The sequence below is a fragment of the Mobula birostris genome, chromosome 13 (genome assembly GCF_030028105.1).
Source record: "Mobula birostris isolate sMobBir1 chromosome 13, sMobBir1.hap1, whole genome shotgun sequence".
NCBI lineage: Eukaryota > Metazoa > Chordata > Chondrichthyes > Myliobatiformes > Myliobatidae > Mobula > Mobula birostris.
Window position 1 is genome coordinate 18,660,377 of NC_092382.1, and position 68,614 is coordinate 18,728,990.

Sequence of the window (68,614 nt, forward strand, 5' to 3'; positions counted from 1 at the left end):
CCGGTTTGGACTGTTCGCTAGTCCGAGTGTCTTCTTATAGTGACGTGAATCCTTCCTGGACACAACTGAGAAATTATGCCATACCGAAACCTTTTACCCTGGGGAGGTGCCAAAGAATATTGTGGAAGTTTCATTTACCCGTGCCAATAGCATGACACGTGTCGATCTTTCCCTTCCAATCGGTTCCTCGCTGTTCCCCTTGCAGTTCTTTTTGTTAATCTGGTGAGCGGCTGTATAGAATACTCCAAATAGGGAGATCGCGCCCTTCATGTTTCTGTGTTCATCTCACAGTCTATTAACAAACGAACGCTGCACTTTGTCCTCCCTTTCTGCATCTGCCTTACTATCCCTGATCTGCCATCGCGCCCCCTTTGCACTCTGTTACCCGACCCTGCCCATTTTTCAACATCTAAAACACGGAAAGTCCTGCAGCCATCCCTGCCCTTGTGACAGTCGAGTGTCTGTGATAGTTTGCAACATACTCCAACTATTGTAACAAACACGGCAGCAGCATTGAACGTTTCTGTTGCTCCCTACCTGAACTGCATGAAGTCAGCAATCTTCCGTGAATTCTACAATTTCCGGATGAGCAGGTATATGATTAATTGAGTTTAGGACATATTTGCCAACCCTGTTCATTGGAAAACGGCTTTATTTGAAAACTCCGCTGAATTGCCATTGGAGGCGGGCGTTATCTACACAGACGGCCATTTAATGTAAACACATACACCATTCCATTCCTCAGCTCTTCTCTGAATTTCCTCTGTGTCAGTGTATAGATACAAGTATTAGTGCACACGCTGAGAATTAGCAACATTAACCCAAATTGCTGTAGGATGTATACCGGGGAACTCAAATATCTGTCCTCGTAAAAATAGTTTTGCAGTTGCCATTTCAGGGAATGGGCTACATAGGGCATCCAAAATAATATGAAATTAGCTGATATGGAAAACAGCAAAATAATTGACTTTCTGCGTTTTCCCACCTCGGCATCTTTCTGATTGTCGCTGCTGTGTCGAAGCCTTCTGCGGACTCTAATTGCAGCAACGATATGTCTTACGGTTAACCCGTTGAACACCAGGATTAAGCCGATTGGTAGCAATGGTTTTAAAATACTGTCTAGTAGTTCGTATGCTCTCCACACGGGTGAAGTAGCGTATTCATATGAGCCGGTGCACCGCCACGGCGTGTTGTCAATGATGACGTAAGGTTCAATGCCAAAGTAAATCGGGACACATCTCCCGCAGCTCACTATAACCACGGTCACGATAACCACCGTTGCTGTTCTCTCGGTGCAGTATCGTTCCCGCAGCTTTCGGCAACATATTGCGATGAAGCGATCGAAGGTAAAACTGACCGTAAACCAAACAGAACAGTCCGTTGTTACAGACCGAAATGTAATTGTCAGAGCGCATACAGGAGTAAAGAGCAGGGATCTGGAATAAATGTAGATATTGTTGGTCTGTTCCACTAAAGCAACAACGATAACCACCATCAGATCCGCTGTGGCCATTCCAACCAGGTAACGGGTGATGCATTTGGAGAGACCGCATTTTCCCCGAGAAAGGATCACAATCGCCGTTAAGTTAACTGCAAGAAATTTGGAAACAAAATAGAAATATGGTCAGTTCCCTGAATGCCCCCATTCTACCGATGCGACGCAGGGTATGGTCTGTTTGGAAGTAGAAAGCGGGAATCCAGTGTGTACGGGCTCGGTCGCTACACGCCGGCTGGAGGACAATGACGGATGTGAGTGTCGGTGGATTGGCGACCTTCCCACAGTTTAGAGCGAGGCATCCGAGTTCCACGACTCAGGTAAGGGTGAGCAGTCGATCGCTCCTGTAAACAACACCACTTCCATTATTAGAGCTGAAATAGCTGAAAGGATTGTTTGCAGCGGTGTCAAAGTGGAGTCAAGGAGATATGAAGCACGACTTCTCATTTACTGAAAATTACAGTAAAATTTACAGAAGAACAGACCTACGTGTCGAACATAGATTGGACCGTCATTTAAAAAAGCTGCCATTTGTTATAAGGAGGAAGTGTCTGCACTGATAGAGACTCGGACCTAGAAAACCGGAGACCAGCATCACTTCAGAAAGCCTAGCGAGGTGAGATTGTGAAACAGTGACAATATCGGCACGAATTTAATTGACAAAAGAGGAAAACACTGCGATCAAAATACGAAAAATGCAAATAAAACAATCAAATGCCTGAACCCTCCATTCCGGAAACACGTTTCAGCCGACGGTCGCATCTGTGCTCAGTAACAGTGCGGATACCACAGCAGAGTAACAGCAAGACGACGGCACCGTACATAAAGTAACCAGCTCCGGCATCTTACCGGGGACACCAACCGCGACAAGTGTGGGATAGTAAATGGCTGCGATGTAGTAAATCGCCGGATATCCCATATTCCGTCAGAAGCAGCGTTCAGTTGTACGGAACGTTTCAGCTGCTCAGATGGACTGGGCATCGGTTTAGCAGACTTTTATTGAGATGAGAGCAATTCCACTGAGTCAATTAGCGTCAGGGACACTAGTGACAACCAACTGCACAAACACTTACGTTAAACTATTTTTACTCACTGTCCCCCTGTCATGAATTTGATTCTTTAAGGGATATTGCAAACTCTTTACTTCAAAACAAAATATAATGCGAGTTTACAAAGTTATTTTCCATGAGACCTGACTTCAGCTATTTACATAGGGTATTTTTACATCTGTGTTCCTTTTAAGGTAGGCATTTATCTTGAAGTCATTTATTTTGTAATATTTGACAAAGCACATTCGCTTCTGAAATTGAGGGAAGGTGTTTATTCTGGCAGGTGAAATGGAGAAAGCACCTTTATTACAGGGAAACATTCCCTCATTCTTTTCTTTCGGTCGTTCCAGTCATTTCTGCGGTTTGAATGATGGAAATCACAGTGACAGCTGATATGTGTTACAATAAAATACACTGCACTTATACTCCTCGAAACAATTTAAAAGATCCGCAGCGATATTCCAGAGACCTGCGATCAAAAAGGGAGCGTGTCTTCGGGAAGTTAGCGAGGGCTGTGGACAGTTTGAAGAGCAATGTTTTCCAGCGCACACATGGGCCGTTCGGCAGGAACCTGATCTCTGCCAGTCAATGACTTGACCCTGCCACACCCGTGACGTGCGATGCAGTCTATTTAACTTTAAAGATATTCTCAAACCTGCCACAATTCTACCACTGTTTCTCTATCCATTCTCTGTTTGAACAAATATAGCAAGTACAATCTCTGAACAATCCGCAGGTTCCCAGGCTGTTCTACTATTTACCATTAAGTTTTCTTTTTTTTTTCTCCTGATTTACTGTCAGGTATATTACCTTTCGAGCGTCACTATAAGAAAGTGCAGAACAGCGGATGTGGTCAAGCTCACTTGTCAATCACCCTTCCTTCTGCTCTTGCAGTGCACCGCTCCGTGCCTATTGTACCGAATGCGTACCGATGAGCGGCCCTCCCCTTATTGGAGAGAGTCTCATCACTCTGTTTCCATTGTGGAACTCGTACTATTGTGTGGCCCTCGGCGTCTCGAGAAAGTATCACCTCTGCCTTCAAATTCATCCTTCCAAAGTGAATCACTTCAAACGTTCCGGGTTGAACTCCATCTGTAACTTCTCAGCGCTGCCCTGCGTCCTGTCACTGTCCTGTTGTAATCTGTGACAAACTCTATACTCTTCATAATTCCACCAACCTCCCTCCACATCATTGCAAATAAAATAAGCCACCCGCCCACCTCCTCATCCAAATCATTCATAGATACACAGAAAGCCGGGGGTCTCAGAACAGATCCCTGCAGGACTCCACTGGTCACCGACATCCAGAGAGAAAACGCTCCATCCACAACTATCCTCTGCCTTCTGTGAGCGTCAGTTCTGAATCAACCAGCCAGCTTTCCCTGGATACCAAACCTTCTGACGTTATGAATGGTCCTAATAAGGCCCAAATAAGGCCTTATTAAAATCCATTTATAACAGACCAATTATCCCCCAGTTTATTTGCAGAAGACCACATAATAAACACGTTCTCCCATCTGTTTCTCTCTTTCATTGTCTCCGCCTTGTCTTGGGCGAGTGCAAAGATGTGAACTATCATTATCCTCCGGGTACAAACTGGAAGTGGTTGTGCAACTCACTGAGGGGACAACTGCCCCTTCATCCCCATCACCGTCGATTGCCTGAAACATAAATCTAAGAGGATCATCTCATCTCGGTCCACAACATCCCATTGACAACATGTTTTCTGGAACTCAGCTACGAGAGGATATTGACTATCTCCAAGGGGTTTGATTTGGTTAATATGATATCAACCCAAATTATACGGAGAAGTCTGGATTGGATATACTGATGGACCGGCTCTGTCCGGACAAATCGCGAAGGTGTGAAGGGGCTCGGCTGATGTAGTGATATCATAACCTTCTGTCCTATTTCCAAAGCCCGCGGTTTTGTTCGCACGTCGAAACAAGCTTCGCTCTGCCGTTTCTTCCGTCACGTATTATGGGCGGCATCATAATGGGCCTCCTTAATAGAGTCAATTAATTGCTGCTTGAATTTGTCCTTTCCAACGCTATCGTACTCGGTCTGTGATAAATCTAGCCAAGCAGGAAAACTAACCCTTTTACTTATTCTCCTGATCGTCAACTTAAAACGTGTAAATGCAGGAGAGGATGCTTCTGTGCTGAGGACTATCATAAGAACAGAGGGTAAGACAGTGACCCATGAGCCGTTTAGTCATTTTGGACAACATTGTCTTTAAAGTCCAGTTCATCCGTTCAACAATCGCAGTGTTGTGGTCGATTGGGGAAAAAGAGCCTCTGTTTTACCCAAACAGTTTCATTAGATTTTGTGTCACCTGTGCGGTGTAGCGGGGACTATGATCTGATTCTAGAGTCCTTGGCAATCCCCATGGGGTAACGACTCTCTCGGACAAAATCCTGGCTGTAACGCCAGCGGTTTTCATTGTCTAGTTGAGAAAGCATCGATCCACTTGGTGAACGCATCCACTACCTCGAGGATATATTTCAGTCCTCCAGGGGATGGCGGTGAAGATCCAACAAAATAAACCTGCAAATTAACACATGGTCCTTCTACTCGGCGGGCCTTAAAACTGCTTCTCCAGCCGATTTACCTGGGTTATTACTGGGCACGAATCAAACAATCTTTACGATAATGTTGTACATCTCCTCGCAACTTCGGCCACCAACACAGATTCTTCAGCTGTTCCATAGTTCTATCTGATCCTGGATGCCCACCAATGTGATGGTGCCAATATATCACCTGGTTTCTTTCCCATTCTGGCACCACAAATTTACCATTATTAATTACAATCCAATTCCGTGCCTGTATCCCTCGATATTTCCCAATCTCCTCAGATTGCTCTCCTCTTTGTACCTTTGCCAACTCCTGATCCTGTTGCTCTGTCATGACTGAGTCTGTACGCACACAGTTTGCTGGTTTCTCTGTTCCCTACCTCTACATCTGGATTCCTGGATTGCCTTTCACCACCCAGCCTGATTCTAGTTTGGCTCACTCACGAGCCTTCCTGCTCCCTTCCGGGAGAATCTGTAACTGAGCCTTCACCTTTTTGTTTAATCCATAAGTGTTTCCACTTCCCTCCTCAAATATTTACTTCAACATTGGAGCTGATGTTACTGGTTTGCCGTCTTTTGAGATATAACCTCTACCTTCCCATAACGGTTAATATTGAATCAAAGCACATAAGTATACAATGAATGAAAGGGGATGGGTCATGCACAGTCATCAGAGTCAACATGGCCTTGCAGCTGTTTAAATGTCGCTTCTGTTTCATCAATCCGTTCATCGATATGCTGACTCCACCGTGAAACACCGTGTTCAACGCGTTCTGACTGGGAAGAGAAAGGCATGAACTGGGAGATCGACAAAGAATTTATAAATGTACTGACGTTCATTTGCCTGCGCGCGTGTGTGTGTGTGCGTGTGTGTGTGTGTGTGTGTGTGTGTGTGTGTGTGTGTGCGTGTGTGTGTGTGTGTGTGTGTGTGTGTGTGTGTGTGTGTGTGTGAGTGTGTGTATGTCTGTGTGTATGTGTTTGTGTGTGTGTCTGCTAATAATGGTTTTTAATATGGATGTATAACCATGTAACCATACATATAACCATATAAGCATTACAGCACGGAAACAGGCCATCTCGGCCCTTCTAGTCCATGCCGAACTCTTACTCTCACCTGGTCCCACCTACCTGCACTCAGCCCATAACCCTCCAATCCTTTCCTGTCGATATATCTATTCAATTTAACTTTGAACGACAACGTCGAACCTGCCTCAACCACTTCCGCTGGAAGCTCGTTCCACACAGCTACCACTCTCTGAGTAAAGAAGTTCCCCCTCGTGTTACCCCGAAACTTTTGCCCTTTAACTCTCAACTCATGTCCTCTTGTTTGAATCTCCCCCATTCTCAATGGAAAAAGCCTATCCACGTCAATTCTATCTATCCCCCTCATAATTTTAAATACCTCTATCAAGTCCGCCCTCAACCTTCTACGTCCCAAAGAATAAAGACCCAACTTGTTCAACCTTTCTCTGTAACCTTGATGATGAAAACCTTTACATTCTGTAACATTAGGTAACATTCTAGGAAACCTTCTCTATACTCTCTCTATTTTGTTGACATCTTGCCTATGATTCGGTGACCAAAACCGTACACAATACTACAAATTTGGCCTCAACAACGCCCTGTACAATTTCATCATTACATCCCAACTCCTGTACTCAATGTTCTGATTAATAAAGGCCAGCATACCAAAAGCTTTCGTCACCACCCTATCCACATGAGATTCCAACTTCAGGGAACGATGCACCATTATTCCTAGATCTCTCTGTTCTACTGCATTCTTCAATACCCTACCATTTACCATGTATCTCCTTTTTCTCCCTCTGTCCCTCCGACTATACCTCTTGCACATCCTCTGGGTTTTTCCCACCCTCCCCCTTTTCTTCTCCCTGGGTCTCCTGTCCCATGATCCTCTCATATCCCTTTTGCCAATCACCTGTCCAGCTCTTGGCTCCATCCCTCCCCCTCCTGTCTTCTCCTATCATTTTGGATCTCCCCTCCCCCTCCCACTTTCAAATCTCTTACTAGCTCTTCCTTCAGTTAGTCCTGACGAAGAGTCTCGGCCCGAAACGTCGACTGTACCTCTTCCTAGAGATGCTCCGTGGCCTGCTGCTTCACCAGCAACTTTGACGTGTGTTGCTTGAATTTCCAGCATCTGCAGAATTCTTCGTATTTACCATGTATTTCCTATTTTGATTAGTCCTACCAAAGTGTAGCACCTCACATCTATCAGCATTAAACTCCGTCTGCCATTTTCAGCCCACTCTTCTAACTGACCTACATCTCCCTGCAAGCGTTGAAAACCTATTTCAATATCCGCAACTCCACCTATCTTAGTGTCATCAGTATACTTGCTCATCCAATTTACCACCCCATCATCCAGATCATTAATATATATGACAAATAACATTGGACCCAGAACAGATCCCTGAGGCACACCACTAGTCACCGGCCTACAATCTGACAAACAGTTATCCACCACCACTCTCTGGCGTCTCCCATCCAGCCACACGAAATCCATTTCACTACTTCAATATGAATACCTAACGATTGAACCTTTCTAACCAACATTCCGTGTGGGAACTTGTCAAAGGCCTTTCTGAAGTCCATTTAGACAACATCCACCACTTTACCCTCGTCAACATTCCCAGTAACCTCTTCAAAAAATTCTGTAAGGTTTGTCAAACATGACCTTCCACGCACAAATCCGTGTTGACTGTTCCTAATCAGACCCTCTCTATCCAGATAATTGTATATACCATCTCTAAGAATACTTTCCATCAATTTACCCACCACTGACGTCAAACTCACAGGCCGATAATCGCTACGTTTACTCTTAGAACCCTTTTTAAACAATGGAACAACATGAGCAATACGCCAATCCTCCGGCACCATCCCCGTTTCCAATGACATTTGAAATATTTTTGTCAGAGCCCCTGCTATTTCCACACTAACTTCCCTAAAGTTCCTAGGGAATATCATATCTTCTTTTAGCTTTTCTAATTTATTTCTTAAGTTTATTTTTAAATTGTTTATATTCCTCGAGCACCTAATTTACTCCATGTTGCCTATATATATTGTAGATGTCTCTCTTTTTGCGAACCCGGTTTCAATATCCCTTGAAAACCATGGCCCTTTCAAACTTTTAACCTTTCCTTTCAACTTAACAGGAGCATAAAGATTCTGCACTCTCAAAATTGCATCTTTAAATGACCTCCATTTCCATATTACATTCTTCCCATAAAACAAATTATCCCTATACACTCCCTCTAAATCTTTTCGTATCTCCTCAAAGTTAGCTTTTCTCCAATCAAAAATCCCAACCCTGGGTCCAGACCTATCCTCCTCCATAATTATATTGAAACAAATAGCATTGTGATTACTGGACCCGAAGTGCTCCCCAACGCAAACATCCGTCACCTGACCTATCTCATTCCCTAACAGGAGATCCAAAATTGCCCCTTCTCTCGTTGGTACCTCTATGTATCGCTGCAAAAAACTATCTTGCACACATTTTACAAACTCCAAACCATCCAGCCCTTTTACGGTATGGGCTTCCCAGTCTATATGTGGAATGTTAAAATCTCCCACAATCACAACCTTGTGCTTACTATAAATATCTGCTATCTCCATACAAACTTACTCCTCCAATTCTCGCTCCCCATTTGGTGGTCCCATAAGTGGTCCCATACACCCCATAAGTGTTACACCACCTTTCCCATTCCTCAATTCCACCCAAATAGCCTCCCTAGGCGAGCCCTCTAATCTATCCTGCCAGAGCTCCGCTGTAGTATTTTCTCTGACAAGCAATGCAACACCTCCCCATCTTGTCCCTCGGATTCTATCACACCTGAAGCAATTAAATCCAGGAATATTTAGTTGCCAATCACACCCCTCCTGTAACCATGTTTCACTAATAGCTATCACATGATACTTCCAGGTATCAATCCACGCTTTAAGCTCGGTCACCTTTCTTATAATGTTCCTAGCATTAAAATAAATGCATTTAAGAAATTTTCCACGTCATACTCTCTGTTTATCACTAACTGTGCAAACAACTTTACTATTTACTTTTTCTTCCTTCTCCCCTACATCTGTTCGTACACTCTGGTTCCCCTGCCCACTCGTATCTAACTTAAATCCACCGGAGCCACTCTAGCAAACCTACCTGCAAGAATATTTGTCCCCCTCCAGTTCAGATGTAGACCGTCCCGCCAGAACAGGTCCCACCTTCCCTGGAAAACTGCCCAATTATCTGTAAATCTGAAGCCCTCCGTCCTGCACCATGTCTTCAGCCACGTGTTGATCTGTGCTATCTTACCATTTATAAACCCGCCTGCACGTGGCACTGGTGGCAATCCTGAGATTGCTATCCTGGACGTCCTGTTCTTTAACTTGTCACCTAACTCCCTAAATTAACCTTTCAGGACCTCCTCACTCTTTCTACCCACGTCGTTGGTCCCTACATGGACCACGACATCCGGCTGCTCACCCTCCCACTTGAGAATACCGAGAACTCGATCGGAGATATCACGGACCTTGGCACCAGGGAGGCGACAGACCATCCGGGATTCTCGATCTCTTCCACAGAACCTCTTATCTGTCCCGCTAACTATCGAATCCCCTATCACTACTTGCTCTCCTCTTTTTCCTCCTTCCCTTCTGAGTTGAGGGTCCCATCTCGGTGCCAGAGACGCGACCACTGCAACTTGTCCCTGGTAGGTCGTCCCCGTCAACAGTCTCCAAAATGATATACTTATTATTGGTGGGAACGGTCACAGGGGTGCTGTACTCATTCTGTCTAATCCCCTTCCCTCTCCTGACAGTCACCCAGCTACCTGTCTCCTGACTCTTAGGGGTAACTATCTCCCTGTAGCTCCTCTCTATTTCTGCCTCTGCCTCCGGAATAATCCGAAGTTCATCCAGCTCCAGCTCCAGTTCCCTAACTCGGTTTGTGAGGAGCTGCAGCTGGATGCGCCTTTCGTAGGTGCAGCAATCAGGGACGATTGTGCTCGCCCTGACTTCCCACATCCTGTAAACGGAGCACTCAACTGCCCTAACTGCTGCCTGCATTACCCACTCCTAAGGTAATTACATTTATTAAAGGAACTTACCCGGTCTTACCTCACTTGGAGTGAAGCTCTTCGTCAGTCTCTGTTCGCTGAAGCCTCAGGAACCAAAGCCTACCTACTCTGTCTTTATGGGATGGTGTGGCCCTATTTGTCGGCCCTGCATTTATTTCTGCAGGGCACTGCGAAGGGAATGCCCAGGATACGGGCATTTTTAGGTTCAACCATGAGAAGAATCGGAATGGAATCTATAGATGGCAGAAAGTATTTTGTTAAATTATGCCGGTGTCACACCAGGGAGAAACGTGTTGATGGTTGTGCTCTTGACCCACAGGACAGTGAATGGTAGCCTTAGCAGCCTATTGTATTCCTACAGCTAATTGAACAAAACAGTGTTTCAGTATCTAAATGTCCCTCAGGTGGATTCAACATCGGCTTTGTCCGTCACTTTACCGTTTCAAACTCCACAGCACGAGTAGGAAATGTTATACGTATTCGTTATAAGATATTTTCAGAAGGCCTTTGACAAGGTGCCACACATGAGGCTACTTAACAAGATAAGAGCCCATGGAATTACGGGAAAGTTACATACGTGGATAGAGCGTTGGCAGATTGGCAGGAAACAGAGAGTGGGAATAAAGGGATCCTATTCTGGTTGGCCGATGGTTACCAGTGGTGTTCCACAGGGGTCCGTGTTGGGGCCGCTTCTTTTTACGTTGTACATCAACGATTTGGATTATGGAATAAATGGCTTTGTGGCTAAGTTTGCTGACGATACGAAAATAGGTGGAGGGGCCGATAGTGCTGAGGAAACGGAGAGTCTGTAGAGAGACTTGGATAGATTGGAAGAATGGACAAAGAAGTGGCAAATGAAGTACAATGTTGGAAAGTGTATGGTTATGCACTTTGACAGAAGGAATAAACCGGCAGACTATTATTTAAATGGAGAAAGAATTCAAAGTTCTGAGATGCAATGGGACTTGGGAGTCCTCGTACAGGATACCCTTAAGGTTAACCTCCAGGTTGAGTCAGTAGTGAAGAAGTCGAATGCAATGTTGGCATTCATTTCTAGAAGAATAGAGTACAGGAGCAGGGATGAGATGTTGAGGCTCTATAAGGTGCTGGTGAGACCTCACTTGGAGTACTGTGGGCAGTTTTGGTCTCCTTATTTAAGAATGCATGTGCTGACGTCGGAGAGGGTACAGAGAAGATTCACTAGAATGATTCCGGGAATGAGAGGGTTAACATATGAGGAACGTTTGTCCGCTCTTGGACTGTATTCCTTGGAGTTTAGAAGAATGAGGGGAGACCTCATAGAAACATTTGGAATATTGAAAGGCATGGACAGAGTGGATGTGGCAAAGTTGTTTCCTATGATGGGGGAGTCTAGTACGAAAGGGCATGACTTAAGGATTGAAGGGCACCCATTCAGAACAGAAATGCGAAGATTTTTCTTTTTAGCCAGAGGGTGGTGAATCTATGGAATTTATTGCCACGGGCAGCAGTGGAGGCCAAGTCATTGGGTGTATTTAAGGCAGAGATTGATAGGTAACTGAGTAGCCAGGGCATCAAAGGTTATGGTGAGAAGGCAGGGGAGTGGGACTACATGGGAGAATGGATCAGCTCATGATAAAATAGCGGAGCAGACTCGATGGGCCGAATAGCCGACTTCTGCTCCTTTGTCTTATGGTCTTATGGTCTTATGGATATATAAGAGGTACACACTGACATACGTAACTTTAACAGCTGAATACGCAATTTTCCCCTGAATCAATTTCTTTCTGAATTCCAACTTCGAAAATCCTCTGGTGACTGTAATGTCGTTACTGTTACTTATTTGCATTTAAACTGGTGTTGATACAATGCTTTCTATTTTTCTCTGTCTTTGATACAGCAGCCGATAACGTCTGTAATGCTGGGGTCATTGGTTTGGATTTCACTCTGCATACTTCCCAACATCTGTGTTTGCTACTGACTCGGTAACCGTGCAAACACTGAGGGTTTGCGCCAGAAAAAAAAATAATGTTAATGTATAATCTCCAGAAATAAATCACCGGAGCAGAGTAAGTGAATGATATTAAAGGTGCGCCATCACAGAGAAATAACAAGACAGAGACTCCACTCGCAATGTTCGAGTGGAATCAGCGCTGATGAGGTGGATTCAACAACAGGATTACAGACTACTGTCGCCACCAGCGATGCTCAGATAATGTCCTGTCATTGCCGGACTAGTTTGACAACATCGTACTTGGTGTTGCAATCCCAGCATCGACCGTCTCTTGAGGCTTTAAGACTGGTGTTGCGTCCAGTTCAATGAAATAAGGCGTGTTATTTCCCCATTGGCAGTAGAGAAATAATTGCTAATTAGCAGTAATTAGCACCAGTCCATGTACGAGTTGTTTTCATCATTTTGTAACCGATTATTTTATAAAAGAATGTCATTCTGTGCTTCAGCTACATTTAGGACGGAAACATTCAGACGCGGTGGACTCTCAGCAACGTGTGATCGGTGAAGAGTTTTACCCAGTAGGCGCAAAAGAAATCTGCTATTTGGGCTTTGATATAACTGTTTGAGTTTGTTTACTGGCTATTTACAACTTTTATAACATTTAGAAATCGGGAACATTCCGAACAGAACTGTAAATACTAACAGGCTGGATTAACAATGCTTGATGAGAGGACTATTTGTTACACAGTGATTAAAATTGTCGGTATCCCGGGTAAGTACCTTCCGGTTACTTATGCAGAAGCAGAGACCTCACGCTGCTCTCAGCTACTGCTGATGTGATTTTAATCGGTGTTTACAGGGTCATTAATAATATTTAAAATACTCCTGGACAGTCTGACAAATGTGAAAGCCTTAGAGAGAGGTGATCCAAAAGCGAACAAACGGGACCGGCTCAGATGGCCATGTCGGTCGGCATGGAGATATTGGGCCGAAGGGCGCGTTTCTGTGCTCTATCATTCCTGGACTCTACTCATCGCTGCTGCATCTGTGATCGTGAGGAGATAATGCAGCATGTGCTACTTACTGTAAAGCGCTTTATGCTGCGGTCAGGTTTTCAAACAAACCGCATAAACACAGGTGTTCTTTACTTCCGCTGATAATGTCCAGCAAGGATAAACGATGGATGTTATTTCAAGTGAACAAATCATGGCTGTATTTCTATGCAAAATGCGCTTGATTTTCTTTATTCTTATTTCTGTTTTTTTTTTGTTTCACTGTAGTTAACCTTGTTGCAATCATCATTCTCCGCCGAGGAAAATGCGGTCTCTCCAAATGTGTTAGGCGCTAGCTGGTGGCGATGGCTGCGGCGGATCTAATGGTGGTGATGATCGAAGTCCTGTTCTACCGGATGGGTGAAGCGTACAGACTTTACCGAGTCCTGGACAACGCTCCGTTCTGCCTTGTCCACTACGTCATGTGTCACGTGGCCGTTGATTGCTCCGTCTGGTTCACTGTCGCCTTCACTTTCGATCGCTTTGTGGCCATTTGTTCTGCTAAACTTAAAACAAAATACTGCACCCCCAAAATTGCGGATTTGGTGATTGGCGCAGTATTTATTGGTTTCTGTTTTTAAAAAAATCCCATTTTACTTCCTATATATGGAAACAACAGGTTTTTTGAACGGTAACTGGGTCTGTTTCGGTAGACCCGCACTTCCTCTCACCGAAGGGTTTGAGGGGTTTTATTGGGTGGACCGTCTGTTGAATCCGCTACTTCCTTTCTTCCTCATTTTGACCCTCAATGCTCTGACCGTCAGACAGATACTGGCGGTGAGCAGAGTCCGGCGGCGGCTCAAGGGACGGGGAAATTTCGGGAAACAGCGAGATCCGGAGATGGAGAGTCGGAGACAATCCATCATTCTGCTCTTCAGCCTGTCGGCGAGTTTCCTTCTCTGCTGGGCGACAACCACTCTGGTCTTCATTCTCATGCGATGCCTCTACACGGACCTGGAAATGTCTATTCGGCTTTTTCAGGCACAGTTTTGGGGTTCTGTGATTCAGAATTTCAGCAGCTGCACGAATACATTTATTTACGGAGTGACCCAGACAAAATTCAGAAAGCAGTTGAAAATTGTTCTACTCTACCCTGCTATTTTAGTTTGGAAACACTTTAGAAGTCTGTACCGCTCAGTTGAAAGGGTGAAATAATTTTCCCATTTCAACAAATATAAGTTGAACTTCCGGAAAACATTGCTGTTCCCAGCAGTTCCGCCTTTCCGTCATTTCAGAAAAAAAAATACTTTTTAATATAGATTAGATTGCTTGGATATTTCCTTTCTGAAAAATGTGTTTTACCTTGCGCATTATATCGCTGTAATATCCGGTATTGAAAAAAAAAGAGATCTAGTCTGGAAATGTGCATTATCCAAACCTTTGGAGTGACCCAGTCGCGTTTGCCATCTCGACATCCGTTCTCTTTCCATCTTGTTCAGAGTTTTCCCTTTATTTAATGTTCCAGTTTGCCTACTATACCAGCATGTAACCGGGAGATTTATTGCTCTTTTCTCTGTCTAGCTGAACCTTTCCAGTTTCAGCAAACGTCGAAGCGCACAATATAATTGAATCGATTCACTGAACGGCTAATTCTGCTGCTGTAGTTTCATGATCTACTGGAACTTGTTTTGATTCCACGTCACATCCCGTCAGTTTCTCAAGTATTCAAAACCTGTTCTTTGATTTTAAACTGTAAATCTCGGATCAAAAACGTCATTCCCCAATCTTTTTTTCTGAACTGTATTTTCCTTGACAAGTTATTCAAATATTTCTGTATGCTCGTGTGCGACGCGAAGTTCACATTGTACAGTATTTCCAAAAGCTCGATGCCTCTCTCTCACTCGATCACAATCACTCTGGTCACTCTCTGTCACGCTGCATGTGTTATCAGGCTATCGTGAAAAGAGCGTGACGCGTCTGGAAATCCGGACGTCTGTCCTTGTTCTCGTAAAACATTGACTGCCGTTATATTAAAATAAGCAAGAGCAGTACAGATTGTCTAATAAGTAGTACTACACACGAATTATTATAAATTACCATAATTACACATTGCACATTTAGACGGAAAAATAAAACCGTGAAGAATTTTGCTCCTCTTTATAAGAAGGATGTCAGAAATATAGCCAATTCAATTCAGTTATTTTTCCTTAAGTCTATCTATGCAATATTAACTCAAAACAAATGTGACGTGCTGACAGTGAACTATGCCCACTTAAACGGACAATTCAATTCCATTCCAAATCACTTCACACAAACGTCCCAATCACTAGAGCAACATATTATGATCGAGTCCCAACGTTTAAATTGCCCGTTCATCTAATTCGGAATTTCTGGAAACATACTGTGCAATCCAGAATTGCCATCTCTCTTTAAAAACATTGAATTAGTAACCAGTCGTTCCCAATTACTTGAATACCAAAATTCTCTCGAATTTCCTCAATATGTTCTGCCACTTTGCTTCACGTTGCTCTCTCCAACAACAAGGTTGCAGAAAGATTAGGTTAGCAGTCATTTCCGTTTAGTTATCGCTACGAGAATATTTATAACTTGACGTGTAGCAAAATCCGGAATTCACTTCTAATTTCAGGTGCAATCAGTGCTTGATTATTGCTTTAAAATTCAGACAGATTAATTTGCTTTCAGACAGATCTACCTTACGGAAGCCCAGCGACATCTCTCAGACACTGTCTCTTACTTACTCCTCCAACGGGACCCCAACACGGAGCACCAGGCCATTGTCTCCATACCATTACTGACCTTATTAGCTCTGGGGATCAACTTCCACTGTAACACCCTCACAGTTCCTGCCCCCGGCGTCTCCCGCTTCTACCTCGTACCCAATAGCCTCAAACATGCCTGTTACAGCTTGTTCCGCCCCTCTGAATTCATATCTGTATAACTTGGCTCAGTTTCATCCCCCATGGTTCATTCCCTTCCTATACGCATCCATGACAGCTCACAAGCTTTGGATCTGTTCAATGTTTTCAGGTGCCCTGGCCCAGATCCAGTCCCTATACACATTATCCCTCACCAGGATGCTCCCAAAGCTCCCCCATTTCTATCTGGACACCAAACCCAACGACTTCCATTCCACCATCACTTTCCTCCGTCTGGCGGAGCGTGTCCTCACTCTCAATAATTTCTCCTTTAATCCTCCCACTTCCTGCAAACAAAAGGTGTGGCCATGAGCACTCGCATGGGTCCGAGCTATGCCGGCCTTTTCGTCCGCTCCGTGGAGGCGCTGGTCAATAAATTCAAACGGATATACCAAACACCAGAGAGTCTGCAGATGCTGGACATCCAAAGCAACGCACACAAAATGCTGGAGAAGCTAAGCAGGCCAGGCAGCATCTATGGAAAAGAGTAAACAGTCATTTATTTCGGGCTGAGACCCTTCATCGGTACAGGAAAGGGAGGGGAGAAGTCAGATTAAAAAGCTGTGGGAGGGGAGGAAATAGTTAAGATGGCAGCTGATAGATGTAACCGGGAGAGAGGGAGGGGTGAAATAAAGAGCTGGGAAGTTGATTGGTGAAAGAAATAAATGTCTGGAGAAGGAACAATCTGAATCGAGCAGAGAGAAGTCCATGGAAAAAAGGGACGTGGGGTGGGTAGGGGAGAGCACCAGAGGGTGGGGATGATCAGGTAAGAAGAGAAGTTGTGAAACGGAGACATGAATGCGGAATTCAGAGTTTGTCGGGGTGGGGGTGGGCAATGACCAGATGTTAGAGAAATCGATGTTCATGCCATAATATTGGAGGCTACCCTGACGGAATACAAGGTGTCAGTGCTCGAACCTGTGTGTCGCCGCCTTGGCAGTAGAGGAGGCCACGGACTTGCGTGTCAGAATGGGAATGGGAAGTGGAATTGAAATGGGAGCCCACCGCTTTTCGTGGCAGGTGTTCGACGAGGGGGAGAGGCCTTCCGATCCACGCTGGGTATCACTGATATGTAGGAGCTCTCAACGGCCGGATACAGTAGATGACCCCAACAAACTCGCAGGTGAAGTGTCACCACACCTAGAAGGACTGTTTGGGGCCCTGAGGGAGGAGGTGTAAGGGCAGATGCTGCGCTTGTTCCAGGTGCAATGATAAGCGCCAGGAGAAAGATCAGTGGGGAGGGTCAAGGGAGTCACATAGGGAGTCATCCCTGTAGAAAGCAGAAACGGTCGGGGTCTATATGAGAATGGGTAGATGTTCTTGATAGTGGGATCACATCGGCAGTGGTAGAAGTTACGTGCAATTAAGTGCTGAATGCGGCTTGTGGTGTGGTAAGTGAGGACAAGAGGAACTCTATCCGTGATGGGGCGGTGGGAGAGTGGTGTAAGGGCAGATGTGCGTGAAATGGGAGAGATGTGGGTGAGGCAGCGTTAATGTTGGAGGAGAGGAAGCCCCCTTCTTTGAAGAAGGAGGACACCTCAGTTGCTCTGGAATGAAAAGCCTCAACCTGAGAGCAGATACAGCGGGGACGGAGGAGCTGAAAGAAGGGGTGGTATTCTGTACAAATGACAGGGTGGAAAGAGGTACCGTCCGGACTGCTGTGAGTCTGTAGGTTTGTTAAATACACCAGTGGATAGACTGTCTCCGGAGATGGAGTCAGAGATGAAGAAAGAGAAGAGGTGTGTCGAAAGTGAATTTGAGGGCAGGGTGGAAGTTGGAGCCAAAGTTGAATAAATCGACGAGGTCAGCAGGAGTGCGGGAAGCAGCAACAATGCAATCGTCGATGTAGCGTTGGGTGATTTGGGGAACATTGCTGCTGTAGGCTTTCTACAAGAACTGGTGACTTATCCAAATTGATGCTTTCCAAAAGCTCCAGCACATCCCCTTCCTTAATACCTACTGCTCAGTCTATTCAGTCCACTGTAAGTTATCACTATAATCGCCAAGATCATTTTTCTGCAGTGTATACTGAAGCAAAATATCCATTAAGTGCCTCTGCTATTTCCTCCGGTTCCATGCACTCTTTTCCACTGTCACACTTGATTGGTCCTATTCTCTCACTCCTTAACCTCTTGCTCTTAACTTATTTCTAGAATGTCTTGGGGTTTTCCTTAATCCTGTCCCCCTGGGCCTTCTCACGGTCCCTTCTGGCTCTCCTAATTTCTTTCTTGAGCTCCTTCCTGCTAGCCTTATAATCTTCTAGCTCTCTGTCATTACCCAAGTTTTTTGAAACTTTTGTAAGTTCTTTTCTTCTTGACGAGATTTAAAACAACCTTTGTACACTTCTTCGGCTTCTCTGCTGCAGGACGAGTCATAACAGTTTTTCCAGTCAAACCTGGGTCTGAGGTTTCTTACCGGTGGAAATATTCCCAGGAATATTCTCGGCTACATGACGGAGACGTCCACGTCCATCCTAACTTGATAAGAAAAGAATTGGGAGCCACAGTCCAGCTGTGCCTGGCTCTGCTCCAATATCTTCCTGCTTCGACATCTGGGCTTTGAGTGTCCGATGTCCCTCACTCCTCACTCGCAGGAGGAGTTAACGGAGGAGTTAAGCTGTCCAATGCAAAAACTACAGTATGTACAGAAATAAATTAAGTTTATAGTGCAGGATGAAAGAGAAAAATACAGAGGAAGATTTTAACAACTGATCGATCTCCATTCAAAAATCTGATTGCGATGGGAAGAAGCTGCTCCTGAAACGCTGAGAATGTGCCGTCGGGCCCCTGTACCCGCTAGGCGAGGGAGGGGGTGATGTGCCGTCGGGCCCCTGTACCCGCTAGGCGAGGGAGGGGGTGATGTGCCGCCGGGCCCCTGTACCCTCTAGGCGAGGGAGGGTGCGAGGATGTCGTCGCGCCCCTGTGCTCTCCTGGCAAGGGAGGGGATGGGGTTGTCATCGGGCCCCTGTACCAGCTAGGTTAGGGAGGGGATGGTGTGTCGTCGGGACCCTGTGCACTCCAGGCGAGGGAGAGGGGTGGGGGGAGTGGGGTGAGCTCTTTACTGACGGATACGGCTTTTTGAGGCATCGCCTTTTGAAGGTGTCTTGCGGGTTCGGGAGTCTGGTGCCTATGATGCAGCCTTCCGAGTCCACGTCTTTCCGCAGACTATTCTCATCCTGTGTAGTGGCCCCTCCATAGCGGAAGGTGATGTTTTCAGTTAGAATGCTCTCCACGGATCGAAATGTGCGAAAGTTTGTCATGGTCCGGATCGGGGTTCCTTTTAATTTAACTTGTTTATGTTATGATCCGGACGGTTAATTCCCTGTTTTCCCGTGTCCCTCGACTTTGGTGATTAGAGACAATTAACGCTCAGCTGAACCGGTAGTTAATAGCCTCCAGGTTTCAGCCGTTCGGTGCGGGAGCGCCTGTAAAGTTACGGTGTGCCAATGTTATCTGGCTGGAGCAAGGCTTGTCTCGGCCCAAAGCGAGTGTCAGTAATTCGCCTTTCCTCACAGGAGCAATCCTGTCCAGTTACCTCGCCGAAGCGAGCCTGCAAAGTTTCCTCATCAAGGTGGGTCCGTCAGTTATCCCGCCGGGGAGAATCACGAGCCGCTGTCTACTGTTCCCGGGCCGAGTCGAGAGCTCGGCACTACCCGGAGGTTCCAAGCACCAGGACCTGGCCCCGGCGGCGAGCCAGCACCACGTCCACGTCCTGGCCCCGGCGGCGTCCCAGCACCACGTCCACGTCCTGGCCCCGGCGGCGTCCCAGCACCACGTCCACGTCCTGGCCCCGGCGGCGTCCCAGCACCACGTCCACGTCCTGGCCCCGGCGGCGTCCCAGCACCACGTCCACGTCCTGGCCCCAGCGGCGTCCCAGCACCACGTCCACGTCCTGGCCCCGGCGGCGTCCCAGCACCACGTCCACGTCCTGGCCCCGGCGGTCTGCGATTCTTGTCCTACCCCTCTGTCTGAATCCCTTCTTTGCCCCTCTCGCCTCTAGCTCTGGTCTGCAGCCCCTGCCTGCACTTCGATCTAGTTCCATCACTGGAGATAGATAGGTACTGTCTCTTGTTCATTCGTGTTGGTCTTGTCTTGTCGTCCTCGCCTCCTTGGGGTAAGTCAAGCCGTCGTGCCATTGTCCCGCGGAGGGTCATGAGTCCCGGCTCTATGTCCTGTACCCAAGGAGAGGTCCCGACTCTGTATTCTGTGTATGTGTCCATGGTTCTATGTACCTGATCTCCCGAGACCGAGGCTCTGTGTTCCTATGTTCCTCCTCTCCCTAGCCCATGTCATGTCCATGCCTGGTTCTGGGGTCCGAGCCCGAGGCAAGACCCAGGTACTGGGTCCTTGACCACTCTCGGGATCGGAGTCCATACCCTAGCCTCTTTATGTCTCATCTAGTTCTGGGAGCCGATTCCGAGTCCTAGCCCAGACCCTTGGTCCCGGCCTAGTCATTGCCCTCAGTCCTTGTCCAGTTCGCTACTCCTACTCCTGCCTAGCTGTCCTGATATCGAACAATAAACTAAATCTAAGTAACCTCACAAGATGTGTCTTGCATTTGGGTCCACCCTTGCTCCCAATGGCCGCCCATTGTGATAGAGCCTTCGGTGACATATCAGTTCCCCTCAAACTCTGAATGAACTATGGCCGCAGTCGTGCTCTCTTTGAGATTGCATCAATATATTTGGGCCCGGGATAGATCTTGAAAGAGGTTAACACCAATGAAATTGAAACTGCTCACTCTTTCCACTTCTGGTCCGTCAACGAGGGGACTGTTGGATGGTCCCTCGACCTCCCGTTCCTGAGCACAGAGGCTGAGGGGAGATCTGGCAGAAGGTGATAGAGTTATCAGAGGCCTATAAGGTGAATTGTTGTGGCCAAGATAGAAATATCAAGTGCGTGATGGTCGGTATATAACGTGAAAGGAGAGTAGCTTAGAGAAGATGCACGGGACAAGTTTTTTTTTTCACAGATGATGGAGGGTGCCTGGAAAATCTGTCAAGTGTGGCAGTCGATAATACATTGCTGTTTATAAAGTTGTTGGCTTAGCACATGAGCATGCAGTGAATGGATGGAGATGGATCATGTACAGTCAACAGAGTTTAGTCTCATTCGGTATCTTGTTGAGCGCAGAAGTAATGAGTCAAAGGGCTTGTTCCTGTACTCCACTATCTCCACGATCCCAACATGTCCAGGTATTGTATTCACATTGTAATATGAATCCATTCATGATCTTCCGTCCATTCACCTCCATTGATCTCGTTCTTCTGCACTGATGGGTGTAATATAGGACCCTGCATCCTGTAGCACAGGAGCAACACTTCCGCACACCCTGTCCCTGACGAGGGGAACACTCCCAGCTGTGCAGTGACGTAATCAGTGACGTCACATTCTCAGGATTCTTCGATCAAGCGCGTGCTGCGGTGTGTAGCTCTGGATGATCCCAAATGTGAAACTTGAACGTCCCTCGCATTCCCACTCACAAACTCTTTTATTTTCCTTATTTTAATTCAACATCACAGATTGTTTTGCCAAAGCATAGAAATTTACGGATCAGGTGTTGTTCGATTGGCTGTATTTGGTTCAGCAACGAATGGCATGCAGAATGATGACGGGCCGAATGGTCTGTTTGGCATATGACTCTATTACACAGGATGTACTGCTCCGTACAACCGTCATCATTCATCGGTGCACTGTCTCCCTCACAATTTTAACATAAACCAACTGCAGGGGACTCTTGTTCTAAAAATAGCTCAGGGAATACAGAATCTGTATTTTTTCATAAACCAACTGCAGGAGATTCTTTTTCTAAAAATAGCTCAGCGAATGCAGAATCTATTTTACGAGCATTTATCTACTTTAAGAGTATTGAAGAATTTATTTTAATCTATTTTAAGATCATTTTAGGAGCATTAATCTATTTTAAGAATATTTACTGAATTTGAGGAACAGCGGGAAGGAACGAGGAAAATACACCCGCTCACATTGAATCAGAGGCTCACAGATACAGGACTGAGACCACACGCGTAATGCTCGAGCATAGACTGACAAATAAAGAATAATCCTCAAAATCTCACGCTGCAGCAGAGACTGGCATATAGAGAATGAAATACATGCTCTCACACTGAACCAGAGAGTGACACACACTCTCAATCTGAACCTGGAACTGATGTCTACAAAATGAACCCCGCACTCTCACATTGAACCAGAGACAGGTGGGTACAAAATGAACGACCCTTCAAAAGTATACCGGCGACAATCAAGTAGAAATTTAAACCAACACTCTCATATTATCCGACTGAATGTCTCCCCTTGGTTGATTGTCTCTACACTGCTGTCGTTCTCTCTCTCAAATTCATTTCATGTGAAATGCATATAAACTCTTTCTTCATTTTCAGCTTGAAGCCTGCTGCATAATAACTACTTTGCTCTCCGGCAGACTGAGCAATTACGCTATATTCTCCCAACTCACGATTCATTTTCTTCCTCTAGTTTCTGCAACTGCGGCTGTTTAAATATCTCTTCTGTTCCTTCTGTCCCTTTATCAATGATACGATTGGTCGTAAAGTACCCTGTTTTACGGGTTCAGTGAGGGAAGAGAAAGGAACGGACGGAGAAATAGGCAAATAATTTAATACTTGCACTGGCATTTATTTGTCTGAGCGCGTGTGTGTGTGTGTGAAAGAGAGAGACTGTGTGTGTGTGCGTGTGCGCTCCATTTGTGGCGCCGTACCTCATTTACACTTGGGGCAACCGTGAACACGAATTGTCAATGAGAAAGAACCCAGCTGACTATGCCAATAACAGTTAAATACCAATTTCAGGAGAACTTCTATTTTGCCCAAAGTATTTCCAATCAGCACGTTCACCTGCTTTCTTGTGAAGAAAACTGTCCTCTCTATTGAAAATAGTATTTATTACGTACAGCCTGCTGTGAACTCACTGCTAAACATTATGTAATTAATAAGTTGTGAATTGAATTGTTTAATCAAGAAATTGACAAGAATATTAACGGAATACTCAGTCTACTTGTATTCAGGCCGCAAAGTGCATTTTTATTGACAAGTACTTTATCGGGAGAAGGCTGGAGAATGAGGCTGAGAAGGAAATGGATCTGCCATAATGAAATGCGCAATGGGCTGAAAGGCCTAATTCTCCTATGTCTTTAAGGTAGAAATATTCAAAAGTTAATGCATCATGTTTGATCTTTAAAGCATCATTTGTCTAGCAGAATACTATTTTAACAGTGGAGTTAATGTGATCTCAGACTCGTCTGGGAGGTTAGTTAGGAAAATTCATTCGCTAGGTATACATGGAGAGGTGGTAAATTGGATTAGACATTAACTCAATGGAAGAAGCCAAAGAGTGGTGGTAGAGAATTGCTTCTCTGAGTGGAGGCCTGTGACTAGTGGTGTGCCACAGGGATCTGTGCTGGGTCCATTGTTATTTGTCATCTATATCAATGATCTGGATGATAATGTGGTAAATTGGATCAGCAAAGTTGCTGATGATACAAACATTGGAGGTGTAGTAGATAGTGAGGAAGTTTTTCAGAGCCTGCAGAGGGACTTGGACGAGCTGGAAAAATGGGCTGAAAAATGGCAGATGGAGTTTAATACAGACAAGTTCCCTAAAAGTGGGGTCACAGGTAGATAGGGTCGTAAAGAGAGCTTTTGGTACATTGACCTTTATTAATCAAAGTATTGAGTATAAGAGTTGGAATGTTATGATGAGGTCGTATAAGGCATTGGTGAGGCCGAATCTGGAGTATTCTGTTCAGTTTTGGTCACCAAATTACAGGAAGGATATAAATAAGGTTGAAAGAGTGCAGAGAAGGTTTACAAGGATGTTGCCGGGACTTGAGAAACTCAGTTGCAGAGAAAGGTTGAATAGGTTAGGACTTTATTCCCTGGAGCGTAGAAGAATGAGGGGAGATTTGATAGAGGTATATAAAATTATGATGGGTATAGATAGAATGAATGCAAGCAGACTTTTTACACTGAGGCAAGGGGAGAAAAAAAAACAGGAGATGGGTTAAGAGTGAGGGGGGAAGAGTTTAAAGGGAATATTAGTGGGGGGGGGCTTCACACAGAGTGGTGGGAGTATGGAATCAGCTGCCAGACGAGGTGGTAAGTGCGGGTTCTTTTTTTTAACATTTAAGAATAAATTGGACAGATACATGGATGGGAGGTGTATGGGGGGATATAGTCCATATGCAGGTCAGTGGGACTAGGCAGAAAATGGATCGGCACAGCCAAGAAGGGCCAAAAGGCCTGTTTCTGTGCTGTAGTTTTTTCTATGGTTTCTATGGTTTGTGACTACTAGGTGAATGCGCCACTTATTGAAGCTAAATTCCACAGTTTGGCAATCTGTCTGATATGTTTGGGAATGGCCTTTTGTTCTCATTTAGAGGCGTGTTGTCCATTATTGGCGACCATTTGATGCAAGGCTGTTTCGTCTAAGAATAAGTCAGAGCAAGTTAGGTTTTAATTCTTTGGAGTGTAAAAGGTTGAGGGGGGGGGACTTGATAGAGGTGCTTAAAAATTATGAGGAGGATGGATAGAGTTGACGTGGATAGGCGTTTTCCATTGAGAGTGGGGGAGATTCAAACAAGAGGACATGAGTTGAGAGTTAAAGGGCAAGAGTTTAGGGGTAACACGAGGGGGAACTTCTTTACTCACAGTGGTAGCGTGTGGAACGAGCTTCCAGCAGAAGTGGTTGAGGCAGGTTCGATATTGTCATTTAAAGTTAAATTGGATAAATATATGGACAGGAAAGGAATGGAGGGTTATTGGCTGAGTGCACGTCGCTGGCACTGGGTGAGAGTAAGAGTTCAGCACGGACTAGAAGGGCCGAGGTGTGTGTGTGTGTGTGTGTGTACACACCTCGGCCCTTCTAGTCCGTGTGTGTGTGTGTGTGTGTATGTATGTATGAGTGTGTGTATATATGTATATATATAATATATGTATCTTTCAGAACAGGAGCCTTCGTCTCTCCACAAATGTCGCTGTATACCAAGCGGTCTGTGTCACCACCCTCCTTTATAGCCGTGAAGCTTGGGTAATCTACAGCCGTCACATCAAGTCCTTGGAGCGCTTCCACATAAGCTGCCTCCAGCGCATCCTGGGGATTACCTGGCGTGAGCGGGTGCCTCACACTGAAATACTTGTAAAGACCAACTGCAGGAGTATAGAGGCCCTGATCACCCAGCGTCAGCTGCAGTGGCTGGGGTACGTGATAAGGATGCCCCCATGTCGGCCACCCCGCAGAGTGTTATACGGCCAGCGACATCATGTCGACGCTCAGCTGGAGGGCCGAAGAAACGCTATAAGGATCAGATGAAGAATTCTTTAAGGAAGTGCAAGATCAGACCCGAGGACCTGGAGGATGTTGCTGCTGACCGTAACACGTGGCGACAGCTGTTATGGGACGGGGTTGGTATTCTGGAGATGGAATGAACAACCAGAAGACAGCCGAAGTGAGCCAGGAGAAATGCAGCCATGATTGGCACAACTACCACATATACACGTCCCACCTGCAATAGAGCTTGTGGGTCCAGGATAGGACTGTATAGTCATCAAAGATCTCACCGTTAATGGAGTGAACGTCGTCATCGGATTTCGATGGACAACCGAAGAAGAAGTGTATGTGTCTGAGTATGTCTAGGTGAATATAATGGTTTGTAATATGACCTTATTTGATGATGTGACCTTACCTGGCGGTCCTGCATTTATATCTACGAGGGTACCTCGTAGGGAATGACACGGAGTCGGGTATTTTTTTTATGATAAAGCAGCAGATGAAGACCTCTGTGTACCGAGTGGAATCTATACTTGGCAGAAAATATTCTGTTAAATCATGCCGGTATTTACACCAGAGACAAACGTGTTGCTAGTTGCTCTCGTAACCCATAGGTCTTATATTCCTACGGCTAATTGAACGCCGAAGTATTTCAGCATCCAACTGTTCCGCTGGTAGATTCAACAGAGAAAACAGTTTAAGAGATGGGGGTGGGGGGTGGAGCGGAACATGGACAGCTCTGGACTTCAAAGTATAGGAAATAAACAGAATCATGGAAAAGCTGATCAAAATGTCGTGAACATCGTTGTCCTCCAGGTCTGATAATGTCTGTGTCTGTGTACACAGCGGGTATGCTTCATATCTGAGAGCACATAGTGGGACAGGATGGGATGGGTTAGCTGTTGAGTAAAAATAAAATGAAAGTCTGCAGGAGGAGACTGGGAGGGGTTTTCATGTGTCCCGGGATCCAGAGCACACTGAAGGGAAAGCGGATCTATTTGTAGATGAAACAACAGGCATGACAGTGAGAAGTCCAGAAAATGCTGGAAACATCGATTCCGGAATGCTTGTGGAAAGAGAACCACAGTGAAAGTTTCAGGTGGGAAGATGGAAACAGTCGTGACCGCTGCCAATACAACTGTGGGATGTTGTAAACAGAGATCCTCATTGCTCACTTATTGGTCTCATTACACATTCTGGTCGAATTACACAGAGGGATCTGAATGCGGTAATGTCAATGATATTGACGTGATCGTGTTACACGTCCGCAACATTTACACCTGAGACACTGCCGGTGATGTAAAGAGGTGGGACCTGGTCACTGGAGATTGATCCCCGGTATAAATCAGAGCCTGTTGCAGTACGTCAGCCCAGAGTGTCTTGCCGAGCTGTGGAATTCAGAGTAATAGCGTTCACTGCCTCACTCAAATGGGATATCCAGTAATCTTACGGATTGAAGACATTTACTACCCCGTTATTTCAGCCGTTGGAATTCCCGGTAAGCCGCTGTCACGCCTACAAACGGCAGGAACTGAGAGTTAATTCGGATGTTCTGAAGTGTTTCTCTCGCTATTTGTTTCCACAGACACCTGCCCAGATCCCGCATTTCAGTCATGGGCGGAAGGCGATGACAGTATTAATCCCATTGCTTTCGTAGCTGGCAGCCCTCCATATTGGAGCCGAGATGCTTCCTGTGACTGAAATCCTCTCCGCTGTCTCGATGTCATGGAATAATTGTAAATTGTACAGGAGGACACCGGGCTACACTGCATTCGTGGGAGCCGGCCGACCTTCTGTTCTGTCCGTCAGTGAATTGCGTGACTGGGTGATGCAAGAACCTGAATGGCTTATTTATTTTAGAAATGTGATCAGAGGGAACTGCCGGTATGGATTTCATTTCATTCCTGTGCTGCTCAGAGCCAGTGATGCTGGTATTTAATGCCCATCCCTTACTGCGGCCGAGGGTGCATTTAGACAGCTGTCATCTCGGCGGTGTGGGACTTCACCCAGATATAACCCATTTACAAAACTCGCAACAAGTTCTCTGTCACCCCGATATTGCACATGTCAGTGGCTTCATATGTTCTTGGTCCGGTTTCCACCATTTGTAGCAGAAAAAAAAACACAATATCAAGTCTAATACTGTTATAATTTTGCTCTATTGCCATGACAGGTCAGTAATTTCTCTGCTTCTTTCCCTCTCTTGCAGTTAACCTGGTGGCGATTGTTATCCTGTCCCGAGGAAAGTGCGATCTCTCCAAATGTATCACTCGCTACCTTCTGGGAATGGCAACGGCCGATCTCCTGGTCGTTATCTCTGACCCTCTGCTGAAGTGGACTGTTTACATATACTTTTGGTCTTCCTTCCTCTATTGGACTCCCGTTTGTAGGGTTGTTCGTTGTCTGCTTTTAGCAAGCACCGGGGTCTCTGTCTGGCTGACAGTCGCGTTCACCTTTGACAGATTTGTGGCCATTTGTTGTGAAAAGCTGAAAACGAAATATTGTACTGAACGAACGGCGGCTGTGGTTATCGGGACAGTGAGTGTTCTGGGCTGTTCAGAAAGTATCCCTTTCTACTTTACATTAGATCCGTTGATGACAATTGATGGAGTTTTCTATGGGTGTGTGACCAAAGAGAGCTTCTATATGTCCCCCTCGTGGTCCGCACTTCAGATTATTCATCGCATTTTAATACCTTGTCTGCCGTTTATTCTGATTTTATTGTTCAATGCTCTGACAGTTAGACGGATTGTTTCCGCCAGTAAAGTCCGGATGGGGCTCCGGGGCCGCAGCAACGGAAAGAAAGACAAGGACCCGGAGATGGAGAACCGCAGGAAATCGGTCGTTTTACTATTCAGTATAACCGGTAGTTTTATATTCCTATGGTTAACGCGGCTGGTATTTGATATCTACGTAGAGATTGCAAACATCTCTCGTTACACGGACACGGATCCGATTTATATCGCAGACTCCACGGCGACGATGCTGCAGATCCTCAGCTCCTGCAGCAACACTTGTATTTACGCCGTGACTCAGAGCAAGTTCAGACAGCAGCTGAAGAACGCGGTGATATACCCATTGAAACTGTTACCCAAATGCATTAAATCATAGAGCGACTTGTTGGTTTCTGCAGGAGATTTAAGTCAAACACCATGTTTCCACCATAAGCTGTCCACTTGCCGATATGAAGGACCACGGGTAACAACTGAGCGCTCTGAAATACGCCTGCATTTTGTGGTGATATATGTCACTGGCTGTTTACCCCGTACACGTGAAATGTGTCCTTCATCAGATATGAAATAAGTAAGGATCGCCTCAGCTGTAATTCACCCCGATGGAAGGTCTATCGTCAGGTCCCGCCAGTTTTATTTTAATCATCTCCATTACATCTGACAGCGTTTATTTAGGAAGAATCCGCTCCCTTTTGTCCATTCTCTCCGTTGTTTCTGATTTATCCTGTTTAGTAATGTTGGCGGTGTTTTACTCACAATATCTCTCACGTTGTCATCGCTTACTCCTTCTCCTACACCGGTGAGGGGAACGTTGAAACGTTATCAGACTGCAACATAGCGGAGGGTGGGGGGGTGGGGGGGTGGTGTGTCTCTCTCTCTCTCTCTCTCTCTGTGTCTCTGTCTCGACCTGCTCCCATGTTGTCCCTGCATATCTCCGGCTTCATCTCTGTTCACATCCCAAGGCCTCGTCACAGTCTGCTTCTTTCCTTCCCCGGCCGTTCATTGTTTCTCTCTGACTACACCTTCTGTCTGGTACTGAACAAAATAAATCTCATTGCAGGAACATATATTTATATTGATAATAAGCGTACACTGAAATTTAATGAACTTCCAGAGCAAGAAGAAGAAGTTATTTGTGCTTTTTTTTCTCTCTCTCGAACGAACTGGAAGGTTTATCGATGTCTGAAAAATAAAAGAGTGACACTGGAAATCCGAATTAAAATTGCTTTAAAAGATGTTGTACCGCTTTCTGACGGAACGTTACTCACTCTGTTGCATTTCCAGTTCCGTGATGCTGATGACTTCCCTGCCACCGATCAGCGTTATACAACACCGGTGATCCTCCTCGCCCGGGGCTGACGGAAGTAAGAGATGTCACGGCCAATATCTTTTCGAGCGCACGATAGATCAATGCACTTCGCGTCAGTTATTACCAACTCAAAGCTTATCATAAATAATATTTCCAATGATACGTAAGGATTATGTCCCATTTCCGGCTTCATTCTAGTCTTGGCCAATTTAACTCCCAATCAGATTGAGTGGCTTAAAGACTACAACATAATTGCCTGGCCAGATTAAATGATAAAACCAGAGCATTCCGGAGCTGGTAATGAACTGGGGTCAGTTTTGTCTCTTGTCTGCAGCGCAGGTTCTTATGTTGTTGACTGTTGTCCGAGTCTAATCGCAAATATGAGAACATGTGCAGAAGCTGGAAAGCAAAATAATACCCACACAATCCTAAGGAGCTCAGCAAGCCAAGTAGAATTTATACGAAAGAGTAAACAGTCAATGTTTCGGGCCTGCACACTTCAGCAGGGAGATCCAATTTAATAGGATTGGACGTTTCTACCATGATTATATGTATAAGATGATGAGGGGAGTTGATCGTGTGGATAACCAGAGGCTTCTTTCCCGGGGATGAAATAGTTAACACGTGAGGTGTACTTTTAATGTGCTTGGAAATAGGTACCGACGGAATGTCAGAGTTAAGTTTTCACACGGAGAGTGTTGGGTGCGTGGAATGCACTGCCGGCGGCGGTGATGGAAGCGAATACAATAGCCTCTCAGATAGGCACATGGAACTCGGAAAACTAAAGGTCTATGCGCCAGGGAAATACAAGGCAGTTTCTGGAGTAGGTCATATGGTGAACACAACATTGTGGGCCGAAGGGCCTGTAATGTCCTGTAGTTTTCTATGTTGTATGTTATCTAATTGTCGTGTCGGTGACCGCTGTTAGACAGCCAATCATGTCTCTTACAGCTGCTGGTAATTGTGCAGAACACCATGCAGTGGGTTGTCTGCGGCCCCGAGTCGTTCTGTTAAATTGCCATTAGTAAACCCTTGACGTGCTATCTTGATAATCGCCCTTAAGTATTGCAAAAAACAGTCATTCATTATCATGACCTGGTGATATAAGAGAATTACAGGGACTACAGGTTGGTAGTAACACTTCCTGATCGAAAAGTGCTTTTATGACAGGTTTCATACTTTCCATTGCCTCCAGTCAAAAATCATACTGAAGTATAGAGGGTAGAATAGCATAAATCTTTGAGTGGTGGGGCGGAATGTACAAGTTCCTCGTGATTTTTGGGAATCGCCCACAAGGAGGGAGGTACCTGCGAAAGCAACACGTGTACGACATATTCAGGCAAAGCAGGGGGAACAAACGGGTCAAACTTTGTTTTAACGATGAAGAGGGAAATATTATACATCCAACCTGAGCGGAATGAAGTTGTAGAGAAGCATTAGTACTGAACAGATTTATGCGCTGTGTTCAGTTTAACTCCTGAAAAGTCTGCAGCACGGGTTCCAGCGGTTCAGAAGTTGCAGGGGTTTTGATGGCTCTAGTGACATGAGGAATTGAGTTCGGCAATTTAAATCGCTCATTCTGTTCTGCATTCAAAAACACTTCTGCCACTACGCCCTCTGGGTCATTATAGATGCGTCCGGTTAAGGAAAGAGTTTCTGCTCTGTTACACACGGAAAGGGGCTTTTGGTGATTTCTCGGCTGAGATGTTTCAGTGTATCGGGCGGTGCAGTGTAAATGTATCAGGGGTTGGCATGTCAGGATAAGCTGCCGTTGATAATAAGTATCGTTAGGCAGTTTAAGAGTGTGCGTACCATCTGTATGTTTGCGCAGAGTTGTCCTGTAAGACTATTCCAGCAGAAGATTCCCAACTGTCAAGGAAACGGGAAATACATAGACACATCGAAAACCTACAGCACGATACAGGCCCTTCGGCCCATAATTCTGTGCCGAACATCTCCTTACTTTAGAAATTACCTAGCGTTACCCTTAGCCCTCTATTTGTGTGAGCTCGTGTACCTTTCCAGGAGTCTCTTAAGATACCCTATTGTATCTGCCTCCACCACCATCGCCGGCGGCCCATTCCACGCACTTACCACTCTCTGCATAAAAAATAACTTACCCCTGACAACTCCTCTGTACCTACTTCCAAGCACCTTAAAACTCTGCCCTTTCGTGCTAGCAATGTTAGCCCTGGGAAAAAGCCTCTGACTATCCACACGAACAAGGCCTCTTATCATCTTATATACCTCTGTCTGGTCATCTCTCATCCTCCGTCGCTTCAAGGAGAAAAGGCCGGGTTCACTCAACCTATTCTCATAAGGCATGCTCCCTGATCCAGGCAATCCTAGCAAACTCCTCTGCATCCTTTCTATGGTTTCCACATCCTTCCTGTAGTGAGGCAACCAGAACTGAGCACAGTGCTCTAAGTGGGGTCAGACCAGGGTTCTCTCTAGCTGCAACATTACCACCCGGCTTTTAAACTCAGTCCCACGATTGATGAAGGCCAATGCACTGTATGCTTTCTTAACCACAGAGTCATCCTACACAGCAGCTTTGAGTGTCCCATGGACTCGGACCCCAGGATCCCTCTGAACCTCCACACTGCCAAGAGTCTTATCATTAATACAGTCAGAAACGGGAAATACAGTCAGTTATGTTTCCTCTTAGTTTTTGCCTGCACCTGGTAACCTCGCGGAAATAACTATGCTGCCGTGATGCCGCACAATTGCAGCCTTACAGGGTCCCCTTTCACCCCGATCCATTGATAACGTTATCTCCGTCGTTATCGTTTTTCCCTTTAAATATCGCTAAGAAGGTTTGGAGTGAGGGAGATCGTGGATGCGGGTTGGAAGGAGTGGGCTCAGTGGGAGGAGTCACCAAGACGGAAAGGTTTGGGTGATTTGGGAACACATTACAATGGAGGATCTGCAATCTGCGTGTTTGAAAGCCTCTAGCCCCTCACGGTACATTTTTTTTCCTGGATTTTGACTCTACTTCCCCACACACAATCATCACAGAATTTTTCCCGCGCTCACAGTTTCTCTCTTCCGTCTCTCTGCCAAACCCCGGTCTCTTTCTCATCGCAGTCTCTCTTTACACCCCCATCTCGCTCTCCCCAGACTCGTTCTCCCCCTTCCCGCCGTACACAGTGCCCTGTCTCTCCTCACTCTGTCTCTTTCCAGTCTCGCTCTCTCCCTGTCTCTACTCCGTTCCAGTCTGTCTTCCCCACCCACCCGTCTCTCCCCAGCACTCTCTTAGCCCTCCCCCAACTCCGGCCTCTCTACACATCCGAAATCTCTCATCATCCCGTCCTCTCTCTCTCCACCCAAGATCCTTCTATCCCGATCACACTGTCCCCGTTGCTCTCTCCTACCTCACTGGCCTCTCTCCCGTCTCGCTTCTCCACTCTCCCCTCTAGTCTCTATCTCTGAGATTCTTCCTCTACCCATTCTTTCTATCCCCAAATCTGCCTCTTGCTTTTACCCAGTCTCTCTCTTCCTCCCCCAGCCTCCCTTCCCGACCACTCTCTCACCTGTCTCTCGCTCTCTCCCTGGTTTCTTTCTCCCCCAGTACGGCTCCATGGCATGCCTTTCCTCCTATCTTTCTCTCCCCTCCGTCTCTCTCTCTGTCTTCTCTCGCCCTCTCCCTTTCCCGTCATCTTCTCGCCTGTCTCGCTCCCTTCCCATCTCCTTTCCTGTCTCTTTCGTCCCTTGTCATTATCCCTAGCCCAGTCTCTCTTAACACTGTCACGTACCCCGTGACGGGGATAAAGAACCAGCAGAGATGGAAAACACTTTGGAGTCTCGTATTGCTATAAACTACTAATATTTATTAGTAACTACGCAATACAGTAATATAAATGTAGATAAATCAAACAGGTTTGCAATGATTATATATAAAAGTAAGTGTGGAATATTTGTGTATGAAAACCAAGCTTCTTTAAGTCTAGGGGTAAAAAGATACAGTCTTACGACGTTCGGTAAAGTTCAGTACAGTTCGTGGTATTTAGTTGAGTAGTGATGGAGAGAGAGACAGAGAGAGAGAGCGAGAGAGAGAGAAAGAGAGAGAGAGACAGAGAGAGAAAGAGAGAGACAGAGAGAGAGAGAGACACAGAGAGAGAGAGACAGGGAGAGAGAGAGTGAGTTGAGTCTTCAGGTGAGCTGATGCCGTCGATCTTCTCGTCGTCCTCCGAAATCCTTCACAATTCACCGACTGTGACTTTAACAGGGGCACTGGTTTTCTGTGGTGGGGCTATCACCCAGGCGAGGGTGGCCACATAGACAACTCCCCACCAGTCAACCCCTTCTTCACCGATGGAATAGCAATTTGGATCGATCCGCTTGATCGATCCTCCAAAACCCACTTTCTCTGCGGCCAACAATACTCATTCAGTGTCCAGATCATGTGTCCTGAGGTCTGTATTATCTGACCTCTCATTTATTTCACCAGGCTGAGCATCACCTGTCATTCAAAGAGTCCCTCCCGCCTTTGTAAAGGAGTGCAAGCAGGCAGCATGTCCTTGAAAGTAACATCAACAACCAGCCTTCGGTCACCATAGCAACCTTCGAGCTGCTCGGTGCTGTCTCCAACTCCAAACTCAGTAAAAATCCAAAGTTACTTCCAATGCCTTAAAGTGACAGTCCAACCGTTAATCTTCGTCTCTCTCTCTCTTTTCAAAAGCAACATATTGGTGGTGAATAACTCTGTCTCTCGCTCCTTTCCAAACAAACCATCAATGATAAATGTCTCTCTGCAAACAGTTAATAGGGCAGTCCTGGATCCCCTCCCGCTCCCCTTCCTCAAGGGAAAAAAATGTCGAAGACGATTTTTTTGTTTAAATGTCCATCACAGGGTTTTAAACAATACAGGGAAAAAAAAACAGCAGATGACAAAGCAAAAATGTGTACAGTTTTCAACTTAACATCGGGATAAGCAATCAGCTATGATGTTATCAGTACCTTTTACATGTTTTATTACCAAATCAAATTCCTGCAATACTAGATTCCAATTTAACAACCTCCTATTTTATCTTTCATTTTATTTAAAAATATCAGCGGATTGTGATCTGTGTAAATCAAAAGAGGTCTTTTGGCAGGGCAAGTATAAACTTCAAAATGTTGTAAGGCCAGAATAAGTGCCAATAACTCCTTTTCAACAGTTGAATAATTTTTCTGGTGTACATTAAATTTCTTTGAGAAATAAGCTATTGGGTGTTCAATATGATCCACACCCTTCTGTAACAGTACTGCCCCAGCAGCTTCATCACTAACATCTGTGGCGATTGAGAATGGCTTCGAGAAATCCGGCGCTTTGAGCACAGGTTGATAACACAGGATGGTTTGCAAATGTTCAAACGCCTCCTGGCAAAGATCACTCCATGAAAACCTTTCACTCTTCCCTAAGAGCTTTGTTACGGGGAGAGCAATGCCAGCAAAGTTCTTACAGAATTTTCGATAATACCCAACCATCCCTAAAAACCTTCTCAAAGCTTTCCTGCTAGTTGGAACAGAAACTTCAGCAATCGGTTGAAGCTTGGCCTGGGAGCCAAGCTGGCCTTGGCCCAGCGGATACCCCAGATATGTGACCATGGCATGGCCAAACTCACTTTTAGCCAGGCTCACCGTAAGATTGGCCTTGGAAAGTCTATCAAACAGTTGCTCTACTGCTGCATTATGTTCTTCCCATGTGTCACTCCAGACCACCAGGTCATCAATACTGGCCTCTGTGTTTTCTAACCCTTTAATCACCGAATTGGTCATTCTCCGAAATGTCCCTGGTGCATTTTTCATCTCGAAGGGCAAAACATTGTATTCATACAGCCCTGAGGGTGTAACAAACGCTGAGATCTCTCTGGCCCTGTCGGTCAATGGAACACACCAGTATCCCTTCAACAGATCAATCTTCGTGAGGTACTTAGCCTTTCCCACTTTATCAACACAGTCATCCACTCTGGGGATAGGATAAGCATCCGTCTTGGTTATGGCATTAATTTTCTGGTAGTCAGTACAGAATCTCATGGTACCGTCCGGCTTAGGTACAAGGACGCATGGTGACGCCCAGTCTGAGGTAGATGGCCTAATAATACCGGTTGCTAGCATGTACCCGATCTCTTTTTCAACTTCTCTATTTTTTCCTGAAGTTCATTCTGTAAGGATGCTGTTTAATGGGCTGAGCTGAATTCAGAATGACATCATGCACTGCCCCGATGGATCGTCTTGCTTTGTCAGGAAATAAATCTTTATGTTTCTTAATGAGCTCCTGCAATTGCTCTCTTTGTGCAGGCCCCAAATGGCCAACGAAGGGTCTCAGCCTGAAACATCGACTGTACCTCTTCCTAGAGATGCTGCCTGGCCTGCTGCGTTCTCCAGCAACTTTGATATGTGTTGCTTGAATTTCCAGCATCTGCAGAATTCCTGTAAGTTGTGTGTGACCAACCTTATCAGTAAGGTTTTTTAAGATAAGGGAATTTGTAAGTCTCGTGGACACGATACTCAGTTTAGTGAAATGATTTTTCTCCTCTTTATCAAATTCCTCAGCCCCCCCTTGTTTTCGTGGTCATACCTACTGGTACCACCTCAGACTCATGATACGGTTTCAACATATTAACATGAACAAACTGCGTGGCCTTCCTCCTGTCAGGAATTTCAATATCTTAATTCAAAGAATCAATTTTCTTCACTATGCAGTATGGCCCATGGAATTTTGCTTGGAGGGGGTTGGTCACAAGAAGCAGTAGTACTTTGTTACTGACTCTTACTCACTCTTCCTTCAGTTAGTCCTGACGAAGGGTCTCGGCCTGAAACGTCGACTGCACCTCTGCCTAGAGATGCTGCCTGGCCCGCTGCATTCACCAGCAACTTTGATGTGTGTTGCCAGTACTTTGTTTCCCACTTCAAACACTTGCTCCCTCGCTCTCTTATCAAACCACTGATTCATTTTAATTTGGGAGTGCTGCAGATTCTTCCTGGCAAGGTCGCAGGCCTTGTTAAGCCTTTTTTCGGAATTTTAAAACATAGTCTAACACGCCGACACACACGTCTGGGTTAGACCATTGCTCTCTGAGCAGGGGCAAAGGTCCTTTGGGCCTATGGCCGAAAATGAGTTCAAACGGGCTGAACCCCAGGGACTCTTGAATAGTGTCCCTCACAGCAAAAAGTAGTAAGTGTATCCCCTCATCCCAGCCCTTCTCATTCTCATGGCAGTAGGTCTTAATCATAGTTTTTTAAAGTGGAATGAAACCTCTCCAGAGCCCCTTGAGACTCCGGGTGATAGGCAGATGACACAATCTGTTGAGCTCCCAGCTCAGGCACTACTTGCTGGAACATTTTTGAATTGAAGTTGCTGCCCTGGTCGGATTGAATTTCTTTGGGTAAACCTACCAGTGCAAAAAACTTGCTGAGTGCTTTTACCACAGTCTTGACCAGGATGTTTCTGAGAGGCACAGCTTTCGGAAACCTAGATGCAGCACACATTATTGTTAACAAATACTGGTGACCAGCTGCAGTCTTTGGCAAAGGGCCTGCACAATCCACTATGACCCGGGAAAAGGTTCACCAAAAGCAGGTATTGGCCGAAGTGGGGCTTTTGGAATGGCCTGGTTAGGTTTTCCCACCGCCTGACACGTATGACACCCTCTACAGTAATTGACAATATCCTTCCTCACGTTAGGCCAATAAAACTCCCTCATGATCCTGTGCACCGTCTTTTTTACTCCAAAATGTTCCCCTAAAGACATCTTACGGGCCAGGTTTAAAAATTCAACCCTGCAAACCTTTGGAACCACCACCTGGTGCACAATAGCCCAATCCTCAATGGCAGGCACAGTGGCTGGTCTCCACGTCCTCATCAACACCCCATCCTTAAGATAATACCCCATTGTTTCTTTCTGAATTTCCTCCTCAGGGAGAGCTGTCTCTTTTAAATCCACAATTTCTAGATCTCTATTTTGCTCCTCTATGAACTCCTTCCTTGACAAGGACAGGTCTTTCCTCTCCTCCTTGCTTTCCTCAGCCTTACTACCCCTAAATCCTGTTGGTATAAGGACGGTAGGAAAGTCTCGGATAAATCAATATTATCAGCAGCAGCCTTTCTGTGCCACTGCGCATGCGGGATACACATCAGCGTCTCTGGGCGGGTCCTCAGCAGCAGCAGGCTTACTTGTGAGCTGAACTGCTGGATAAATATCCCCACCTGCAAAGTCATTACCGAGTAAGATATCAACATGGTCTATCCGTAGTTCAGATTGGACCCCTTTTCTGACTGGTTTCGTTACCAAGTCACATTTCAAGATTATCTTATGCAAAGGCACGGCCTCTGTTCCTTTTCCAAGGCCCTTAAAGATGTTTACTTTCCCAGTGTCTGTCTCAGCACCGAATTCCAAAACATTATTTTATATCAGTGACTGGAAAGCTCCAGTACCTCTCCATATTCTAACTGGGACTGGGTTTGACCCCTCCTTCACAGACACAAACCCTTCTTAAATAAATCTCTCGAGTCCCTCTTATATTTTAACCGTCTGAACGCCGGCAGTTGGGGTTTTCTCTTTCTCCTTTCCTTTTCCCCTTTTCGTAGCAAAACAATTTGACGCCACATGGCCAGGTTTTCCACAAGAGTAACACTTAAAACTGGGAAATTTTCTCCCCGACTGCTTCCCTTCCTCCTTAGTTTTATCACTAATCCCCGGTTTACTCTCTGGTTTAGCCTGTGGATTATCTCTACTCCCTTGTGGGTTAATCTCAGTGGGGAAAAACTTAACTTTATGAGTTAGAGCATATTCGGCTGCTAACTTAGCATTTTCTGACAGTGTCGCTGCCCCTTTTCCATCTAAGTGCGTTCTTATCTCCGCCGAGACGCAGTTTTTAAACTCTTCAATCAATATTAAATTCTTCAAGTTACCAGTATTCTCATTTTCCTCTTTTGAAGCACACCACCGATGAAAGTATACGCGTTTCTCATTGGCAAACTCCAGATACGTTTGGTTCCAGGATTTTCTCAAACCTCGAATCCTTTGGCTGTAGGCCTCCGGGGCTAACTCATAAGCCTTAAACACAGCATCCTTCACTTTATCATAATCTTTTGCGTCTTCAAGAGACAGGGCTGCATATGCTTGCTGGGCCTTTCCCTTTACCACACTGTGTAGTAACACCGCCCACTGCTCCCGCGGCCACTCCCGATTACGGGTCACCTTCTCGAAATGTAGGAAATACCTATCAATTTCTGCTTCATCAAATGGAGGCACTAACCTAACTTCCCGACTGACACTAAACTTCTCCTCACGGTTCACCACCTGAGCGTTCTGTTGCCATCCCTCCCTTTCAAACGCTCTCTGTTTCTCTGCCTCTCTCATCTACAATTTCAACCTCTCTAACTTTAACTGTTCCAGGTGTACCTCCACCTCCTCATTCACTACAGGAAACCTCCTTAACTTCCCCTCTTCAAGTGTCTGTATAGAGACATAATATTCAGCTATTTTCCTTTGAATTTCTGCTTTCATCATACCTCTCTTTACATTCACTTCTTTAGCAAGGTCCCGCAACTCATATTTTCTAGCCTTCTTCACGGACACGGGGTCTGGCGGTTCCAGAAATCCCGAAACTTCCATTTCTGCTGTTTTTCCACACAACCAAATCAAAATTCCAAATCAAAAGGGATTTTTCCCAATCAATTCAAACCAGCCTCCCGACCGATTTGTTCATATCGCGGACATAGGCCCCAATTTTGTCACGTACCCCATGACAGGAATAAAGTACCAGCAGAAATAGAAACCACTTTGGAGTCTAGTATTGCTAGAAACTAATAATATTTATTAATAACTACACAATACAGAAAACTAAGTGAACATAAATCAAACAGGGTAGCAATAAGTAGATGTAAGTAAGTGTGGAATATATATACGTGTGAAAAACCAAGCTTCTTTAGGTCTAGGGGTAAAAAGATACAGTCTTACGATATTGAGTAAAGTTCAGTTCAGTTCGTGGAATTTAGTTGAATGGCGATGGAGATGGCGATGGAGAGAGAGAGAGAGAGAGAGAGAGAGAGAGAGAGAGAGAGTTGAGTCTTGAGGTGAGCTGTTGCCGTCGATTTTCTTGCTGTCCTCCGAAATCCTTCACAAGTCACTGACTGTGAACTAACAACAAAGAGGACCGTACTTCGGTGTGGTTGAGCTGTCTACCCAGGCCAGGGTCGGATACATAGACAACTCCCCACCGGTCTTGCCTTTGAATCTTCACTGGCAGAGCACTTGGATCGATCTGCCTGATCGGTCCTCCAAAAACCCACTTTCTCTGTGGGCACCACAAAGCTCATTTAGTGTCCCGATCATGTGTCTGAGGTTTGTATTATCTGACCTCCTATTTATTTCCCTGTGCTAAGCATCACCTGTCATTCAAAGAGTCCCTCCTACCTTTGTCTGTGAGGACATGTAAGCAAGCAACAAGTCCTTGGAATTAACATCAATAATGTCCTGTCGAGCACCTTCGAGCTGTTCAGTATTATCTCCAAAGTTAGCTCCCGTGACAGTCCAACCATCACTCTTTGTCTCTCTCTCTCTCTCTCTTCAAAACAAACCATCAATGATAAATGACTCTCCTGTAACTCTTCAAACAGTTAATGTGGACACTCCTGGATCCCTTCACACCATAAACCTCCCTCACCTCCTACCATCTTCAGGAAGGTGTGCAGAAGTTCCTGAAGTCCGATAATATCCACCTCCTCCGCCAGGAGAAGGAACATAGTCCGTTTTGCAAAGTCGTCAACATCCACACGACCCTCGACTTTCCTTGTAACTAATAAACCCATCGGCGTCCATGTCAAATTCCGTAAACGCCGCCCTGAGTTCTGTCAAACACGGAATTCGGGCGTCCCCGCCAGTTTCCAGGTTCACAGACCCGTTGAAAATGAACTGGAAGGAGCCCCATTGGGAGGCAGATAGTGGGCGTGAATAGGAAGGGGTGGGTCCCATTGGGTGTGAACGGGAAGGGGTGGGTCCCATTGGGAGTGAACTGGGAAGGACTGGGTCCATTGGGTGTGCGGAAGATGGGAAGGAATGAGAAGGGGTGGGGTCCATTTGGAGTTCAGGCGATGGGGATGAATAGGCAAGGGTGGAGTTTGATTGGGAGCGTGCCCCGTGTGAGCGGACTGGAAGGGACCGCGTCCTCCTAGGAGTGCGGATGGTGGGAGAGGACGGGAAGGGGTGGGGTCCCGGTTTTGCAAAATTTTCCTCATCTTCGATTTCATCCTCAGCTACTTCTGGACCCTAGAAATCATATGTGATTGTTAACTGCAGGGGTTCTAATATCGACCTGTACTCCCCTGCCCGTGTGTGCCCCCTCACACCTTTGCCCACTCCGTGCACCCCTTCGTTACACTACTTCTCTTCCTGCCCCTCTGACCTTCTCTACAGAGATTCCTCTGGTGTGTGTGTGGGGGGGGGGAGGGGGCCGTGGTCCCTGTGCTACGAGCTGAGAGTGTCCTCACTAATCCGTTTCAACTTGAGAATTTAGCTGATATATTTCACTCTACAGAGACCTTTTCTCCATGTCTGGGCAGGAGATGGCAAGATTGGACAGTGCAGAGGGAGCTTCACTCTGTGCCAGACCCCGGGAGTGTGTGATTGGACAGTGCAGAGGGAGATTCACTCTGTGTCTGACCCCGGGAGTGTGTGATGGGACGTGAAGAGGGAGATTCACTCTGTGTCTGACCCCGGGAGTGTGTGATGGGACGGTGCGGAGGGAGATTCACTCTGTGTCTGACCCCGGGAGTGTGTGATGGGACGGTGGGGAGGGAGATTCACTCTGTGTCTGACCCCGGGAGTGTGTGACAGGACGGTGCGGGGGGAGATTCACTCTGTGTCTGACCCCGGGAGTGTGTGATGGGACGGTGGGGAGGGAGATTCACTCTGTGTCTGACCCCGGGAGTGTGTGATGGGACGGTGCGCAGGGAGATTCACTCTGTGTCTGACCCCGGGAGTGTGTGACGGGACGGTGTGGAGGGAGCTTCACTCCCTGTCTGACCCCGAGAGTGTGTGATGGGACGGTGCGGAGGGAGATTCACTCTGTGTCTGACCCCGAGAGGGCGAGACTGGACGGTGTGGAGGGAGATTCACTCTGTGTCTGACCCCGGGGGTGTGTGATGGGACGGTGTGGAGGGAGCTTCACTCTGTGTCTGACCCCGGGAGTCTGTGATGGGACGGTGTGGAGGCAGATTCACTCTGTGTTTGACCCCGGGAGTGTGTGATGGGACGGTGCGGAGGGAGATTCACTCTGTGTCTGACCCCGGGGGTGTGTGATGGGACGGTGTGGAGGGAGCTTCACTCTGTGTCTGACCCCGGGAGTCTGTGATGGGACGGTGTGGAGGCAGATTCACTCTGTGTTTGACCCCGGGAGTGTGTGATGGGACGGTGCGGAGGGAGATTCACTCTGTGTCTGACCCCGGGAGTTTGTGATGGGATGGAGTGGAGGGAGATTCATTTTGTGTCCGACCCCGGGAGTGTGTGATGGGACAGTCAGGGCCACAGACAGTCCTTGCAGGTGAGGCGACATTTCACCTGTGAGTCGACTGGGGTGATATACTGCGTCCGGTGCTCCCGATGCGGCCTTCTATATATCGGCGAGACCCGACGCAGCCTGGGAAACCGTTTCGCTGAACACCCACACTCTGTCGCCAGAGAAAGCAGGATCTCCCAGTGGCCACACATTTTAATTCCACGTCCCCTTCCCATTCTTGTATGTCTGTCCACGGCCTCCTCTCCTGTCAAGATGAAGCCATACTCAGGTTGGAAGAACATCTTATGTTCTGAGTGGGTAGCCTCCAAACTGATGGCATGAACATTGACTTCTCAAACCCGTTAATGCCCCACCACCCCTTTCTACACCATCCCTTGTTTATTTATTTATTTATAATCTTTTATGTTTTTTTCTTTTGTTTCCCCTCTCTTTTTTCTCCCTCTGTCCCTCTCACTATAACTCCTTGCCTCTCCTCTCCCTCTTTCTTTCTCGCTTGGCCTCCCATCCCACGATCCTCTCCCTTCTCCAGCCTTGTATCCATTTTGACAAACATCTTTCCGGCTCTCAGCTCCATCCCTCCCCCTCCTGTCTTCTCCAATCATTTTGAATCTCCCCCTCCCCCTCTCAAATCTCTTCATTCAGTTAGTCCTGACGAAGGGTCTCGGCCCGAAACGTCAACCGTACCTTTTCCTATAGGTGCTGCCGGACCTGCTGAGTTCCACCAGCATTTTGTGTGTGTGGCTTGAATTTCCAGCATCTGCAGATTTCCCCGTGTTTGCATTTTCTGATCTCCTTTGTCGTTTTTTTTTTCTGCGAGAGCAAGGAGAGTGCGCAGGGAGGTGGAGGTCAGGGTAGTGTAAGTATCTGGGGAATGAGGAAGCAGTGGTCAGCCTGGATGGGGATGGGGAGTGAAGAGATCCTGGGGACCAGACACTATTTTACTGACATCCCTGAGCTTGGAGCTGAGAGGCTGCTGTACCAGTGTGAGGAGCTCAGACCCATTCTTGCAGTACACCGGGTGCGGGGGGCAGCAGGAACCCCAGGTCACTGTTTCTCCTCTAGTGAGACTCGAGTCCAACACCAAGACAGGAAGTTACAGCGGTTTATTGATTTCATCAGGACAAATGTAAATTAAACAATGTGTGAGCTGCTGACGTGCGAAAATAAATAAGCTGCTCCCGATTCACTCACAGTCACACACAGTTAACTGTCCGGTGACAATGAGAGACTGGTTGAATAATCAGTCCCGTTTCTCACCGTCACTCTGCATCGGGGAACCGATGATTACAAAATCACACTTTAGGGTCGTGTCCGAGATCGCTGCAGATCCAGGGTCACTGCCGAGGTATTTGTCAATTTAACATCATTATATCAGCCAGACAGCCGAATGCACCGTCCTCAGCAAAGGGAGCAAAAGGATTCTCTCCCGGGATAATCCCACCCCGGGACACCGGTGTCCCAGACTGAGCCCCGGCCACCGGTCTCTTCCTGTCTGTGTAATTCCCCGGGGTCTCACGTGGGGGAGTCTCGAACACGCACATCCGGCGGAAGCTGTGCCGTTGGACAACAGGCGGAAATACGTCACTGAGGGACCGCTTCCGAAGTCACAGAGCGCTGAACGGGAGTCAGCTCCGTCAGAAACGTTGGGAATTAAAGCCGGCGCGCGGCCATTAAAGGTAAGGGCAGGAGTTAAAGGGGAGGGCGGGGAATCGGCCAAAATGACCCCATCCCGCGGGCGGGGATGTTCACACATTCAGATGTTCCAACAGTCACTGTCAGTCCGGGTCTGGGTTCCTGCAGAGATCTCAGTTCCTTCTCCCCGGTCTCACTGAACTCATTGTTCCCCAACCTGAAACAGCAGGGAAATAAAGACGAAATAAACAGATTATATAACAGTGTCGGTAACAGGGGACTGGGGTTAATGTTTCAACAGCACTCGCAGACAAATATCACCAGAAAACCCGCGGATTCGCTGATATTTTATCACATTGAACATTAACACAAATACTCACCAGATCCACTCCAGACTCGGGAGGGTCAGTATGAGGCGGCGGAGAGCGGGGACAGATCGGTCTGTCAGCGAATTTAATCCCAGCTCCAGCTCCGTCAGTGATGAGTTTGTACTGAGAGCGGAGGCGAGATCCTCGGCACCAGAATCTGTGAGACCGACACTGTCCAGCCTGGAGATGAGAGAGAGTGAGGGTGAAGTACACAGAGAGACAGGAGACGGTACAAATCCCCAGTGTTTATCAGTAACTCAATTACTGATCACATTATGTTCAGTGTCAGACACCCAGTGACTGTAAACACAATCTCCCACAGTCTGGTACTTACCACAGTTTCTGTATTTTACACTCCGGGTTCCTCAGAGCCGCAGACACCAGTTTCACTCCTGAATCTCCCAGTTTATTAAAACCCAGGTCCAGTTCCGTCAGTGATGGGTTTGTACTGAGAGCGGAGACGAGATCCTCGGCACCAGAGTCTTTAAGACAAACACCGCCCAGCCTGGAGATGAGAGAGAGTGAGGGTGAAGGACACAGAGAGACAGGAGACGGTACAAATCCCCAGTGTTTATCAGTAACACAATTACTGATCACATTAATGTTCAGTGTCAGACATCCAGTGACTGTAAACACAATCTCCCACAGTCTGGTACTTACCACAGTTTCTGTATTTTACACTCCGGGTTCCTTAGAGCCGCAGACACCAGTTTCACTCCTGAATCTCCAAGTTTATTAAAACCCAGGTTCAGCTCCGTCAGTGATGGGTTTGTACTGAGAGCGCAGGCGAGATCCTCGGCACCAGAATCTGTGAGACCGACTTTGTCCAGACTGTAGGTGAGAGAGAGTGAGGGTGAGGGACACAGAGAGACAGGAGATGGTACAAATCCCCAGTATTTATAAGTAACACATTTAATGATCACAATAATGTTCAGTGTCAGACACCCAGTGACTGTAAACACAATCTCCCACAGTCTGGTACTTACCCCAGTGTCTGTATTTTACAGTCCAGGTTCCTCAGAGCCGCAGACACCATTTTCACTCCTGAATCTCCCAGTTTATTCTCCCCAAGTCTAAGCACAAACAGACAAATTGACGAACAAAGTGATTCAAACGGCGGATATTTCCACAGATTGTACGGGAGGGGTGTGTCTGAACTGAGGCCCACAATCGGGAGTGGAGATGCGCCCATGGGTTCTGGGTATCTGGTAGTCAGCACAGTCACACAGGTGGACTGATGGTGATAGTCACACACGGGGAAGGGCAGGGGAGGACAATCTCACAATGGTATTTATTTCCTTCTCACTGGGACAGTCTGCTGACGGTCTCTTGTCCCTCACTGGGAAGGGGGTGTGAATCTCTGACCCACCTGCTGCAGTCAGTGTTGGTAACAGTGAGAAGGAACATTGTCAATGGACGTGTCACAGGCAGCGAGAAACACGGCCATTCCTGTGATTTACTACCATTAAACCAATGGCCGTTGTTCACTGATCTGATGAAGTCTCCAACATCCCTTCACAAGGAACCACAGAACCCTCCTGTCCTTGGGGAATTACTGACTGATCCCCGGGCATTTGTCACAATTCATCACAATCTGATTTTGCTAGTTTTAACCAAATCCCTTAACATTGAAGCAACACAATGGAACATTTTCACAGCTCACAGTGAAAGATAAATCAAGTTACCTCAACTCCTGGCACTTGTGCAGCCCGGGTCCCAGCCGCTGGATTCCTTCACACTGAATGTGGCAGTTCTCCAGGTCGAGCTGTTTTATTGTATCACAGAGTCCGATGGCATGAGACAGGACCGCGCAGTCAATCGGGGTCAGTGTCATTCCACTGAATGAAAGTGTTTCCACAGATCCCAGTGCGGCCTGAGCCAGTCCACGATTCTGAGACTCAAACAGGTAGTGCAATGTGTTCAGGAGGCTCCTTTTACCAGCTTCACTCCTTGTGTTTCCACTCTGGCGTTTAACCTCCTCCTTCACCCAGTCAATCACCCGGCAGGTTGTTTGATGAGGAAATGGACCCAGAAACTCCTCCAGGCCACGAGTTGTAATTGGAGAGGAGAGACCAGCAACAAAACGGAGAAATACCCCAAATCGCCCATCTGTCATGTTGTGGGCTTCAGTGAGGAATTTCAGGATATCCCCGGGATGTGGATTCAGGAATTGTGCGACTGCAGCTACAAACTCTTGGATGGTGAGGTGTGGGAATGTGTACACCACGCTCCGGGCAGAATCCTCTCTCTCCAAAAGCTCCATCAGGAACCCGGACAGGAACTGGGAAGGCTGCAGATTGTTCTTGATCAAATCTCCATCTGTAAACACAATCTTCCTCTGGGACACTCCTCTGAAGGCCATCTGACCAACCCTGAGTAACACATCACGGGGGTTCTCAATCTCACGGCCGTGGTTTTTCAGGATGTTGTAAATATAGTAGGAGTACAGTTGGGTGATGGTCTTGGGAACTCGCTGCGGGTCCCTGACTCTTTGTGTGAAGAAGGGGCCCAGTGCCAGAGCGAGGATCCAGCAGTAGGAGGGGTTGTAGCTCATGGTGTACAGGATCTCGTTCTCCTTCACGTGTTTGAAAACAGCTTCTGCCACCGTCTGATCTTCAAAATGCCTGAAGAAATATTCCTTCCGTTCCTCACCAACAAATCCCAGGATTTCAGCCCGGACACCGATGTCTGCCTTTTCCAATAAATGTAACGCAGTGGGGCGAGTGGTCACCAGCACTGAACACCCTGGGAGCAGCTTGCCCTGGATTAAACTGTACACAATGTCAGACACCTCACACCACCACTCGGGATCTGGGCACTGGTGCTTGGGTTCTGTATCTCTCTGACCGTCAGCAAAGTCGACGTTGTGTTTGAATTCATCCAATCCATCGAATATAAACAGTAATCCCTCCCGGTTCTTCCAGACCTCTCTCAGGGAATTCCCAAAGTAAGGATACTGATCCAGAATCAGTTCCCTCAGGTTTATTCTGCAGTTAATGGAGTTTAAATCTCGGAATTTGAAACTGAAGACAAACTGGAATTGTTGGTATATTTTCCCCGTGGCCCAGTCATAAACAATCTTTTGCACCATTGTTGTTTTCCCGATTCCCGGGACTCCGGCCACTGCTGCGGACATGCCTGTTTTGTTTCCAAAGACAGATCTTTTAAATTTTTGCAGAAAACTCCTCGTAAATAATTGATCAGTCCGGATTTTTTCCAGCTGTCCGCGGAGATGTTTTTCTCTCCACTCCTCGTGGTCTCTGCCTCTTGCCAGCAGCTCATGTTCCACCAGTCTCCGATCTCGGACAGTAGAAATGACCGTGAGCTCAGCGTATCGATCAACCAGCTGGAAAACCTTCACCTTCTCCCTCATCAGGATCGTGTTCACTCTCAGTGTTTCAGTTTGTGCCCGCAGAGTCTCCATGTGTTTCCTTCGAACATCTTTGGATGGACAGAAATAGGTTGTCAATGCCCAATCTGATGAACATGGAGCACACAACAGTTTTTCTTCAATAAAAATAAAAAAACTTGTTAAAGGCATTGTTTGGGTAAAATTGGGAGGTCAGAGCTAAGAGTGTCTGAGAATGAACGATGGCCCAGAAACATTTCTGATCTGATTCAGTTTCACTGTGAAAGGCTCCCCTCTCCCCTCTGTTTGTAGTTTGCAGATTCCCCGGTGTTCCAGCGAGCACCAAGTGCACACGTGATTCTGGAGAGGAGAGTGTTGTGTGGAGCGGCTGGTTTCACCGCTTTCACTGCTCAGCTTCTGCTGAACTGGGCAACACTGCAGACGGTAACAGTGGGGGGAGGGGGGCATCTACTTGCTCTACTGACTTTTACTTTTCTCACAATGGACCCCATGTTCTTGACAGTCCTTTAGGATTAAGCTGTCAGTACTGAGCCACAGAAAAGGAACACTATTTCTGTTTCCTTCTCCAGGCTGTACCAGTCTCAATGTAACACACCCCGCACTAGTCTACTGTCTCTTATTCTCTGAGGAGCTGGTACATGACCTCAGGCAATTCCCCGATGATGTGCGGAAGAGCAGGAAGCTGAAGAGGATGGCAGCGGTAATAGGGAACTCTATAGTCAGGGGGACAGGGAGGCGATTCTGTGGACAGAAAATGGAAACACCGATGGTCTTCGCCTCTCAGGTGCCTTTGTCCGAAATGTTTCTGGACGCGTCCACAATATCCTGAGAAAGGATGTTGAGCAGCCAGAGGTCGGGGCAAACGTTCGTACCGACGACATAGGAAGAGAAAAGGGAGGAGGTCTGGAAAACAGAACATAGGGAGTTAGGTAAAAAGCTGAGAAGCAGGACCTCAAATGTAGTCATCTCAGGATTGCTGCCTGTGCCACCTGACAGTGGAAATAAGAGTAGAATGAGGTGGCAGAGAAATTGTGGTTGAAGATTTGGAGCAGGGGCAGTGATTCAGATTTCTGGATAATTGGGACCACTTCTGGGGCAGGTAAGACCTGTACAAAAGGGATGGGCTGCACGTGAATCCGATGAGGACCAATATTCTTACGGGCAGATTTACTGGAGCTGTTGGGAGTGTTTTAAGCTAAAATGTCAGGGGGATTGGAACTCGGACGATAGAGTTGTGGATGAACCAGCAGGTTTACAAGTAGACGATGGGTGTAACATGAATGTAAGGAAGGACAAGCCAATGACTGGGTTCAAATCTGGACAGAGCAAAGTGTTCAATTGGACCACATAGACTAAATTCAAAAGGACGCAGATGCAGGACTGAATGCATTGTATTTAAATGCGCACAGCGTTCGGAATAGGCTGGACGAACGCTTGGCGCAATTAGAGATTGGTCGGTATGATGTTGCGGGCATCACTGAGTCGTGGCTGAAAGGAGACCACAGTTGGGAGCTTAACGGTACAGGATGTACGTCTTGTCGAAAGGACAGGCAGGAAGGCATAGGCGGTGGTATTGTAGCCGTGTTGGTTCGAGATAGAATCACATCTTTAGAAAAGTGATGGCATAGGGTCAGAGAATGTTGAATCTTTGTGGGTGGACATAAGAATCCGCAACGGTTAAAAAAAAAAGATTTATGGGAATCCTTTATTGCCCTGCAAATAGTAGCGAAGGTGTGGGGTTGAGATTGCAAAGGGAGCTGGAAAAGGCATGTAATAAATGTGATGACGCAATTGTAATGGGGGACTTCAATATGCACGCGGAATAAGAAAATCAAACAAACTTCAGGAGTTGGATCGCAAGAGAGGGACTTTACTGAATTCCGATGAGTTAGCGTTTTAGAGCAGTTTGTGCTTAGCAATACTCAGGGAAGGGCTATCTTTGATTGGGTGTTGTGCAATAACCCTGATCCTATGAGGGAGCTTAATGTAAAAGAACCCTTAAGAGGTAGTGATCATCATTTGAATGAATGAATGAATTGATTCTGCAGTTTGAGAGGGAGAAGCATAACTTACAGTATCAGTATCGCAATGGAATAAAGGGAATTACAGAGGCACGAGAGAGAAGCTTACCCAGGTAGATTGGAGAAGGATACCAGTGGAGATGACGGCAGAGCTGAGATGGCTGAAGCTTCCGGGAACAGGTCACAAGTTGCAGGATAGATATGGGCTACGGAGGCAGAAGTTCTCAAGTGGCACGTATAGGCCACCATAGTTGACAAAGGAATTTAAAGACTACATAAAAGCCAAGGAAAGGGCATACAAGACAACAAACGTGAGGGAAAGTTGGATGAATAGAAAACTTCTAAAATCCAACAAAAGGCAACTAAAAAAGCTATAAGAAGGGGAAAGATGAAATATGAGGGCAGAAAAGCCAATAATATAAAGCAGGATAATAAACACTAAACACTTTTTTCAGTTATATAAACAGTAAGAAGGAAGTGAGAGTTGATACTGGAACACTGGAAAATGATGTTGGTGACATAGTAATGGTGGACAAACAAATGGCAGAATAACTTAATGTGTACTTTACATATATCTTCACTGTGCAAGACGCTAGCAGCGTGAAGTGGTCTGCGAGTGACAGGCAGTAGGAGTGAGTGCCATTCTATTACAAATTAAAAAGTTCTCGGCATACTGAAAGCTCTTAAGGTGCAAAGTCACCTGTGCCAGATGGACTACATCCCACAGTCATGAGAGAGGATGCTGAAGAGTTGACGGATGCATTGGTCATGAACTTTGAAGAATCACTTGATTCGGGCATGGTCCTGGAGGACTGGAAGATTGCAATTGTACCTCTACTCTTTAAGAAGGGAAGAGGGCAAAAGAAAGAAAATTATAGGCCAGTTAGCCAAACCTCAGTGATTGGGAAAGAGTTGGAGTCTCCTATTAAGGTTGAGATTTCAAGGTACTTGGAGACTAATGACAAAGTAAGTTAGCGTGGGTTTTGTTAGAATTCATCGAGGAAGTCAGAAGCAGGGTGGACAAAGGAGTCAGTGGATGGCATTTACTTGGAATTTCAGAAGGCATTTGATAGGGTGCTGCACATGAGTCTGCTTAACCAGATAAAAATCTATGGTGTCACAGGAAAGATACTGGCATGTGTCGCGGAATTACTGACAGGCAGCGAGTGGGAATAAAAGGGGCCTTTTCTGGTCGGCTGCCAGTGACTGGTGCTGTTCCACAGGGATCAGTATTGGGACCACTGGCTTTCAGATTGTTTGTCAATGATGTAGACGATGGAATGAAAGTTTGAGGATGATACAGAGATAGGTGCAGGGGTAGGTAGTGCGATTGCAACAGGACTTAGACAAATTGGAAGAATGGGCAAAAAGTGGCAGATGGAATAGAGTGTTGTAAATGTTCGATGCTGCATCTAATATAAATGCTGAGCCTTTACAAGACGGTATTCAGGCCGCAGTTGGAGTATTGTCAACAGTTTTGTGCCCCATACCTCTGAAAAGATGTGTTGTCATTAGAGAGGGTCCAGAGGAGATTCAAGAGGATGATTCTGGGAATGAAGGGGTTAACATATGAGGTGTGTTTTGGCAACTTTGGGCCTATACTCACTGGAATTTTGAGGAATACGAGGGAATGTGTTTGAAACCTACCAAATGTTGAAAGGACCAGACAGGGTGGATATCCAGAACTAGAGGGCACAGCCTCAAAATTGAGGGGCGATGCTTTAAAACAGGTAAGGAGGATTTCGTTTTAGCTAGAGAGTACTGAATCTGTGGAATGCTCTGTCACAGACTGCAGTGGAGGCCGAGTCCATGGGTATATTTAAGGCAGAAGTTCCTGATCGGTCAGGGCATCAAAGGATATGGCGAGAGGGCAGGTGTATGGGGCTGACTGGGATCTGGGATTAGCCATGATGGAATGGCGGAGCAGACTGATGGGCTGAATGGCCTAATTCTGCTGCTACGTCTTGTGGGCTTTGGAGGAATAACAACAACTCTCGGCTCCGCTTTGGATCGGAGGTATGAGATTTCCCTTGTTGAAGTTGGATGTTCCAATGGGAATGGTTTGCCTTCAGTTTTGTCAGATCCCAGGATATTCGGCCCTACAGAAAGGAGAACGCCGTGGTTTCATCTCTGACTGACTGGAATGTCTGTTTATCAAACTCGTAGAGGCCTCTGGGTGCACAGCCTGAGACCCGGAAGGTGTCGGGTGTTTGACAAATGAAAATCGCTTTCTGTCCTTCAGCCACAGCAACAAAAACCTGTCTTCCCGACTCTGGCAGTCTCTAAACCGGCCTCTAAATACAGGTATTCAGACTGTCAGAGTGAAATAAAGACTTTGAGATTTCCGTTCCATCTCTTACCCTTCAGATGCACCGGCACTTCAGATACACCCCGCTCAGTGTCCATGTAGGCGAACTGGCTGTCACCTGTTCAACAGATTAACCTGCATGAAGTCTGGTCTGTGTAATACTGTAAATTCATCAGCATTTACATCTGTAACACACAGTGTATTGTTCACCGTACCACGTTCCCATATTTCATTCAATATTCTGCTCAGCTTCGGTAAATGGTGGTGTAGTTTCACAAAGGATTCCCACATCACCCTCCGGGCCCCGGAGCCCTTCTCCATCACTAGGTCCAGGAGGAGTTTGGAAGCGCCCGCTCGGTTTCCCTTCTCCGCCAGCTCAGTCACGCTCTGTAATGAACAATGGGGAATATATTGAGGAGCGGAGGGATGGGTACAAATCTACCCTGAACATGGACTGACCCAGTGCATTCTGCTCGCCGCAAATCACTAACAGCCATTGAAGTGTTCATAGTGGGGGAAAGAATTTAAAAGAAGTGAGCGGGGTCAGTCATGTCCTTCTCAACGCCACAGATTGTCGGGAAACATCCGCTTGGCAAGTTTTAAGTGGAGTAGACACAGTGTGAGTGAGCCAGGGATAGAGTGGGGAGTTGAGGCTTTGTGTCAGAGAAGGTTCAGTGAGGCGAGGTGGAGGCTTTAGGTAGATTTTGGATAGTATTTTCCCTTCCTTTTCACGGTTAGAACAGTGAGAATACCAGGCAGGATAGTGGAATGCTCTTCATACTGCGTGTAGCAAGGCAGGGAGACCGCCAGTGTCCCAGATAACTACACCTTCAGGAATTGCATCCAGCTGCAGCTTCTTACAGACTGTGATCAGGAATTGGAACTGGAGCTGGTTGAACCCAGGATCATTCAAGAGGATGAGAGGTTGACTGACAGGCTATACAGGGATGGAGCTATACCTAAGGCGCAGGACACAGGTAACTGAGAGGCAGCCACTGCAGGAAACTCCTCTGTAACAGGTATACAGATTTCTGTTTCGGGGTATGACCTAGCAGAGGAAAGCCACGGTCATTAAGCCTCTGATACCGAGTTTGGTTTTGTGACTCAGAACGAGTGAGAAGCGTGAGCTGAACTAACAGGGGGAATTCCGCGGTTAGGAAAACAGACTGGAGATTCTGTTGACGAGAACAATATTTCTGGATGGTGTGTCAGGGATATCTCGGTTCGAGTCTGAAACTTTCTTAAGGGCAGTGTGAGCAGCCAGAGGTCATGGTCCACGTTGGTACCAATGACAAGAGTAGTAAGTGTGATGAGGTCCTGCAAAGTGAGTTCATGGAGTTAGATGCTAAACTGAAGTGCAGGAACTCCAGGGTTGTGTTCTTAAGATTGCTACCCGTGCCCCATGCTGGGGAGGACTGAAATAGGACGATAATACAGTTTAACGTCTGGCTGATGAGATGGTGCATGACCGAGGGCTTCAGATGTTTGGATGTTTGGGCTCTCTTCCAAGGAAGTTGTGGCCTGGACACCCGTGATCGTTTTACACCCGAACTGGAGGCGGACTGATACCCCTGTGGGAAGAGTTGTTAGCGCTGCATGGGGAGGGGGAGGTGTTAAATTTGAGTTGCAGGGGGTGAGGAACCAGCATGGATGGTGGAGTGGTTGTGTGGGAAAGATGTTGTTAAGCCAACATACAAAGTCGGGAAACTAAAGGATGAGAATCGTTTTTCCCAAAATACGTATTATTTCAATGCAAGGAGTACTGTAAGAAAGACAGATCAGCCTAGCATGAGGATCAGCACATTGAATTACAGCATTGTAACCATTGTTGTGATTTGGTTGGAGGAGGCGCAGGATTAACAGCTCAGCATTCCAGTGTTCCGTTGCATTAGACACGATTCGATAGAGTGGGAGGGATTACAGAGGGACGAGTGGCATAACTAGTCAGAGAAAATGTCACTGCATTGCTCAGACAGGACAAACTGGACAGCTGGTCCAATGAGACTACATAGGTGAAACTACGGAATAAGAAAGGGATGACCATGTTAGTTGGATTATATTATAGAGCACCCAATAATCAATGGGGTTTAGAAGAACAAACGTGCAGGGAGATCACAGAAACAAGAAACATAAGATTCTGATGGTAGACAATTGACTTTCCATTTATTGACTGACTCACTGGGTTAAAGGGCTGGATGGGATAGTGCAGGTCAAACGTGTCCAGGGAAGTTTCTGTAATCAATATACTCAGGTCACAACTGGAGAGAGCGCATTCTGGAATTACTATTAGGGAACAAGACAGGGCAAGCGGCAGAGGTGTGTGCAGGAGAACACTTTGGATCTGGTGATCATAATGCCATTAGTTTAAATATCATTATGGAAAAGGATAGGTCTGGTCCTCGGGTTAAGATTCTAATTTGGAGAAAGGCCAATTTTAATGGTACCAGAAAGGATCTGATGAAAGTGGATTGGGACTGGTTGTCTTCTGGTACAGATGTGCTTGGTAAGTGTGAACCCTCCAAAACTGATATTTTGAGAGTACAGAGTTCAAATGCATAAATGACCACAAGTACAGAGTTTGAAAGTTCCTGACAGAATAAAAGGCAGGGGTACCTTCGTTTAGAGAACATTGTTTTTTTAGAGCTATCAAGGCCCTGAGCACATCACAAGTATAGGCTCGAAGGATCAAATGAGGTACTTGATGAGTACAAGAAATGCAAGAGTTACTAAAGTAGGAAATCAAGAGGGTGAAAGTACGGCATGAGTTTGCTCTAGCAGACAAGGGAAAACAGATCCCCAAATCCTTCATGAAATATATTTGGAACAAAAATATACCAACGGACTAAATTGGTCCTCTTGAAGTTCAGAGTGGGCATTTGTGCATGAAGCCGAAGTAGGTGGGGGAGATTTAAAATTGATTTTTTGCAATTATATTTACTCAGGAGACATACCAGCGTCTTTAGAGTGAGGCAAAACAGCAGTGAGATCATGGACTCTATACAGATTACAGAGGAGGAGGTGGTTTCTGTCTTGAGTCAGATTAGGGGGGGTAAATCCCCAAGGTTTTCCTTCGTAATTGTCTGAGGTGAGTGCAGAGATTGCAGGTGCTCCAGTAAAGATATTTAGAACGTCAGATGTGGAAGTATTGGAGGGTAGATAATGTTGTTCTGGTGTTTGAAAAGGCTGTAAGAAAAAGCCAGGGAATTACAGGTTGATGAGCCTAACACTAGTGATGGTAAAGTTATTGGCAGGTATTCTGAAGGACTGGATATGAGTATTTGGATGGACAAGGATTCATTAGGGATAGTCAACACTGATTTGTACCTGGTATATCCTGTCTAACCAGTCTTATGGTTTCTCGATGACGTTACCAAACGAGTAATGAAGGCAAGTGAGTGTATGTTGTATACATGGACTTCAGCGAGGCCTTTGACAAGGTCCTTCATGGCAGCCTGGTCAATAAGATTAAATTGCTTGGCATTCATGACATGGTAGTAAGTTAGTTTAGATATTGGATTCGTGTAGAAATTTGCTTGACTTACTGGCGGTCTTAGACCAGTGGTGTGCTTCAGGGATCTGTACTGGACCTGGTGTTGTATGTCATATACTGTATATAAATGCTCTGGATGACAATGTGGTACACAGAGTCAGCAAATCTGTGGATGACATCAACGTATTAAGGGCGAGGAAGTTTATCAGAGCTTGCAGCGGGACCTGGAACAGCTGGAAAGAAGTGGAATGGAGTTCGGCAGATAGAATTTAATGAAGACAAGTGTGAAGTGTGCACTATTTGAGGCCAAGCCACGATAACATTAAGACATTGACTGGTTGGGCATTGAGCGGTGCGGTAAAAACAAGGTATCAGGGAATACCGATCCAAAATTTCTTAAAAGTTTTGTCAAAGGTAGATGTCCTGCTAAAAACTTTAGAATATGGGATTTCATAAATCAAAGTATTGAAGACAGAAGTTGGAATACTATGTCAAATTTGATCTTGCAGGGACTAATTGGGAGCAATGGGAGCACCTACCTCTCGGAACGATATCAATGTGATTGAACGAGTGCAGAAAAACAATACAAGGTTTTGTCAGGACTTGAGGGCCTGAGATATAGGGAAAGTTTGAATAGGTTAGGACTGTCATAGAGTGTAGGAGAACCAGAAGAGATGTGATAGAGGGAAAAAAGTTTATAAATTGTACAGATAAAGTAGATGCAAACAGGCATCTGTTACTGAGGTTGGGTGAGACCGGAATTAGAGGTCATGGATCAAGGAGGAAAGATGAAAGAAAATTTGAGGGAGAACTTCTTCCTCTGAAGCTGGTGAGAGTCCGGAACGAGCTGCCGTCGGAAGTGGTATATTTGCATTCGATTTGAACATTTAAAAACAAGTTGGATAAGTACATGAATGAGAGGGGTATGGATGTATCTAGTCGGTGTGCAGATCAATGCGACTTGACATATAATAGGTCAGTGTGGACTTGATGGGCCGAAGAGCCTGTTGTTGTACTGTAGAGTTCGATGACTATGGCTAAGTCAAACTATGACAAGCTGTCTCATGTGGAATGTTAGGGATAGGAATAACGTGTGGCTCTTCACTAAAATTCAGTCTGGTAAGCATATAACCATATAACAATTACAGCAAGGAAACAGGTCATCTCGTACCTTCTAGTCCGTGCCGAACTCTTACTCTCACCTAGTCCCACCGACCTGCACTCAGTCCATTATCCTCCATTCTTTTCCTCTCCGAATAGCTATCCAATTTAACTTTAAATGACAACCACTTCTGCTGGAAGCTCGTTCCACACAGCTACCACTCTCTGAGTAAAGAAGTTCCCCCTCCTGTTACTCCTAAACTTTTGCCCTTTAACTCTCAACTCATGTCCTCTTGTTTGACTCTCCTCCACTCTCAATGGAAAAAAAGCCTATCCACGTCAACTCTATCTATCGCCCTCATAATTTTAAATACCTCTATCACGTCCCCCCTCAACCTTCTACACTCCAAAGAATAAAGACCCAACTTGTTCAACCTTTCTCTGTAACCTAGGAGATGAAACCCAGGCAACATTCTAGTACTCTTTCAATTTTGTTGAGATAATTCGGTGACCAGAACTGTACACAATACTCCAAATTTGGCCTTACCAATGCCTTGTACAATTTCAACATTACATCCCGACTCCTATACTCAATGCTCTGATTTACAAAGGCCAGCATACCAAAAGTTTTCTTCACCACCCTATCAACATGAGATTCCAACTTCAGGAAACTATGCACCATTATTCATAGATCCCTCTGTTCTACTGCATTCTTCAATGCCCTATCATTTACCATGTATGTCCTATTTTGATTAGTCCTACCAAAATGTAGCACCTCACATTTATCAGCATTAAACTCCATCTGCCAGCTTTCAGCCCAATCTTCTAACTGGCCCAAATCTCTCTGCAAGCTTTGAAAACCTACTTCATTATCTACTGCTCCACCAATCTTAGTATCATCTGCATACTTACTGATCCAATTTACCACCCCATCATCCAGATCATTAATATATATGACAAACAACATTGGGCCTAGTACAGGTCCCTGAGGCACACCACTGGACACCGGCCTCCAATCTGACAAATAGCTATCCACCACTGCTCTCTGGCATCTCCCATCTAGCCACTGCTGAATCTATTTTACTACTTAGATATTAATACCTGCCGATTGAACCTTCCTAACTAACCTTCCGTGTGGAACTTTGTCAAAGGCCTAACTGAAGTCCATATAGACAATATCCACCGCTTTACCCCATCAACTTTCCTAGCAACCTCTTCAAAAAATTCAGTAAGATTTGTCAAACATGACCTTCCACGCACAAATCCATGTTGACTGTCCCTAATCATACCCTGTCTATCCAGATAATTATATATACGAAGCTATAGGTGAATGCGCCCCAGTAACACGAGGACCATTAGAAAGGAGTTTCTTGGTAATTCCGTGTTAGCTGCAGTTCTTGGACTATTTTCAATCGTATTATTTTGCAGTTCCCAGTGTTAACAGTATATGCTGTAGCAATTAGAGACTCCAAATGGAACAGTGACAAGAAACAGAAGGTAACTGAACCATAAGGCATGTTGGGATATTGATCGAAAGCAAGAGCGTCAGTTGTTGAAAAGAGAGACGATATTCAGCACTGCCTGTTCAATTGACGATGGGGTTGAAGGTTGACTCGAGAATGATCTGAGAAATAAATCAGTATATATTAGATTTGTGGGAAGCCCGCGGGTAATGAAAAGATTCTGGTGAATGGCCATTAAGGTCGAGCATTGGGAACATGATGTGATGTCAGACTGAATGGTGTAAAGTGGTTCTCTGTCTACTTGCAATGTCCGTCAAGTATCACAGCACTAAAATCAGCTCTCAATCATTGTCTGTATCCTAACCTGTCTAAAAGTGAATGTGTTCAGAAAATTGGACAGAGGCTTATATTGGTAAATGAAGGTTCAGTGTTTCTGAAAACCAAAATTCTTTTCCTGATGCTCACCACAAGCATTGCAGGATTTTAATATCCCAGAGGTGCCGTTGCGCCCGTTCTGTCGGTCCGTGATTGATTCAGTAGAATCTACAGTTAGTCTATATCCCTCCCACTTACGTGATAGTCTCGCCCGGTGAAGTGATCCTCGGCCATTAACATGAAGCCGACTCCCTCCACACCCTCCTCAATCGCCTGCTCCAGTCGCTCCATGTAGAATCTCGTCAACAGGAACAGTTGGTGATCCTCACAATTTGACAGGAAGGCGGAGATTGCGGAGTTCAGATCTGTAGTCAGTCACAGAGCATAAAATAGTAGAGTGTACCATGTGTATGCGGACACGATGCCAATTTAAACCAATCCCATCTTCAGGAACATGGTCAATATCCCTCCGTTCCCGGCCTACTCATGAGTTCAAACGCCTCTCAGATGCTGCTGAGTATCTGTTTCCAGTCCCTCCCTCGGCAGCTCATTCCAGACACCGATCACTCTCTGTGGAAAACATGCGTCCTAAATCTCCTTTAAACTTTACCCCCTCACCTTAAACCTATTCACTCCAGTGCTTGATATTTGCACTGAGTCACAGACTATCGAAGTGTGCTGTGCCTCTCGTAAATTTATGAAATTCTCTGAGATAAGGCCTCAGACTCCGACACTCCAAAAAAGCAATCCAGGTTTGTTCGACCTCTCCTGGCAGCCAATATCCTGTAATCTGGGTAACTGATTATATTCTGTAATCGTGATGAAACTCGTCTGCACCCTCGCCAGACCCTCCACATTATTCTCATGATATGGCTACCATATTTGTGCACATTACCGAGACTGTCTCTTAACCAAAGTTTATCCAGTTACAGAACAACTTTAAAAAATACATACTCACACCTCAACCCGTCCTTAGCACGCTGCCAGTTATGTTGTCACTTTCAGGAAGCTATGCACATCCATCACAAGACCGGTCCATACATCAGCCTTCCTAATCGCCCCAGCATTCACTGCACACTTCGTTCGGGAACTTGACCTCCCAAGGTTCAAATCCTCGCATTTGCCCGAACTATCTGTACTTGGTGTCTCTCCGTTCATATTTCTAATTGGATGCTGAACATTTTGACAACAGTCCCAATTTACACAACTCCGCCGAGTCTGTAAATCAACGAATCAGTCCGCCTATGTGTTTCTATATATAGAATTATTTTGAGTAATAAGTTACTTACATCACATATGACGCATAGCGAGCCAGTGATCCTTGCGGAGACTACTGGTCACAGACCTTCGCCCAGAAGAATGCTCCTCCAGTCCTTCTCTATTTTATGTGTCCAAGACAACACTGAACTCAATGTACAAAGTCTCCGCTGAAGATTCCTCAACCCAGAACGTCCATTGTTCATTTCCCTCTATAGGTGCTGCCTGACCTGTGAGCTCCTCCATCATTGCGTGCGTTGCCCTCTCTACTTACCCTCTTGATTTACTTTAACCTTATTCACCAAGGACATTCATTGCCTCGGTAGTCTCTCCCAGATTCCCTGTTTAAAATTTCTCCTGTTCATTGCCCCCCGCACCCAGCCTGTTCTCCCACAATATAACATTCTTTAACTCGACAACAGAAAACAGACACCGGGAAACTTCCCTCATCTCCTTTGAGCAACAACCTGAAAATCCGGGAAGAATTCAGCATTGCCCTTCCTAAAGAAACATCTGTTTCTCTCACCGGCTGTCTGCTGCCTGGACTGTTACATTGCCCGCTGTTGTATTCCTCTCTGAGTTTCACCCACACCGACTGTATTTTCAGGAGCTCCTTCCCCTTCACTCAGGTGAAGATTTGCACAGAGTGATTCCCCACGCTGGGCCTGGTGAATTGTTCCAGTGCTCAAGGTCGCTTTACCAGCAGGATCAATGATGACAGTTTTTCTGCGCCCATTTAGCGCCTACGTTTATTCCTCTGAACTATTGATCATTTGACTACGCGTGTACCATGATGACAGAGTTTTAATGAGAAAGAGTCCAGTGAATATACCTGTGTACATTCTGACTCTGACTGACGTTGGTTGATTGTCGGCTGCTTGTCTGCCGTCCGGGTGGAAGAAAGCACCACCTGCTGGCGATGATCTGAATTACACAAATAAAACACAGTGAGTCAGTTACTCTGCCCTTCAAATTTAAAACACTTTGTGAGGTCGCTGCTCAGTCTCCTACATTCCAGGGAGTAAAGTCATAGAGTGGCCATCCTCCCTCCAGCACTGAGGACTGGGACAGCACACTCGCAAGTCTTCTCTGTACTCTTTCCACTTTAACCAAGCCTTTTCAAACATATAGCGGCTAGAACTATACTTCATACTGCAAACACAGTCTCACCAATGAATTATACAACGGCCCCATAGTGGTAACACAAGTCGTTACAGTTCGAACGACCCAGTTGCAATTCCCGCCGCTGCCAATCAGAGTTTGCAGGTTCTCGCCGTGATCGCATGGGTTTCCTCCAGGTGATCCGGCTACCCCAACCCCCAACCGTCTTAATGGTTAGTTGGTCATTGTAAATTGCCCTGTAACAAGACTAGGATCAAATTGGGGGACTAAATGAGCAGCGTGTCTCACTGTATCTCAATAAACAAAATAAATTAAATAATGTCCTAACTCCTGCACTCAGCACCCTAACTGTTGAAGGACGGCGTGGTAAACATCTCTTCACCACCCCGTGTCACCGCCTTGAGCGAACTGTGCACTTAGACTCCTCGGTCCCTCTGTCCTACGACAATCTCAGACCATTAGCTGCAATATTGCAATATTCAGAATGAAACTGAAGAGTGCCAGGAAAACCAACGTACCAGCAAAGTTTGATGGTGATAGCATCCCTCAAAAATAAGCAGTGGAGGTGAAGAACAGATTCATGGATTAAAGCCGGTAGAGGGAAAACCAGAAGAGCTATGGAGAGAAGCAAGGAGCATTTCACAAGAGGTGCCAACAAAAAGTATTGCAAACAAAAAAAAGATCAGGAAAGCAAAATAGATTCCTGTGGAAGCTGAGCAGCGAAAAGAAGAGAAGTGAAGGACAATGGAGATTGAAACAAACACCTCCAAATAAACACAACGTTCAATAAGATAGAAAGGAGAAGTAAGGAAACATACTTAAAGGAGCAATGCAAAGAAGCTGAAGAATCCAACAGAATTGGAAAAAGAAAAACAAGAGATCTATTCAAGACGATTAGAGAAATCAAAGGAACATTTCATGCAAAAATAACTATAGTAAAAGACAAAGAAGCCCTTACAGCAGAAGACATCAAAAAGAGATGGCAGAAATATACTGAAGAATTGTACAGGAAATATCCCAACAGGAAGACACCTGCCGTGACTCCCTCGACGATATAGGGCCGGACATTCTGGAAAGTGAAGTCGAATGGGCGATAGAAAACGTTGCTAATAATAAGGCTACAGGATGTGACAGGAGTCCAGTTGAATTGTTTAAAACTTTCAAAGGTGATGATGTAAAAGTGTTGCATGCAATTTGCCAGCAGATCTGGAAAACCTAGCAGTGGCCTTTAGACTGTAAAAAAGAAAACGGTTTATGTCCCAATTCCCAAGGACCAGCAGGCTCCGGGACAGCTTCTTCTACCAGGCCATCAGACTAATTAATTCACGCTGATTTGAGTATACTCTATATTGTATGGACTGTTCAATTTACTACAAATTATTATAAATTAATTTGATTGCACGTTGCACATTTCGACCGAGACATAATGTAAAGATTTTTAATCCTCAAGTATGTGAAGGATGTAAGAAATCAATTCTATTTAGTTCAATTCAATTCAAACTTGCTAATCGTGCCATACATACAAATCAATGGCATGAATAATGAATTTTAGAGGTCTCTACACTGACACACACATCCCACTCGTCACAGGCCTCCATTCGCTAAAACCAGCTTCAATCATCTCCCTCTGCTTCCTGTTCTCGAGCCCAGTGTGAATCCACCTCGCCAGCTCCCCGTGAATCCAACGTGACCGAACCTTCCAGATCAGCTGCCATGTGGGATCTTGCTACGGACTTTACCAAAGTTCAGAAGAACAACATCACTGGCCTAATTCACCAAACTCCCTAGTTAACTCTTAAATAATCTCCAAAAATACTTGACAGATATGTTGTCCTGTTGGGCAGTGGAGACGGTGATTTCCCCATAACCCATGTCCAACCGCCCGAGACTTCAGGTTCACTGCGGACTGAGAAAATTCCGATCCCGGCTGTCGAATTACCAACCTGGACTGAAGCCCGTATACTGCCAGTTCCATATCATCAGAGTCACCAGCCCAATATTATCACCCATACAAAGACGCTTTGATGCCGGCGATTTGCTGTGGGTGTTCCTGCCATTTCCGATTCACAAACTAAGGTGGAACTGGAACCTCATGACCCTCTGCCGGGGCCGGGGCTCCGGCTGGTTCCCCGGTCTGTATGGAGGATGCGGATACACTTCAACCTGTCCCCAGCAGCTAAACCAAACACATTTGATTACAATCTTCTTGCTGTGTGGGATCTCGCCCGGCATAGCTGGCTGCCATGTTTCCTGCAGTGTAGCAGGAATAAAATGTAAAATTATAAAGTAGAAAATGCTGGGAACTCAGTACATCAGACTACATCTCTGAAAGGACAAATGGTGGGAGACCCAGTTTCAGAAATGAGACTGTGCAAGGTGCTGCCGATCTGCTGAGCGTTTCCAGTATTTTCTCCTCCTTACTTTAAATTTCCTGCAACTGTAGTATTTTTCCCCTCGTCATTTTAATGCACAGATAGTACCTGATTGTAAAATATCAACAACACCCTACACTGTAAATGCCACCCCACCCCAAACCATTTGCTACTTCTGAGTTCATCCTGACCCTGGTGTGACATATTTCATCCAGTCAATGCTCACAGCATCCTTTCCTCCCACTGTCACTCTGTTACATTTGCTCCTGAGGCCACTGTCTCTACGCTGAGAGCCGGTGACCACAGAGCGATAAAAAGTACAACACTTGCTGCAGCTCTGACGGGCTGTTACCCTGGAAACGGATGACGTGGCTCACTGCAAAAAAAAAAACAGAAAAAGAAAATAATAAACCCAACATCAGATTCTCTGAGTTCCATTCTGTCAAAGATTAACACGGCATCCAGTTTGTAACAGTGAATCTAAAATTGAAATGGCTGCTTTTACCCTGCCACGTGCTGTGTTGAATTAAACCTCTGGTAGTCCTAACTATCAAAAAAAAAATCCTGGAAAAGATGCCAAAAAAAACTTCACAATGATGGCAAAGTTTGAAAGAGAGATTCCTGAAATGTATCATTGCGGCAATGGGATACAGGCTGGGCAGATGTTGAACAAGATGGTAGATATTTATCATTGATGTGGTAGGGTACAGGCTGGACAGAGATTGAACAAGAAGGTTGATATTTTTTCACTCAGGTTGTAGGACACAGGCTGGACAGAGGTGGAACAAAATGGTTGATATATATCACTGAGGTGGTGGGATACAGGCTGGAGAGAGGTTGAACAAGATTGTTGATAAATGTCACTGAGGTGATGGGATGCAGGCTGGGCAGAGATTGAGCAAGACGGTCGATATATATCATTGAGGTTGTAGGATACAGGCTGGACAGCGGTTGAACAAGATGGTTGATATATGTCACTGAGGTGATGGGATGCAGGCTGGACAGAGGTTGAACCAGTTGGGCAGGGGGTGAGTAGATAGAGCCGGATGGGAGAAGGGTATCATGGCCGATCTCTGATGGTCCTCCAGCAATACGCAGATCCTGAAATAATAGTACGCACTAGTAGATAACAGATTCCAATATAACAAAGCCAGAACAAACAATAAGAACTTTGGTGTATGCCCTTTTCTACTTCACACACTTTATCAATTCACCGCAGAAAGTATCCCATCCCGGTACTTCACATCTTCACATGGCTACTGCTCTTCCTTTAACGGAATGAAGTAGCGGAGAACTGTGGACACAGCTGAGCACATCACAGAAACCAACCTCCCCTCCATGGACTCAGTCTACACTTCCCACCGCCTCAGTAAAGCAGCCAACATAATGAAAGATCACCACAACCCCGAACATTCTCACTTCTCACCCTCCCATCAGGGCGAAGATAAAGTAAAACAGAAACATACCACCAGGCTCAGGGATGGTGTCCATTCGGCTGTGATAAGCGAACTGAATGTTCCCCAGGGGGATGAGATGGACTCCTGACCTCACAGTCTAAATCGATGTGACCTTGCACCACATATCTACCTGCACTGCACTTTCTCTGTAACCAGAATGAGTTGTCACACTCTGGTATCGTTTTACCTCAATGTACTGCTGTAATGTATTGATCTGTGTAGATAATACCGAAGAAACGATTTTCACTGTACCTCTGTACATGTAACACAAAATAAAGATTCCCCATTTTATTCATGTGGGAATATTAGACAGCCCGGGTTGCTCCTTCGGAAATTCTGGAGGGAATGTACACAATTCCGAGAAACCCGGATAAATGAACAAGACATAATTCTCTCATTACTAGGGACACTTATCGGAAAACACTGTCAGCATTTTGGCAAGATGTAGTCATGGAAACAAGATGGAAATAAACTTCCCAGTCCCCCGAGAGGACGTGAGAGATCTGGATCTCACTGTCCTGTCTGAACGGGGAAAGATGAAACTACTCATACACGTGATTCAGTGTCCCGAGGGTGCGATTTCTCTGTTTAACCCTCGTGTCTGCAAGAACACAACAGACCGAACGGCCGCTTCCGGTGGGCTGGAGTTATGTAAAACTACTATCGACACCAGGCATCGATCATGGTGAAGTTTGGATCCGATTCCGGGCCGGGTGACGGAGGTAAAATCTGAACAAAGCCTACATAATTGTTACGGTAATTACCATATTTAAACGCGAGAAAGCTTGCAAACGCTGGAAATCCAAACAATACACACAAAATGCTGGAGGAACTCAGCATAACAGGCAGTATCTATGGAAAAGAGTAAACAGTCAACATTTTGGGCCACGAGCCTTTTTTCATTCCTGAGGAGGAGGGGAAGTGATCTGAATAAAAAGGTCGGGGAGGGGAACGAGGCGAGCTGGAAGGTGATCGGTGAGGTCAAGTGATGGACAGGTCAAGGGCTGGAGAATAAAGAATAGGAGATTTGGCAATGGGAGAAAGGGAAAGAGGGGACCCAGGGGGAAGTAATAGGCTGGTGAGCAGAAATGAAAGTTCAGAGTGGGGAATAGAGAAGTGGGTGGGGGGTATTTGTTTACTGGAAGGATAATTCAGTCGGGTTGGAGGGAACCCAGACTGAATATAAGGTGCTGCTCCTCCACCCCGAGGACGGTCTCATCTCGGCACAAGAGGAGGCCATCGATCGAGACGTCGGAATGGGAATCAGAATTAAAATGTTCGGCCACTGCGAAGTCCCCCTTGTGGCAGATGATACAGAGATGCTCAACAAAACGGTCTCCCAATTTGTGGCGGGTCTCACCAATGTAAATAAGGCCGCATCGGGAGCACGGGACACAATAGGTGACCCCAGCAGATTCGCAGGTGAAGTGTTGCCTCACCTGGAAGGACTGTTTTGTGTCTGAATGGAGGTGAGGGAGGGGGTGTCCAGGTAGGTGTAGCACTCAGGCCGCTTGCAGGGATCAGTGACTGGAGGGAGATTAGAGAGGAGGGATGAATGAACAAGGGAATTGTTGAGAGAGTGGTCCCTGTTGAAAGAAGGAGGCGGGGTGCGAGCGAGGAAGGTAAAGATATGTTTAGTTGTAATATCTCTGTGGAGAACAGTACCAGTTCCGTAATCCTGGAGTCCCATTCTAGGATTATAGCCCAAGCAACAACACTCCCAGGACTCTTTCCTGCTGGTAATATTCAGCAGTGTCTCGTCTAATCCCAGTTCTGAAACTCACACTCCCCTCCATCCCATAACAGAACTGGAATCTGATGATGCTTTAACCGGGCGGGGAACCCGGGCCGTGCGTCAGCAGCGCCTGGCAATATATCTTAACTTGTCTCCAGCAGGTACGTTGAGCACATATGTTTATTATCTTATTGCGGAGCGCGACCTGGATCAGTGCAATTCGCCGCCACATCTCCCATGGTGAAACAATAAGAAAATTCCTTTAATATAAAAATGAAAATAAATCACTGGAAACTCAGTACAGGTTGTTGTGTTTTTGATGCACAAACATTACTGACTGCAAGTTGTTTGTGGCATCCGGAAGAGATTTGCATAAATGCAATCCCTACATTCATTTGTTATCTCTTTATTGCAATATAAACTCCAGACAGTGAATGCTCAAGGCATCCTTGCATCCACTCGGACTCCTGAGGTCACTGTCTCTCCGCTGAGGGGCGCTGACCAGAGAGTGATAAAAATGTTCAACACCCCTTGCAGTTCTGGTGGGTGTTGCCCTGGTGATGGGGGAAGTGGTTCAGCAGAACTAACTGAAAATAGGAAATAAGGAACAACTCACATGCTCCAAGTTTCATTATGACAAAGATGAATACTGAGCTCTCAGTCATTTTGTAATGGGGAAGCTGAAATTCCAGTGGCTGTTTTAACCCTATCTCGAGGTGCATCCAGTAAATCTGTTGGTATTTCCACCTCTACAAAACTTCCAGCAGTACAGAAGCTAGTTCCAAAATCAAAACACATTGTAGGATGCGGCCTATCTGCTCCACATGGCAACTATGGGATATTTACAAAAGATATCACAGAATACATTGTGGTGATAACCATAAAGTTTACTTCTTTGTTCCATCAAGTGGTTAAAATTCCATCACATTCTTGTGTCTGCAAATAGCTTATATCTATGATCAACCCCAGACATTGATACAGGTTCAATTCAGATGCTGCTATTGGACAGAATGATGGAAAGGAAGGTACCCAGATACAATTGAATAGATTGAGATTGTGACATCAGTTACAAGACTCCCTTACTGTTGAATACATCTTGTCCCTATCCACTCTATCTAGACCTCAGGATTTCATTGAGGTTCCTGTTCCGAGAGTCACCACCCCTCCATTGAGAACAGGCCCAGAAACACCAAGTGCTCCTCATACATAAAACTTTTCATTCCAGAATCACTCTTGTGAACTTTGTAAACAACAACTGTAATGGGCACTTTTCCACGGATACAGACAATTTGGTGGCGGAATAATTTATTGAGCCAAATATTTCTCACTGCCGAATTAACTGTTAGAAAAGATCAGCGTGGTATCTAGACAAGGAACCGAAGGGGATGGAGTAGATATTCAATGACTTTTGTATGTCTGTATTTACTTGGGAGAGAGATACAGAGAATATAGAAATCCAGAAAAGTTAGTCTTTTTGTAGATTATATACGGATTACAGAACAGATTACAGAGGTGAACGCTGTGCCAGTTCCCATCCCAGGCTTATAGCCCAAGCACCAACACTCCCAAGACGTCTAATCCCAGTTCTAAACTTAACACTCCTCTCCATCCCATAATAGACCTAGAAGCTGATGATGCTTTAACTGGGCGGGGAACCCGGACCATGGGTCACCAGTGGGTGGGAACATATTTTAACTTGTCTTCAGCAGGTGAGTTGAGCACATATGTTTATTGTCCTATTGCGGAGCGGGACCTGGATCAATGCAATTCGCCGCCACATCTCCCATAGTGAAACAATAAGAAAATGCTTTTAATATAAAATTGAAAATAAATCACTGGAAACTCAGTACGGGTTTTTGTCATTGTGAATCACAAATATTGCTGACTGCAAGATGTTTGTGACATTCTGAAGATATTTGCATAAATGCAATCCCTGCATTAATTCTTTATCTCTTTATTGCAATAGAAACATCATATATTCCGTACAGTGAATGCTCAAGGCATCCAGACATCCACCCCGGTTTCTGAGGTCACTGAGGGGCGGTGACCAGAGAGTGATAAAAATGCTCAACACTCCTTGCAGCTCTGGCGGGTGTTACCCTGGTGATGGGGGAAGTGGATCAGCAGAACTAACTGAAAATAGGAAATAAGGAACAACTCACATGCTCTGAGTTTCATGATGACAAAGATGAATACTGAACCCTCAGCCATTTTGTAATGGGGAAGCTAAAATTTCAGTGGCTGTTTTAACCCTATCTCGAGGCGTATCCAGTAAATCTGTTGGTATTTCCATCCCTACAGAACTTCCTGCAGTGCAGAAGCTGTTCCAAAATCAAAACATGTTATTTGATGCGACCTATCCGGTCCAAATGGCAACTACGGGATATTTTTAAAAAAATATCACAGAATAGATTGTGGTGATAACCATAAAGTTTACTTCTTTGTTTGATTAAGTGGTTAAAGTTCCATCATATTCTTGTGTCTGCAAATAGCTTATATCTATGATCAACCCCAGGCATTGATAAAGGTTCAATTCAGATACTGCTACTGGACAGAATGATGGAAGGGAAGGTACACAGATACAATTGAATAGATTGAAATTGTGACCTTAGTTACTAGACTCCCCTACTGTTGAAT

The 68,614-nt window shown here is 45.8% G+C and overlaps 1 protein-coding gene across 8 annotated transcripts; it reads right to left on the bottom strand.

Annotated features, from left to right (window-relative positions):
• Nucleotides 1-39,392: 39,392 nt before the first annotated feature.
• LOC140208489 (NACHT, LRR and PYD domains-containing protein 3-like) lies at nucleotides 39,393-60,225 on the bottom strand. Of its 8 annotated transcripts, none has more exons than XR_011888797.1 (11): nucleotides 60,124-60,224; nucleotides 58,233-58,399; nucleotides 51,821-51,992; nucleotides 51,658-51,723; nucleotides 45,592-47,347; nucleotides 44,893-44,979; nucleotides 44,567-44,737; nucleotides 44,241-44,411; nucleotides 43,919-44,086; nucleotides 42,591-43,755; nucleotides 39,393-40,657 (listed from the first exon to the last, which is right to left on the bottom strand). XR_011888797.1 is itself a non-coding variant. In XM_072277179.1 (11 exons), exons 3-11 carry the CDS (start codon nucleotides 58,323-58,325, stop codon nucleotides 43,596-43,598), a joined length of 2,844 nt encoding a protein of 947 aa, XP_072133280.1. In that variant the 5' UTR covers nucleotides 58,326-58,399; nucleotides 59,324-59,436; nucleotides 60,124-60,220; the 3' UTR covers nucleotides 42,495-43,595. The 8 variants fall into 8 exon arrangements, 6 of the variants coding, with proteins under 6 accessions (XP_072133281.1, XP_072133278.1, XP_072133280.1 ...); XR_011888796.1 differs by lacking the exon at nucleotides 39,393-40,657 and adding an exon at nucleotides 41,353-42,150; XM_072277179.1 differs by lacking the exon at nucleotides 39,393-40,657 and adding an exon at nucleotides 59,324-59,436 and having other exon boundaries at nucleotides 42,495-43,755; nucleotides 60,124-60,220.
• Nucleotides 60,226-68,614: the final 8,389 nt, after the last annotated feature.

What these genes read in the sequence shown, in the direction of transcription:
- LOC140208489 (XM_072277177.1), bottom strand. An exon ending in TCACCGGGCGAGACTATCAC is followed by an intron (nt 51,993 to 58,232) that starts GTAAGTGGGAGG and finishes TGTTCATTACAG; the next exon opens with AGCGTGACTGAGCTGGCGGA. An exon ending in CCGAGTCTGGAGTGGATCTG is followed by an intron (nt 43,756 to 43,918) that starts GTGAGTATTTGT and finishes CTGCTGTTTCAG; the next exon opens with GTTGGGGAACAATGAGTTCA.